This window comes from Echiichthys vipera (genome assembly GCF_963691815.1).
Source record: "Echiichthys vipera genome assembly, chromosome: 19".
Lineage (NCBI taxonomy): Eukaryota > Metazoa > Chordata > Actinopteri > Perciformes > Trachinidae > Echiichthys > Echiichthys vipera.
Window position 1 is genome coordinate 5,425,362 of NC_139844.1, and position 72,089 is coordinate 5,497,450.

At 41.8% G+C, this 72,089-nt stretch overlaps 1 protein-coding gene across 1 annotated transcript; it reads right to left on the reverse strand.

Moving 5' to 3' along the window:
* Positions 1-6,138: 6,138 nt before the first annotated feature.
* On the reverse strand, positions 6,139-46,798 carry LOC310961636 (endothelin-2). Its single transcript, XM_083933782.1, has 4 exons — positions 46,530-46,798; positions 21,000-21,162; positions 11,790-11,903; positions 6,139-8,929 (listed from the first exon to the last, which is right to left on the reverse strand). Exons 1-4 carry the CDS (start codon positions 46,591-46,593, stop codon positions 8,827-8,829), a joined length of 444 nt encoding a protein of 147 aa, XP_083789908.1. The 5' UTR covers positions 46,594-46,798; the 3' UTR covers positions 6,139-8,826.
* Positions 46,799-72,089: the final 25,291 nt, after the last annotated feature.

Sequence of the window (72,089 nt, forward strand, 5' to 3'; positions counted from 1 at the left end):
TGTTTGTGATGACCTTATGTTTTGACAGTGTCTGTCAGGACAGTCCTACTCAGCAAGGAAAGACATGTTGGCTAATTTAGAAACAGAATTAATCAAGAAAGTATACTTTGATTACAATTATGGTGTAAAGCTGCGTTCCCACCAAATGCGATTGACGCAAATGCTATTGCTTGACATGCTTGTATCGCGTGGCTTGCTTACTTTTTAATCATCGCTTCAATTGCAGGTAGCAGCTGAGGCGGCTAGCTAACTGAAGCTAACCCCAGGCTCAGCCTACTCTACTGTTATGCTAAATGGAAGTTATGCTAGTGTTCACAGGGGTCTGAATGCTTCTAAAAGAACAGAAATGAGCTCTCAGATGAAGTGTGTGGCCCTTAAAGAGCTGTTGTGTTGAAGTGAGATCAGGCCGTCAGGGATTTAACCTCTGAAGCCGTACAGGTGCTGCCTGGCCTCCTGTAGATCAGACCGGGATACGCTTCACTCTGCACTGATAGCTTTCTTCTTCTTCTTCTTCTTCTGGATTTATATACATAGGAACAGTCTTGGGGCGGCAGTAGCTCAGTCCATAGGTGACTTGGCTGGGAACCGTAGGGTCGCTGGTTCAAGTCCCTGTGTGGACCATTTATGGAGTGTGGACTAGTGGCTGGAGAGGTGCCAGTTCATCTCCTGGGTGCTGTTGAGCAAGGCACCAGACCCCCAAATGCTAGGGGCGCCAGTCACTTGCAGCACCCTCGCTCTAACATCTCTCCTTAATTGCATGTATAGGTCCTGTCTCTGTGTGTATTTCGGGCCTGTGTGTGTAACATGATTAATAATAAGAGTGAAAAAAGTCAATTCAATTTCCCCGTTGCGGGATAAATAAAGTAATTCTTCTTCTTCTGATTTCCCCCAAGGACTGCAACAATAGTGGCTTCGGTGAGCACCTGGATGTATCATGGAGAACATTGATGCAATTATCACATTCTCAACGCTGATTGGATGGACATTCAGGCTGGCGCCTGAATTGTGTGTCATCCCGCCATTTACATTGATTTTCAATGTAGAGTTGCTGCTCAATTTGCGTCTGCTGCATTTGGTGTGAATGTAGCTTAATGGTGTGTATTGCACATTGCAAGTAGAGAAACTTGATTATAATAAGAAAATATTTTACATTATAACACATTATTATCTCCAGATATGATCCAGAATGTTTAATGTGAAAGAATTGTAGATTTACGACACAGTGAGCATTTTATATAGTAAACTGAACTGTTATAATAGTAAATCATCATTTTACTGAACTGTTATATTAGTTAATCATCATTTTACTGAGCTGTCATATTAGTAAATCATCATTTTACTGAACTGTCATATTGGTAAATCATCATTTTAACTGTTATATTAGTAAATCATCATTTTACTGAACTGTTATATTAGTAAATCATTATTTTACTGAACTGTTATATTAGTAAATCATCATTTTACTGAACTGTTAGATTAGTAAAACTGGTGTTATGCGCTCCCGCCCTCTGGTCCTTGTCAGCACTTGTGCAGCTGAGTTTTATAATAATTGTAGATTCGAAATGCTCTTTTTGTGAAGGCCAGAGAGCAGGGCATTACAGTGGTATATACGACAAGAGATAAAAGCATGCATCAGCACCTCTGTGCTGGCCTGAGAGAGAAATGGGCAGACTCTGGCTATGTTCTTAAGATGGTAAAAACCTATTTTTGATATATTTTTGATGTGTGGAATAAAACTGAGCTCAGAGTCAAAAATCACACCCAGATTTTTTACATGTTGTGATAGTTTAAATTTCTGTAACTTTGGTAAAAGTTTCTCTTTCTGGCCCTCAGGACCGATGAGTAAAATCTCTGTTTTGTCCTGGTTGAGCTGTAGGAAATTTCCTGCCATCCATGTCTTGATATCTAAAATGCAGTTAAAAAGGACATCAATAGGTCCTGTGTCATCAGGAGACATGGCGATATACAGTTGCGTATCGTCAGCATAACTATGAAAGCTAATACCCTGCCTCCTGATGACGTCCTCAAGGGGAAGCATGTACGATTAAAAGAGTTGGACCTAAAATTGACCCTTGTTATATGAATAAATCATCATTTTAACTGTTATATTAGTAAATCATCATTTTACTGAACTGTTATATTAGTAAATCATCATTTACTGAACTGTTATATTAGTAAATCATCATTTACTGAACTGTTATATTAGTAAATCATCATTTTACTGAACTGTTATATTATTAAATCATCATTTTAATGAACTGTTATATTAGTAAATCACCATTTACTGAACTGTTATATTAGTAAATCATCATTTTAACTGTTATATTAGTAAATCATCATTTACTGAACTGTTATATTAGTAAATCATCATTTTAACTGTTATATTAGTAAATCGTCATTTTACTGAACTGTTATATTAGTAAATCATCATTTTATTGAACTGTTATATTAGTAAATCATCATTTTACTGAACTGTTAAATTAGTAAATCATCATTTTACTGAACTGCTATATTAGTAAATCATCATTTACTGAACTGTTATATTAGTAAATCATCATTTACTGAACTGTTATATTAGTAAATCATCATTTTACTGAACTGTTATATTATTAAATCATCATTTTACTGAACTGTTATATTAGTAAATCACCATTTACTGAACTGTTATATTAGTAAATCATCATTTTAACTGTTGTATTAGTAAATCATCATTTACTGAACTGTTATATTAGTAAATCATCATTTTAACTGTTATATTAGTAAATCGTCATTTTACTGAACTGTTATATTAGTAAATCATCATTTTATTGAACTGTTATATTAGTAAATCATCATTTTATTGAACTGTTATATTAGTAAATCATTATTTACTGAACTGTTATATTAGTAAAGCATCATTTACTGAACTGTTATATTAGTAAATCATCATTTTATTGAACTGTTCTTTTAGTAAATCATTATTTACTGAACTGTTATATTAGTAAATCATCATTTTACTGAACTGTTATATTAGTAAATCATCATTTTTGCTGAACTGTTATATTAGTAAATCACCATTTACTGAACTGTTATATTAGTAAATCATCATTTTAACTGCTATATTAGTAAATCATCATTTTACTGAACTGTTATATTAGTAAATCATCATTTTAACTGTTATATTAGTAAATCATCATTTTACTGAACTGTTATATTAGTAAATCATCATTTCAAGGGTCTTGGGCGTGTAATGTCTCCTCAGTCCCAGTTCTTCTCTCCATCTTCTTTTTCTCCCAGTGTATGGGGCTACTTTATGCATGATTAATTGATATGGATGAATAACAAAATATGAAGCCCTGACCAAGTTGTATAAACGAACTGATCAGGTTTTTACTGTGCCAGTTGGGCACACTACTGTTCCAGTATTAGTATTCTACTTTTGATCCAAAATTACTCAGAGAAAGGCATCTGCTTTTGCAGCAAATTACCAGAGGCCCGGGCTGCAGCCACTTTCCAGAAAGATTGAAGGGGTCTTTTTTAAAATCCTGCTGATGTCATCAGCGTCTCTGTAAGAAACTACCCATTCATTTGCATTTGTAGTGGAATCAAAAACATATTTGTCAAACATTATTGGTTCCTACATTTCAGTTATTTCTCTTTAGATGTGAATCTGAAATGTAAAACCTAAAAAAAAAAATTCGTTCAATTTTAAATAATTAATTTCAAAAATCTGCACCCATGTTGAAAGCCATTAAGCTGGTTTATTAGTAAATGCATTTGTAATAGTGCAATAGCAATAGCAATTGCGTTGCACCTAATGATTAGTCATTTGGTACCAGTCACACACAGGTGCCACTAAATGATGTGATGACTAATTGACTGACATTTTTATGTGGCCTACAAAGAACAGGTTATTCCATGTCTGTCTTAAAACAAGGTCTGTTAGAAAAAGTGTCAGTGTCTATCAGCATGTTCTGAAGTCAGTCTTCATGAACCAATTCTTTTAACAATCAGGTGAAAGAGAAACAGTTGTCATGGTTACATGTTTTGAAAACACAAGTATTTTATCTCAGGAGTTCCCAAAACAAACAAACAAACGCAATACTCTCCTCAGCAGCCCCTGCATGAACGAGGCGAAAGGTTCATTTCTCACAGTCGATGACAAAACAATTTTCACAGCCGCAGTTCACATAATAAAGTATTCTGAATTTTCCCATCAGGTTCTCTGCCAAAAAACAGTGGATTGCTTTCTCCCGGTTGGGAGTGAGTTATTGCCCCAAGTAAAGGAGTTCCTCAGGGTCTTGTTCATGAGTGAAGGTAAACTGGAGTGTGAGAGACAGGCGGTGTGGTGTGATGCAGGTGTTGAATCGGACCATAGTGGTGAAGTGGGAGCTGAGCCTGAAAGCCAAGTTCTCGATTTACCAGTGCATCCGACCCTGTAGGGACCAAATGAATGAGATCGTGGACAAGCCACTGGAGTTTCCTCTGTACGCTGTGTGGGCTCAGCCTCAGAGATAGGCCACGAAGCTCTGACGTCCGGACGGCGCTTGGAGTAGAGCTGCTGCTCCCATGTCATGTCCCATGTCAACATCTGATAAAGATCCTCCTGAGCGCCTCCCGTTTAAGGTTTTCCGGGCACGTCCATGGAAGGAGGCCCCGGGGTCGACCCAGAACATGCTGTAGAGATCATATAAATCATCTGGCCTGGGAATGTCCTGGAGTTCCCCTGGAAGAGCTGGAAGTCTCAAATACTAGGCTTAGCCTGCTACCGCCGGGACCCGGCCCCAAAGTGGAAGAAATTGGATGGATGTTTTAAACAGTCACGGGCTCCAAAAGGAAGTCTAAATGTATATAAGTCAATGAGAAAATTAGTTTCAAATCTTGTTTAATACAGCTTGTTCTTCATTTAGTAAATAAAGGTCCCATTAAAGTCAAATAGACCCTAAAACGGGATGCTTTAGGGTCTTTTTGGTCGACCCAAAATTTCTTGATCACAAAGCTATCTAACGTGTGCTAGCTGCTCGAAAAGTGTCTCCACTGATGTACAGATGCCTCTTTCTTCATGTAGGTCAATGAAAAACTCTTTTTCAGCCCAATGGCATCATGCGACAAACAAGAAGTCAGGAACAATGTCATATTGGCTTCAAAGTCCGGTGCACTTTGATAGCTATGGAAGTTGGCTAGGACAACAAACAAAGATGGCGACACTTTGGTTATGACGCATGTGCAGTGGACCTGGTGCTGCGTTGTTGGATGGTTCCAGCATATGACGCTAGAATTAAAGTGGTGGCTTCCGCTCAGGTTGCTGCTCTGTTTCGGTGCGCTTGGGCCGTTTCTTCTTACCTTTCTATGATAGTGTGCCACCCATGGCAATTGCAGACCAGATTTTACTGCCCATTTATCATACCCCCAAAGTGGGGCCAATTTTTATTTGGTGACTTAGCCTCTTTCCACTAGTCTTGGGAGTGTGACTGAAACAAAGTGCTTCCTTCAAATATGGCTTCAGGCTATAAAATACCAAGATGGCGATGGCCAAAATACCAATCTCAAGGCTTCAAAACAGCAACACAGAAACACAAACCACTGGGTGACACCACGGTGACTCCGTCCATTATTTTTAGTCTATTGTTTTGCTACATTCGTTCAAGAGGCGTGTTCATGTGTTTCAAGCGAGAATAAATCTTTAAAAGAGGTCAACATGTCACAGGACTTATCTGGCCGCACTTTGCTGCAAAAAGTGAAACTATCCCCAACTTTTAGTTTAGCATCAAACACAGCGTCAAATTGCTGCGCCACTGCTTGATATGTTTTCTGCAACAAAATATCCCTTTTAATAACTTGTTATACAGTTAAATTACTAGTTGTTTCTTGTTCAAACACCTTTTTTGGGATAAAACACTTTTCAGACGGAGGTTACAGCTGTGATTTCTGTCAGCAAATAACTTCAATGTCTCGCATGTAAATTAAAGCAGTATGTCATTAATATTCCCTCTAACATGGCCCAGCTGTAGTGAAATGTTGAAGCCAAATTTTAAATTTGTAACACACACATACTCAGACTGTATGAATCACAACAACGACACATTGAATGGGTTCAGTGGTTTGTTTTTAATGTGTTTAAGTAAATTTAAAAATCTTTAACAAAATAAATATCCTGCAATAAAATAATAAACATATATGATGCTATACACTTTTAAAGCTGCTGTTGAGAACATCTTACAAAAGCTTTTTTACACATGAAAGAGTTCTGCTCCACAACTCGCCATGAACCTCTGGATTTCATTACACTTAAATATTAATATGATGAAATACTAGATATCTTAAATGATGTTTTCATGCCAAGACAGAGTTGTTTTTAATAAGGAGATGGAGAAAGCCTCCTGTGGATGTTTTACTGCTTTGTTTTTGGCACAAAACTATGAAATTGTCGCTTGGCGTCGACGCGGTAGCCTCCTTCACTGATGTGTTGGAGCGCCAGCAGGTTTGGACAACAGCCTTTGTTGGAGTTCATGGTTTTCCATCGTTGTGTGTGTTCAGTGTGAATGTCAGATAGAGAACATGTCAGATAATTCTTCGTGTTCATCTTTCACTCGAGGCTTTAAAATAACCTCGTCGTCTTCCTCCTGAAGAGAGGAACTGAATCTTTTTCCGACCTCTGAGGAGATAAACTGTGGCTGCATCCAAACGGCCATGTTTTCCATCTAAAACTAAAATGATCTCTGCACATGTTAACACTTTTAGATGCATGTCAGAGGCACATTAACCCGCCTGAAAACACACAGGAAGCAGATTGTCTGACATTAAACTGCGGTAGAAAATACAGAAATAATAGGCGTAGTAGGGCTGGGTGATCATTCAATTCAATTATATGTATTAATAGTGGCAATTCATAACAATTTTTTTTCTCGAGACACACTACATATAGAGAAGGTCTTAACCACTCTGACTTATTTATCATTTACAGAGACCAAACACGAGGTTCCTGACTGTAACACATGAGTAGAAGGCAGGAACAGGGGTGGAAGACCCAGATTGGGAGTGGACATATTAGAGGTGTACGGTGCATTCTCCATGTCTGAAGGAAGCCATGGCCAAAGGAAAAGAGCAGCCACACAGTCAGGACGAAATCACAGTCAGGTCTGTCAGCCTATCTCACTGATAAAGGCTCATTTATGCTCTACCTTAGATACCGACGGAGCCTTCTTTCTGTATTTTGTTGGTATTTCTGCAAGTATCCTGCTAGCTTGCGGATACGGAACGATACAGACCAAACGTTTCAGTACCACCGCAAATCGTGGAGGCAGTGTCTGGCACTGTACACAAAAAAAGTGGCATGAATAGCAAGAGCGAGTGAGTCATCAAAAGCCCCAACAGACATCCCGAAATACCGAAAGTGACCCTCGTCGTCAGTTTCTCTCATCTGTAAAACCAATGACGGGAATTCTCCGCCGTATAGACGCAAGGGACGTTATCTCCTCGATCGTCGCCACGTTTTTTTCGCAATCTTTATTGGAGTAACTTTTGAATCTGAATCTGAGCAACACCCTCTAAAGGATGATTTGCTCAACTTCCATTCCAACGTAAAGCATAAAAGTATGAGGATAGTGACTATTAAAAAGATGATAACATACGTCTCTATTTACGCACAACTGAAGTGGGTGTCTGCGTCATCCTTTACAAAAAACACAACCTGGTGTTTAACAGTGAAACGGCCTCAGCTGCGTTCACACATGGACACGGACATGGCTTTAGAAACGACGCAGTAGAGAGGACGTCAGGCGAGAAAGATGAGTTTTAAATGAAGACGTAGCAGCGTGGATGGAGTCTGAATCTGTTTCTGGAGAACAGCACCGTGATTTTGACCTGAAGATAATTTTTTTTTGTGTTTAAATATTGTTGCGATTTGTCCCTGTAGAATTAAACATACTTTCTGTTTTGTGCAGGAGGCGTTTGGGTGCAACTCTGAAGGGAGAAAACATGTTCTGTTACCTGTCGTGTCTATTTCCAAAAGGGGTCCGTTGACCTCTGCCCTCTAGATGTGTGAATGTAAACAGGTTTCTCCTGCAATACCTGTTCTAAAATGCACTATTGTAATATTTGTATGTTCTGGGGTCCATAAACAGTATTGAAGGTCAGAATCTGGGTCTGACTGTAAACATGAGACTCTTGTAGATTCAATGAGCCCAGTCTTCATGTGTGATGATGTCTGTACCCATAGGAGATATTTAATTTGTGTGAGAGCAGTTTTTGAACCTTGAGCTTCCTGCAGAAGATCAGAAAACACTCATACGGGGACAGGTAGAGGGGTGAAATGTCCATGCGGGTGCAGGTTTCGAAAGCAGGGAGAAAATAATTCATTTGTTGAGTGCACCATTAGTATTCAGGGACCTGCAGCATTAAACCGCCTGGTGTCGCCAAATCAACCAAAAAACTTTAAAAAGTGACCATTAAAAAATCAAATCTTTTAACTGTGTGTTAATAAAGACATGAAAGTGCGTATGTCCCAGCCTTTATAAACTCACTGTGAAGCTGTGAGGTGTTCAGCCCTCAACAACACATCTGTGGAGTAGAAACTGCAGTAATTCTTAATTAAAATGTCCGGGCCTTTCTCTCTCTCTCCCCGGAGACTGTGTGACTGACATGTTTTCTACCTCCCAGTGTTACAAATCATGTGAGATCATCTGCCACACAGAGGTCACAGGTTCGACTCCCTCCCTGCGTCTTCATCCAAATGTTACATGAGCCGTCAGCCGTCCTGTCGTAATACTTCACTTTCATTACATTTACATTATACACACAGACACACACACACACACTGTACAAACAGATGTCTGTTTGTGCTACTGCTCAGGTCTGATGTTTGAGTGCGTGTCGGCTCCTTTTTTCCCAGAATGCAGCTCTGTATCTCTTCAATCGTTCAGTCTTCCTCTTCATCGCAGCAGTTTCCCCTCTGAGGAACAACAGTGGGAAAAGAGAAACACTTTATGAGTTCCTGCTGTTAGGAGATGTGTTTTAATGTACACCGGTGCTTCTTGAACTTATTTCAATCAGATACCCTCTTTTAAAATACACCCACGCCACCGGGACACCTGACTTCTCCAGATGGATTGATTCCCATTTGCTTAGCATATCCATCTGAACTTTTGTTTGGAGATCTTTTGGGAAGTGGCGAAAATACTGGTTGCTGATTGGATAAACCATCTGTCTATCACCAACATACGGGCCAAATCAACCAATCAGATCCCTGAAGCGTATGACGTACTAACAGCGTGGAGGCAAAGCTCAGAAAGGAAACAACATGTGGGTAAAGGATATTTTCCGTTCGTGTAACGGGAATTTACGGATCAAAGGCCTAATTTCAGGAGCCCGGTCCATATTCAACAGAAGGATCCAGAGAAAAAAGAGTTAGTGAGCGGCTTGATCCATAGCTGCTCATCTCATCCGTGGAAGCCTCCATGTTACTTACACTGAACAGTCTCCCCTCGTTGCGTCTCACTTAAATCTGCCTCAAAACCAATGGTGACTTAACGCTGGCTTGACAACCTTTCTCCAAATTTTCTCCGCTGCATGTTACCAGACTGATCTGAGACTAAAATACAATGGAGGAAACGTTGGAAACTTCTACGTAGGTCACAAGATGTCATAGCGCCCAAAAATACATTTTCACTGACTTACATGGAGAAAGAGACATCTGTAAATCAGTGGATACATTTGTTTCAGTCAAATGACTCGTATTAATATCAGAATTTGATCCATTTTGATAACATTTTAAAAACCTAGAAGAGCTGCACGATTAAATTCTTAATTTTAACCTAATGGAGTGCTAAACAGGAAGCAACCTCAGTCTCTGGGGCTCTGCTCTATCCACTCTTTAAGACGTGACGTAATGCCTTTGCCAAATAACATTAGCGCCCAAGCTTCCTTACGCTACGTTTTTACACTGAAGACAATAACCTTTTGGTATAGTAATTTATTAAAATGGATTAAATTAATCAAAGTAATTTATACATAGTAAAATTAAAATTCAGTCCGAACTACAATATATTAAGTAACATTTTATAATATTTACGCATTTAATTTATGTAATAAATTCACTGAATAGGAAGAGTACATTTTATTATATATTTACAAATACAATCAAAATGATTTATACTCACTGCACATTAACTTTAAAATACTAACTCAATTTTACTCTAAAAATCTTTTTATCATGGATGAGTAATTTCTAGTAAATGTAACCTTTCTTTCTCATATTTGTGGTAACTGGGACATATCTCGGGAACTGAAGGTCGAAGACACCCAGGGGTGAAACAGTTGGAAAGGCCGTACATGAAAACATTTTCAAGGGATCAACTTTTTATCTCTCTACGACCTTATGTTACAGAGATATTGCAGAAAAGGCCTAACCGGAAACTCCCATGATGCATTTCTGGATATATTTTATCAGGAAAAGTGCATTTTTCTCACCAATAACGCATCATAAACATCAAGTTCCAGATCTAATTTATCTCTTTATTAAATGTTGACTTCCAGTGTGCTTTGGCCTATGAATATATATAAATGATTAAATAAAATTACTTTTCTACATATTTTATATTTAAGGATTGTGAGAACTCTCTTCCTACCGTCACCTGAAAAACCTTCTTGATCCTCACCAACATACCGGGTAACTTGGAGAGGCTGTCACCTTACTACTGGGGTCCCTCAAGGTTCAGTCCTGGGGCCTCTCCTCTTCTCTCTGTACACCAACTCCCTTGGTTCTATTATTTTCTCACATGGCTAGTCCTATCACAGCTATGCTGATGACACCCAACTTACTCTCTCTTTTCCTCACTCTGACACACTCTGCCTGTCTGACTGACATTTCTCGATAGACGTCTGCACACCACCTGAAACTCAACCTAGACAAGACAGAGTTGCTTTTTCTTCCTGCAGATATATGTTGCACAACATCAGGAGGATACGTCCTCTTCTGACCCAGAAGGCAGCACAGGTTCTGGTCCAGGCTCTTTTGATCTCACACTTTGACGACTGTAACTCCCTCCTGGCTGGTCTGCTGCCTGTCCAATCCGACTCTTGCAGCTCATCCAGAAAGCATCGTCTCGACTGGTCTTCAACCTACCTAAGTTCTCTCACACTACACCACTCCTCTGCTCCCTTCACTGGCTTCCTGTAGCTGCTCACATCTGTTTCAAGATACTAGCACTTGCTTATCCTGCTACTAACAGATCAGGCCCAACTTACATCCAGGACATGATTAAATCTTACATTCCAGCCTGGCCATCGGCCAATCAGTTTGCTGAAGACTCACTTGACTAAGTCACGACTGTCCTCTCAAATGGTTGAACGAGTTCCCTATCGACTTTCGGAAGGCAGAAAATCGACACATCTCCTGCCGCAGGCTAAAAACGGATCTCTTTCGACTGCACCTTGGCTAAGAAGATGACTTTTTAAAAAAAAGCACTTATATGTAGCACTCTATAGATCGGCTTATTTAAAGCTACCACACTTACTTAATAACTTGCTCTTCTGGTTTGTACCCTAACTGTTGAATGCACTTATTGGAAGTTGCTTTGGACAAAAGCATCAGCTAAATGTAACGTAAGGTAATGTGACAGAGTTTTTCAAAACTTTATCTTATAAATTAACACATTAATACAGCAGCCTATAGTGTGACGCTCCTGTAGAACAGGAGGAATATTTTAGTGATGAACACACTGTGCTGTCACTGAACATTGAGTTGACAAAGCAGATCTACCTTTTGTGTAATAGTCATAATTTTGTGTGTGTGTGTGTGTGTGTGTCCTCACTCAGTTTGCATGGAGCAGAAGCTCACACACTCAGCGTCCTGTGTGTGTGTGCAGAGGCAGCGTCCGAGCTCCCTCCTCAGTCGGACCGACCCGAATCCGTAAGGAACCACGTGGCTGAAAGACAGAAAATATTCACGTTTCCATCAGATCATCTAAAACATCCATCCACTCCGACTGTGTGAACATTAGGACTAGAGCTGCAATGATTAATCGGATAATCCATCAGTTGTTAACTTTTAAATTAATCTGCAACTATTTTAATAATCAATTAATCGGTTAGAGTAATTTTTTATAATAAAAAGATTCCCTGATTGCAGCTTCTTAAAGTGAAATGCCAGCGTAAAATCCTCCCAGGTTTTTTTTTTGGCAAATACACTCAGCAATAAGCCATCGAGACCATTTTTTTGCGTTTAACAACTATTAACAGAGAAATCACAGAGAGTCACTCACAGTTGCTAACAGCCGATTGCGGCTAACACTGATTAGCTTGGGGCAGCACGGTGGAGGCATTCAAACGTCTTTTTTGACCACTAATCCTGCTCAAATTACATCAAACCTCTGCAGCAGCATGAGAAGAGTCCCTACACAGAAAACAAAGCACCAGTGGGCTCCTTCCTTTTGGATTGACTTTGGTAATCCTCTTGAATGGACTTCACTATGAGAGGAGCTGGAACAGGGGCCAGTAGGTAAGTCTTTAAAACACTCTTTTAATAAACTCTGGGTTCACTAACTACGTTGTTGGTGCTTTGTTTTCTGTGTAGGGACTCTTCTCATGCTGCTGGAGAGGTTTGCTGTTATTTTGAGCAGTATTAGTGGTTAAAAAAGACGTTTTAATGCCTTCACCACGCTACCCAATCAGTGTTAGCCGCATTCAGCTGTTAGTGACTCAACGATATATCTCTGTTAATAGTTGTTACACGAAAAAATTGTCTCGGTGGCTTATTTGATGAGTGTATAGGATAATTTTACACCGGAATTACAATTTAAATGTAAATATTACCCGGTTTCTTTCCTCCTCTGTGACAGTAAAGTGAATATCTTTAAGTTGTGGACAAAACAAGACATTTTAGGAGATCTTCTTGGACTTTGGGAAACACTGATCTGCATTTTTCACCATTTTCTGACACATTGTAGAGCAAACAACTGATTGATTAATGGAGAAAAGAATACACAGAATCCACAGAAATCGTTAGTTGCAGCCATATTAAGGACAATATACTGTATGGTATATTAAATATATAAAGCAGCTGATCAGTGCCATTAAACCCCAGCACCAGAAGGCGAGGTGATTAAACATGAATATGTTTTTTGTTTAAAAGTTATGGGGAGGATTTCTGCTTTTATTAAAAAGGTATTTGTTTTTTTCCCCCACTCAGGTATTTCCGTGCACAAAAGGGAGAATGTGCAGAGAAAAGTATTTTTCTCTCAACATGTCTACTTAATAATAATAAAAAGATATTTTTTTTGGCGTTTGCGGGTGCAGAAGATTTTGGCCTCCTCTGAAAGCTTGTTTTATGGCAGATGTAGAAACAGCCTGAGGGAGTAAAAGTGGTCACGGCTGCCTCACTTCACGCGTCAAGGCGGCGGCGGCTCCTGCTGATCCCGGGCTGACAGTTGGTCAACAGTAGTTTCACACTACGCTTTGTGTTTTTGTTTCCCTGCTGTGTAGCTGCAGTGAATCCGTCTGGTGCCAGTGTGACCGCTGTGTCCGCCACAGGTTCCAGAGGCTCCTCCGCTGGGTTAGTGTGGGGTTGACTCCACCACGGGGAGGAGTGAAGATGCCAGAGACTGTGCTGCTCTCCGTCTACGTCACAGCAACAACTGGTCTTTAAAACGCATCAGATCTGAGCTCTCTGGGACTGAATGTTATTATTGTGTAATGTGTACATTAACACAACTGGGTCCTATTTATACTCGGCTCATATCTGCAACAGTATTTATTTTCCATTCCACTTTCTGTTGGCCTCACTTCCACCTTTATGTCTTCATGTCTTCATGTGTGTTGAAGGGTCAGTGAGCTCCCGACTGTTTCAACACAGTCATTAATAAATCCAAGTGACCTGAGCAGTTGAACTGCAGCTCTGTGAGTTACGGCTCCACTGGACCACAAGCCTGTGGGACTCTGTGAGCTGTGTTTAGAGCTGAGTGTAGCTGGAATATTGGACTAAGCTGAACCACATTCATAAAAAGATAGCTATAGATATAGATCATTTCATAACTCCATAATGATATACATCACAATGTAGAATGTTTCCTAGTAATTCAATAAATAAAGAGTCTTAAGTAAACAAATGGTAAAGCCTATTATTGTATACTCCTGTGTGAATTAATTGCTTGATAAATTGTCTGAACTAAACCGCCATGCACCTTTAGTCGTCTAAAACAGGGCTGCCCAACCCTGCTCCTGGAGGGCCGCTGTCCTGCATGTTTTAGGTTTCTCTCTGCTCCAACACACCTGAATGTAGTGATGTGCTCATTATCAAGCAGCTGAAGTGTGTCCCAGGTTTGAAAATCGTTGGACTCAAGTGTGTTAGAGCAGAGAGAAACCTAAAACATGCAGGACAGTGGCTCTCCAGGAGCAGGGTTGGGCAGCCCTGATCTAAACTATTACTCACTTTCTATTCTACTATGTTAACTGTCATAACATGTAAGTCATGTTCACATTACTATTGCTATCATTATAGTTACTGTTACTTTTGTGGTTGCTTGGATCTCTGGAAGTGGGTCTGTCTGTCTGTCTGTCTTTGTCTCTCTCTGTCCGTCTTTTCTCTCTCTCTCTCTCCTTTTCTTCCTCCCCAACCGGTGCAGACAGATGTCCGTCCTCCACAGAGCTGGGTCTGTCTGACGTTCCAGCCTGTTATAGGGAAGGTTTTCACCACCGTACTCTACGGGGGAATTGTTGGGTCTCTGTAAATCATAAATAAGTCATAGAGTGTGGTCTTTACCCACTCTGTAAAGTGTCCTGAGATAACTTTTGTTATGAATTGACACTGTAAATAAAATTGAATTGAATTGAATTGAATTAAACTCAACTGTCACCTTTAGTCATCTAAACTTAACCATCACCCTTTGTCGTTTAAACTTAACCGTAACCTTTTGTCTAAACTTAACTGTCACCTTTTGTCGTTTAAACTTAACCGTTACCTTTTGTCGTCTAAACTTAACCTTCAAATGGAAAGCATGCGTTTGTGAAATTCTCACAGTGTAATCGTGTTTCATGGAGCACTGGTGTTGTGCAGTTTGTAATATGGTTATAAATTGTATATGGGTGGTCACTGACACTGAATATCAGCACAGCTCATTTGTTTAATGCTCCTCCAGCTGTTAATTTTTGAATCACCCGGCCTCAAACTGGAGCCAGACTCCCTTCACAATTTGGTAGCAATTAACTTCATTTTAGTTCAGTATGCACAAGCAATGAGTGAGCAGTTAGATGTGGTGGAGCTAATAAGAAAGAGCATCTTTCCTAACGAAGGGTAATTTCTGCTGTGTTTCCTCCTGGTGTTTCTGTTTTTAAGCCTTTAACACGAAACCACCGAGGACGGAGACCACAGAGAGTCTGAAATCTCTGATGTCAACCACAAGCAGGTCAGATCACATGACAACCATTAAAATGAGAAGGGTTTGTTCCATGATCGGATTATACGAAAGCTCTGCAGATTACGAGGCAATGACATGGTGGTTTAATGTAGGAATTATGATAATGTTGTTAAATTGACTTTATTTCAGCTCTTAAGTGAATTGTTTTTTTTCTTTTTCTTTTGAACAGTCTGTTTATTGAGTTTTACATATTACAAAACCAATAGAGTTCTGATTGCAGATCCAAAGTGAATTTGTTTTTACAGCTCCTTGTTGTATCCAAAGTAGTTAATCTACTTTAACTGTTTCACTCTCAATATTGCTTGGCAACAGACTGTACCTGAGGTGCTTTTAATGCATTCAAGAAAAAAACGAAACAGGTTTTTGCTGAAATAGCTTCCAGAAATGAGCCAAAACAGCTCCTGCAGTGGTGGGACCCTCTCACTAAAGTTGTTAGTTTCGTCTAAACATAGCAGTGTGGTTAAATGCAATCTTCCTGGCTTTATCATAAAGACGTTTTTTACGCAGCAGTGGCAGGGCCCGCCATTACTGACTCACCACTAAACCCTGCAGGACATCCTGCTGACTGTTGTTAACATGCGCTAAAATTATGATTTTCTACATTTCTCTAAATATAAAAGTATTTAGTCAAATTTGATGAAGAAACTTTTTTTTTTACACAATTTCATTACTCTTATTAATTATTTTTTATGACTTACATAATCTTTTACCTGAGGTTGTACAGATTTTTAAGGGACATGGATCATTGACATCACAACAAGCAAAAATACCAATGTAGGCTCTGGTGGGTTAACTGGTTTATATATATATATATATATATATATATATATATATTTATATATATATATATATATATATATATATAAGTGGTGCCGCCCCCTGCTGGACATCAGAGAGGATGCAGCTTTAAGTGGAGTCTCCCCCTGCTGGACATTAGAGATAATGCAGCTTTAAGTGGAGTCTCCCCCTGCTGGACATTAGAGATAATGCAGCTTTAAGTGGAGTCTCCTCCTGCTGGACATTAGAGAGAATGCAGCTTTAAGTGGAGTCTCCTCCTGCTGGACATTAGAGAGAATGCAGCTTTAAGTGGAGTCTCCTCCTGCTGGACATTAGAGGGAAAGCAGCTTTAAGTGGAGTCTCCTCCTGCTGGACATTAGAGAGAATGCAGCTTTAAGTGGAGTCTCCTCCTGCTGGACATTAGAGAGAATGCAGCTTTAAGTGGAGTCTCCTCCTGCTGGACATTAGAGAGAACGCAGCTTAAGTGGAGTCTCCCCCTGCTGGACATTAGAGGGAATGCAGCTTTAAGTGGAGTCTCCCCCTGCTGGACATTAGAGGGAATGCAGCTTTAAGTGGAGTCTCCCCCTGCTGGACACTAGAGGGAATGCAGCATTAAGTGGAGTCTCCCCCTGCTGGACATTAGATAGAATGCAGCTTTAAGTGGAGTCTCCCCCTGCTGGACATTAGAGAGAACGCAGCTTTAAGTGGAGTCTCCTCCTGCTGGAGATTAGATAGAATGCAGCATTAAGTGGAGTCTCCCCCTGCTGGACACTAGAGGGAATGCAGCATTAAGTGGAGTCTCCCCCTGCTGGACATTAGATAGAATGCAGCTTTAAGTGGAGTCTCCTCCTGCTGGACATTAGAGAGAACGCAGCTTTAAGTGGAGTCTCCCCCTGCTGGAGATTAGAGAGAATGCAGCTTTAAGTGGAGTCTCCCCCTGCAAGAAATAAATATGCAAGATTCTTGATCTGAGTATTGGTGGTTCAAAAGTGGTTTATGTCAAGAATAAACTATCCCAGTCTAACAAAAATAACACTAATGAAATAGTAAGGTGATAGGATGAAACTCTTATCTGTCTTGTATTGATATACCCAAAAGTGCTGATTCGTTATGCTAGCTGCTGTTATGCGCCATCAAAAACAAGCTGTTAAGTAGCTACTTTCAGTCAGATGTTGATTTTGAACTCTGGTTTTCACATATTTTTATATTATGGATTTGTTTTTGCAGGTTTTCCCTCCCTTAGGCATGAAAACTATCAACACTGAAATCAGTGAGCAGTTTGTTCTCTGTCACAGCTGGACGCCCCAACCATTCAGAGGGGCTGAGGTCCAAACTAAAGAGGCTAACTGTCGACAGTAATCGTCCTCCAAGATGAATCAGTCAAACAAAACAGTTAACTTAACGTCCGCCATGAGGTGGAGAGGGTTCTCCAAAGTCACTTCCATCCAGACAAAAAAAGGATCATTTTATATTTCATTAGCAGGGTTGAACCGCCTTCTACTGTAAACTGGAGCCTCTATCACAATGGACATTGTGACGGTTAAGTTTAGACGACTAAATGCGACGGTTAAGTTTAGACAACACAAGGCGACGGTTAAGTTTAATCAACAAAAGGTGAAGGTTAGGTTTAGAAGACAAAAGGCGACGGTTAAGTCCAGACGACAAAAGGTGACGGTTAAGGTTAACCGACAAAAAGGCAAGGGTTAAGTTTAAAAAGTTTTAAGTAAGTTTAGACGAAAAACTCCTTTTGTTGACTAAACTTAACCGTCACAGTCACAGGTTGCTTTTTCAAAAACACATTGAAGCGAAGACTTTTAAAAATAGTGGAAACATTTTCTTTTATTTCAACAAAGGAGGAAAAACCCTGTTTTAAGCGCAGTGTAGATTTATATGCAGGTTAAAACTTGCCTGTTCTGATTAAATGAAACATGATCAACACAAGTGTCTGTGGTGTTTCATCATTCTCCCTCTGACATCGTGTTTCACAGCTTCTTGTGTTGAAGCTTCCTGTTTTACATTATTACATTAATTATACATTCTCCAAATTATACAACAAATTATACACCTCTCCCCTTCACAGCTGAAGGGGAGAGGTGTATAATTTGGGGCTGTTTCAACGCCTTGCCTCAGGCGTTCAACATGAAACTGTAATTTAGTAAAAAAAGGAGACGTGCATTCATACTTTGATTTATTTTCTCAAAGACCACATAAAGACACCAAAAGGCCACGAGTCAGCGTTACTGTAGCTCATCTCAGGAACAAGACCTGGATATTGGCTCTGTCAGTTTCAATGTAATGGAGTGAACAGGAAGAAGATATATACTCTCTCTCTCTCTCTCTCTCTCTCTCTCTCTCTCTCTCTCTATATATATATATATATATATATATATACTGTATAAAGGAGTGCCTAAATCAATAAATAATTAAATGACTAAATAAATGAATGAGTAAATAAATGAATGAGTAATGACTAATTAAAAAAATGAATAAATAAATAAAGGATTGAATAAATGACTAAATAAATGCATAAATGACTAAATAAATGACTAAATAAATGACTAAATAAATGACTAAATAATAACTAAATAAATAAATAAACAAATAAATAAATAAATACATGACTAAATAAATGAATACATAAATACATACATGAATAAATAAATAAATAAATGACTAAATAAATAAATAAATGACTAAATAAATGACAAAAAAAATAAATGAACAAATAAATAAATAAATACATGACCAAATAAATGGATAAATACATGAATAAATAAAAACATATATTACTAACTAAATAAAGGGAGACACTGCAGGTGAATTGAATCAAATATAACAGATAACACCACGAAACTTCTCCAGTTGATTATTGACATTAAGACTGTTATCTTTTGTATTACATGTGCTGAAATGTTCCGTTTAAATATGCAGATGAGGCATTTTGTTGTGTTAACTTTTGTTAAATTTAGGAGAAATCTACACACACAAGGTGAAGTAACTTAAACGTTTTCTTTACAGACAAAGACGAGATGTTAGGGAAGGAAAATACTTCTGCTATTGAAACACCAACACTATTTTTTCTGAGCCACAAATACTGTATATACTGTTCCTATGGTTGTTATATGTTATATTTCCCTGCATTTATATTGTTTATATCTTTCTATATTTCCTTGTTTACATCGCTTGCTGTAATTTATTTTTTCCTATTGATGCTTCTTCTATGTTTGCTTCCCACTTTGCATCTGTAAAAAGGAAATGTCCCCTTTTGGACTAACAAAGCAATATCAGATCTAATCTAAAATGGACCAAAACTCCTCATTTTAATCGATCTCCAGGTTTTTCCAGGATGTGTGTGAATCCTGCACACGCACAGAGGTTCAACACATTGATTGATTTTAATATCTGGACCAACATGAACTAGCCGACAAAAAAGCGACAGTTAAGTTTAGACGACAAAAGGCGTTGGTTAAGTTTAGACAACAAAGGCTGACGGTTAAGTTTAGACAACAAAAAGCGACGCTTAAGTTTATACGACATAAGGCGGCGGTTAAGTTTATACGACAAAAGGCGACGGTTAAGTTAAGAAGACCAAAGCCGACGGTTAAGTTTAGACGACAAAAGGTGACGGTTAAGTTTAGACGACCAAAGGCGACGGTTAAGTTTATACGACATAGGGCGACGGTTAAGTTTAGACGACCAAAGGCGACGGTTAAGTTTAGACAACAAAAAGCGACGCTTAAGTTTATACGACAAAAGGCGGCGGTTAAGTTTAGACGACCAAAGGCGACGGTTAAGTTTAGACGACAATAGGCGACGGTTAAGTTTATACGACAAAAGGCGACGGTTAAGTTTATACGACATAGGGCGACGGTTAAGTTTAGACGACCAAAGGCGAAGGTTAAGTTTAGACAACAAAAAGCGACGCTTAAGTTTATACGACATAATGCGCCGGTTAAACTTATACGACAAAAGGCGACGGTTAAGTTTAGACGACCAAAGGCGACGGTTACGTTTAGATGACAAAAGGCGACGGTTAAGTTTATACGACATAGGGCGGCGGTTAAGTTTAGACGACAAAAGGTGACGGTTAAGTTTAGAGGACAAAAGGCGAAGGTTAAGTTTAGATGGCAAAAGGCGACGGTTAAGTTAAGACGACAAAAGGTGACGGTTAAGTTTATACGACATAGGGCGGCGGTTAAGTTTAGACGACAAAAGGTGACGGTTAAGTTTAGAGGACAAAAGGCGAAGGTTAAGTTTAGATGGCAAAAGGCGACGGTTAAGTTAAGACGACAAAAGGTGACGGTTAAGTTTACACGACAAAAGGCGACGGTTAAATTTAGACGATAAAGGGCGACGGTTAAGTTTAGACGACAAAAGGCGACGGTTAAGTTTAGACGACAAAAGGTGACGGTTAAGTTTAGACCACAAAAGGCGAGGGTTAAATTTAGACGACAAAAGGTGACGGTTAAGTTTAGACCACCAAAGGCGAGGGTTAAGTTTAGACGGCAAAAGGCGATGGTTTGAATGAGTTTTGATGGTTAAAACCCTGTGAATGTGCAGATGTTCTATCTATGAATGATTTGAATACATCTGTACTGTAGTTATTTTAAGTGTGTTTACAAATGACTGATGTGTTCCTCTCTGACCTCTGACTTGCAACAATAGTGAAAAGTTTATCTCCCGTCCTCCCTCAGGAACCTCTCAGCTGCTGCTTCAGAGAGGAAACTTCCCTCTTTTGACAGATTAATGATCGCTTCTTATCTCTGGTTTGTTTTATAGTCATATTTTAACTTCATGTAAACGCTGCAGAGTCCTTCCACTGTGAAAACTCACCTCGGCGTGTTGACCCAGACGATACCGATGTGGCAGAAAAAAATACACTCCTTGTCTTTCTGGTTCTCGCAAGAGCAGCGCTTCTCTCGCCGGTGGGCCGCGTGGGGGAGCTGCACCAGGGGGCCCTCCTCCGCTGTGGGGCTCATGACGGAGGAGGTAGAGGCTGGAGAACACATGTGGAAGAAAGGGGTTTTTAATAACTTTATTGTTTTAGTATTCATCATCTTCTGTTGATTCTATTTCTGTTGTTGTGTCATAATGTCTATTTTAAAATCGTGCTTTGGTCTGAAGCGGCAACTGACAATCATTTACTCAGCTGTTTGTCTCTAAAATGTGAAAAAAGGATAAAAATGTGGATCAAGAACAAGATGACGTCCTCAAATGTGTCAAAGATATTCAGTTTACTGTGACAGAGGAAAGAAACCAGGAAATATTCACATTTAAGGAGCTGACAGAAGAGGATTTGGACTTTTGTTGTTGTTGTTGCCTCAGAGTCTGCAATGATCCCATATCACTTAATTTAGCCAATCAAGAAATCTTTTTGTTTCTTTATGTTCTTTTTCAGTTCTGTGGAACTAGATCACAAAAGAAACTTCTGTGGTGTTCAGTCTCTGTATTTGTTCATGTTAAGGGTAAAAAATAAAATAAATAGTATATATACATATATATATATTTAACACACTGGTATCGGATCAGTTTTCTGAAAACCTAACCACTGTGACCTTTGACCTCCATAATCTAATTAGTTCTTCTTTGAATCAAAGTGGACGTTTGTGTCAAATTTGAAGAAAAATCCCTCCAAACGGACGGATGACCAGAAAACATAATATATATTCGTTTATATGTATATATATACATATATATGTATATATATCTATACATATAAACGAATATATATATACATATATATATATATATATATATATATATAAACAATCACTGTATTAAAACGTTACTTTAATGATGTAGATATAATATGAAACCACATCATGGTGTGGAAGAACAGGCTACAGAGGATTTTATTACTGCATTATTATTATATGTGGTCTTCAAATCTGACTTAACACCCTTTCAAAATACTATTTCCTGTTCAAGCGCTCAACAATCAAACAAACAAACAAAACTAAACATGTGAGCCTTTATGATCCCTTCTTACTTTACTATTCATGGACAAGAAAGAGGTGAAATGACTCAGAAGTGTTCAAACAACAAGGACACAGAACTGTGGTAGAAATCCAAGGTTTGGAGCAGGATATAGTACTCTGAAAGGGTGTTAGGTCACGATTTTAAGACGGGATAAAAGCTGCAGTAATGCCAAACATATAACCTAAAGTTCTGCCGTTCTCACAGAGTTGACGTGACAGGTCCAGAGGGCATTTGGATTCAGCATTTGAGTGTGGTTGAGTTATTCTCTCATGGACCAAAATTTGAAAGTTCTGAGGATTCAGCCTGCAGGAACCATGAACATCTGAACCGAACTTCAGAGCAAATCCATCCGACAGTTGTTAAGATATTCAACTCTGAAGCAAAGTGTTGTTTGCACAAATCTTCCCATTGAACTTCATGTAGAACAAAGGACAAAGTGTGTGGAAAACTCTTTATCCTGAGACGGAAATTACTTAATTTAGTCAAAGTCTGAGCCACAAGGTCTTCATCAGGGCAGAATAATAACACCAATCTACACTCCGGCTCTCTGCCTCTTCCTGCTTTACTGCACCACAACCACAGCGTGAGCAGAAACGTTGTGCTGCAACATCCACACCTGAACACACACCCACACTCTCTCTCTCTCTCACACACACACACACACACACACACACACACACACACACACACACACACACACACACACACACACACACACACACACACACACACACACACACACACACACACACACACACACACACACATACAGACACACATATACAAACTGAAAAAGCCCACAGAGCCCATAAAGCCTACAGACACTCTTTGATCCTGCTCCCAGTGCACACTGGGAATGTTTGGGCGTATCAAGAGAGACTTAAACAAAATAACACCTCTCCTCACCATAAGTGTTCTAGGTCTGTCCGTCCCAGAGCATCACATACTTGAGGTTGTTACTCATGTGAAATCTCCACTGTTTTGTCACGTCCCAACATTCCCCGTCAGTGCAACAACAGTCCCATGAAGTGAAACTTTATGTGGACACTTTAGCCTCTTTCACACATGCACTGAAACCCTGAACTTATCGAGACATTATCATCCAGTGGGGCTGTGTGTGTATGAAGACAATCAAACAGAGTTTACCCTTCAAGCTCCCTGCTACAAGGACTATTTAATCTGCGAGTGAGCCTACTATGTGTGAAAGACATGGATGGGTAAACTAAGTGGATACAGTGAAGGAGGGGAGGTCCCATTCATTCCTATGAAAGCTGCTCAGTGAAACCTGAAGACTATAAAGTTCAACTTCCTCGTCTAAAACTCCCAGGAAGATCAGAACTAGAGACTTCCTCCGGTCGGGTCGGCTACTTCCTGTTTAGCGCTCCGTTAACTTGAATGTTGATTAAATTATTAATTTATCGGACCAAATTGAACAAATTGTAAGTGTATGTCAATGGGGAAAAAGTATTTTTGGGTCCTCGTTTCAGTGAGAGATGTTCTGATTAAAGTTTCGTTTAGTATTTAGTTTAACATTCATTGTCATAACCTTCTTAAGATAAACTACTTTATAATCCCATGGTCTTTTTCGGCACTCACATACATCAAATAAGCAACTATAAACTGAGAAATCTGGAGGAGTCGCTTAGAGTCGCTAACAGCCGGACGTGGCAACACCGATTAGCTTGGGGCAGTATAGTGAAGGCATTAAATGTCTTTGCTAACCACTAATACTGCTCCAAATAACACCAAACCTCTGCAGTAGCATAAGAAGAGTCCCTACACAGAAAACAAAGCACCAATGGGCTCCTTCCTTTTGGATTGACTTTGGCAATTGACTTGAAGGGACTTTACTATGAGAGGAGCTGGTACAGGGGCCAGTAGGTAAGTCTTTAAAACACTCTTTTAATAAACTCTGGGTTCACTAACTACGTTGTTGGTGCTTTGTTTTCTGTGTAGGGACTCTTCTCATGCTACTGCAGAGGTTTGGTGTATTTTGAGCAGTATTAGTGGTTAAAAAAAAGTTGGTTTAAGGGTTTAAGGGCTTCACCGTACTGCCCAGAGCTAATCAGTGCTGGCCACTTCTGGCTGTTAGTGACTCTCACAGATTTCTCCCTTAATAGTTTATACACGAAAAAAAAATATGTCTCGATGGATGTTAGTGCTGAAAAGACCATGGGATGATTTTGCGCTGGAACTACACTTTAGGTAGCACTTTTAATATTTAGCACACTTCTTGCATGCCTTAGTGCCACCCCTAGACTGTATTTTCAGCAAGCGTGAACAGCTTTGTCATATCTCCTGTTGTGTGCTGCAGTAGGAAAGAAACTATGTTAGAAGAATCATGTAGTAATCAAGTCCAGAGTTCAGAAAACAGCCTTCGGTTTTGTTTCCAACAACTGAAGCTACCAAGCAGTATTTCAGGAGCAGGACCAAACCTCATCCTGAGACTCCCCATCGTTGCAGGATACTGTAATACATGGAGCAAACACTGATGAAGACGTACGTGGGTGTTGAGTTAAAGTCATATTGTCAAACTATAAAATGTTGGCATGTAGCTCAAAGGGCTGCTGTGTCTAATACAGACTCACAGGGGTGCATACTGGTCGCACCACAGCTGTTTCACATTCTTCTTCTCCTGTCAGTGACAGATCCTGGATCACACGCCAGAAGAGGTTATTTCAGCCTTCTGCACTTCACAGGCCAAAGCAAAAGAGCGTTAGTGTTTCTGTGGCTGTAAGTCTCGCTGCCCCTGCTGTTACAGGTGAGGCCTCAGTTCGCGTCAAGACTCACAGGTCTAAATGCGACCTGAAGCATTTACTTACGCTCCAAGACGATTTATTTAACAATAAGTCATAAATGGGAGGATGATAAAAGAGTTTGAATAAACATATGAATCAACATTTTACAACCTAGGTGGAGCAGAGTGTCTCAACAGATTCCAACAGTCCCACAGAAACTCCCTTTACTTCTGCAGCTGGGAAACAAGACACTGGAACTCTTTGGGTACTGAGGAGTTATTCATGGGAAATCTCTATGGACAGATTCTGCATATGAATCATTTTACAGATTCATCTTTGTCCTTGTCATCTTGTCCCTGACAAGGACAAGGGTTGAAGATTTAGCTTTTCATCTGTTTGTGTATACGTTGTCTCTCAACTTCAATTCCAATCTTGCATCTCAAGTTTCAAATCGTGCCGTAAACATCCTTAGAAATAAATTTTTACATGAACAAATACACAAAAAGACAAATACATGTCTGACATTTGGAACAAACAAAACTGGTTGAAAATGTGTTGAAATTTCATCAGAAATGATGATTTTAATAGTGGATAGACCTCCTGCCTCCATATACACACATGCATTAGACATGTTAGCTAGTTTACTGTATATAAACATAGTCAAGAACGACAGATGCTCCAAACTATAACCAATACTCTACATTTTCCGCCACTCGCAGAAGAGAACAGACTCGCTTAAGTTTTGCCTGACGACGCGAGCATGACACTGACGTGGCGTTACCAGTCGAGATAGAGAGGTCAGTGTTCACCTGCACCTGTGTGATCCCCGCATCACTGCATAAAGATCATGAGGGAGAACAAGGGAGCGAGTGTTCACCGTTACTTCTGACTGCAGACCTCACTCAACATGAGGCCTCTCTTTGAGTACGCCGTCAGTCTTTGCATTTCTGTCCTATAAAAGGTCTGAGGACGAGGATGGGAAAAAGGATGGACTTTGGGCATCTCCGTTGGATCCGTGACCTTCAACCTGCAGATCAGATCGGTTTCTCCAAAGTCTCCAACCAGGAAAATAAATGCTGGCGAACATGAGGAATGGAATGCGTATGACATGTTTAAATTTCAAAAACACAATAGTAGACGTTCCAACACAAAACACACAAAACAAAGAACATTTTAAGCTCAAGAAAAGCCTGATTTGTTTGTAAAAAATGTTTAAAAGTACAGCTGGATTACGATGTTTGATTTCACAATGGTTCAAGACTGAAATCCACCACATCCTTGGAATGACACTCTAAACTGCTGCTCAGCTTAAAAGTCCCGATAATGCTGATAATTACCAGCTGCAGACTGCACCCTAACGTCCTGGCCTCATGTGGGGTCAACAACCAGTTTAACCTGAGAACTGGTTGTTCAAGCAGGAATGTGAAAAAAAAACAAGATCAATTCTCATTCGGAAGGTAAAATAAACAATTACAGAAGATATTGGGCTTTTCATACCTAGTGTGTACTTAGAGCTTGTTCGTGGTGAATTATAAATATTTTAGAGATATTAAGATACATTTAAAGCAATATACGTTATCTTGCAGATTGAAAAGAAAACTCTGCCTCATTATCTCGTCACAGAAAGCCGATCTTCCAAAAGGGTTGAGGAGTTCATGGTCAGCGCAGCCAAACCAAGCTGCTCTGAAGTGAGAGGTTTTGTGCTGATGCTGAAGAAAATGATACAGATTTGAATCCATTTGACACGGACGATGTTACGCTGTTTGTCAAAGCTCATTACATATCCTCCAAAAAACAAACATCTTCGTGCAATATCATCTGGCCGGTTCATACGAGTTTGCAGGTTCGAATGCTCCGATTGAAGGTGCAAATGTTCAGAAAATGCAGATGTCCATCAACCATAGTGCTGCGCCTGTTCGATGTTCTTGGTTGTGAAAAGTAAAGTCTTAGTTCCCACTGTGATGAAGTTTGCTAGATTAATATATATATATATATATATATATATATATATATATGTTGCAATTTGCTGCTTATGGGGAATTGTTGGGTCTCCGTAAATCATGAATAACCCTAATCAGTGGCCTCCGTCTTTGTGCTAACCTGACTCCAGATGGATTGAGTCCCACGATATTCATTTGCTCAGCATATCCGTCTGGGAACTCAGATAGTTTTGGAAAAGGGCAAATATACTGGTTGCTGATTGGATAAACCATCTGTCTATTACCAACATACGGGCCAAATGTATCAATCAGATCGACAAATCGTATGACGTACTAACAGCGTGAAGGCAAATCTTAGAAAGTAAACCACATGTTGGTAAAGAATATTTGCAGTTTTTGTAACATGAATTTACGGATCAAAGGCCCAATTTCAGGCGCCCGGTCGATATTCAACAGAAGGATCCAAGAGAAAAAAGAGTTAGAGAGCAGGTAACAAAATTAGGGCTACCGCTGTCTGAAAATGTGTCTAGATCAGATCAAAATTGGCTTGCGTTGCTTCTGTTTACTTGGTAGACTAGAGAAGGAGTTTGCCATCGGCGTCACGCTTAAACTCGCCTCAAAACCAACACTGATTGGACATTGGCTTTGCAAACAGCTCCAAATATGCCCCGTCGCATGTTACCAGACTGTCATGAGCTCTCTCTCTCTGCCTGGCAACTCACTAATTGTACTCATCAGCTTCACCTGTCTCTGCTCTGCTCCCGTTTACCCGCCAGCTGCAGTGCATTTCCCACTCACCACCTCCAGCATAAAGAGTCCTGCTTTTCAGCTCGGCCTTGTCAGACCGTCTGCGAAGTTGCTTCTGTATCGTGCTTCACTGTAAACCTGCCTGATCTTCTGCCCTGGTAAACCCGACCTGTCTTCGCCCCTGAACCTGCCTGATCGTCTGCCCTGGAAAACCCGACCTGCCTTCTCCTCTGGACCTGTATGATCTTCTGCCCCGGAATTCCAGCTCCTCTGCAGGCCAGCTTGGACGGTCCACCACCACCTGCACGAGACGTCTCTGGGGAACACACACACACAGGCTCACGACATCGCACTCCCTTTCCCTCTCTGGAACCCTCAATAAAACTCTTAAAATGTGACGCACTTGTGGTCCTCATCTGTCTGGTCTGTGACAGTACGGTCTGACCAGCATGAACCCAGCGCACGACACACCCAGCATGGAACCCACCGACTCTGAACCACCGACTGCCATGCAGCGCCTCGAACATGCAGAGGGAGCGATGCAACGGATGGCTGGAGACATCTCATCGTTGATTCAGCTCGGTCACCAACAACAACAGCGTATCCAACAGCAGCAACAGCTAGCCCAGGTCCTGCAAATGCTCACAAACCTGACCTCTCCGTCTGCTCATGACCCCTCCCCAGCTACACCTGCAACTGCACCTGCTCTGTCTGCGCCTTCTCTCCTCTCTGCCCCAGCACCTCTTCAGCATTCAATTGTTCCAGACCCCAACGCTCCAGCTCCCTGTGCGCCTGAGCCAAGGATCGGCAACCCAGAACGTTTCGATGGCACCCCGGCTCATGTACGGGTATTCTTAACCAGCTGCCGGGTCCAGTTTTCGCTACAGCCCAGGACCTTCGCCACAGAGGGGGCCAAAGTTGGGTACGTCATTACACACCTGACGGGCCGGGCTCGACTGTGGGGAACCGCTGAGTTTGACCGGCAGACCCCAGCTTGTGCTTCCTTCGATGCCTTCGTCGAGGAGATGTTAATGGTGTTCGACCTGGGCTCATCAACAGCGGAGGCGTCCAGGGAACTGATGACCATCCGCCAAGGGAACCGGACTGTGGCGGACTACTCCATTGATTTCCGAACCCTGGCAAGGCGCAGCTCATGGAACGGGGCCGCACTAGTGGATGCCTTCCTTCACAGCCTGGCGGATTATGTGAAGGATGAACTCGTCTCGCATGACCAACCCTCAACACTCGATGAGGCCATCGCCCTTGCCGTTTGTATCGACCGCCGGATCCAGACACGTCGACGGGAGAAGGGACGCTCCACCCAGCCGTCTGTCCGCACTCTGAGTAATTCGGCTGCTCGGCCACCCTCTTCAGTCACTCCCCAGAGCCAGCTCGACCCGCCAGAACCCATGGAGATTGACCGTGCCTCTCTCACTCCTGCAGAGCGCCAGCGTCGCCTCTCGTCCAACCTCTGCCTGTACTGTGGGGCCAATGGTCATCGTGTCGCCACCTGTCCAGTAAAAGCCGGAGCTCATCGGATGTAGGAGGGATCCGGTTGAGCTCGATGATCACCCAACCCTCCACAAGCCGTAAGCCCCTGTTTCAAGTTCGACTTGTCCTCTCCGAAACCACCCATACTTTAGCAGCCCTGGTGGACTCCAGTGCCGAGGCTAACATCATGGACATCGAGCTGGCCCATCAGTTGGGGCTGGAGAGTCAACATCTGCCCTGTCCTGTCCCAGCCCGAGCTCTGGATGGCCATCTCCTTGGCACAGTCACCAGCGTCACTGCCCCCATCTCAATGTTGCTCTCAGGTAACCACCATGAAACTATCGGTTTTCACCTGCTCCGCTCCCGAGGCCAACCCCTCATCCTGGGTTACCCATGGCTTCGCCAGCATAACCCCCACCTTGACTGGACGACTGGGACAATCACTGAGTGGGGAAAGGACTGCCACCGGACCTGTTTGCGCTCTGCCATGCTACCCTCCTATTCGGTACCCACCGATTCTGTCCCTGACCTCTCTAACGTCCCCACATGCTATCACAGACTCCGGGAGGTATTCAACAAGGCCAAGGCCACTTCTCTGCCCCCACATCGGCCCTACGACTGTGCCATAGACCTCCGTCCAGGAACCGCTCCACCCAAAGGTGGCCTCTACTCTCTTTCTGCACCCGAAAGAAGAGCCATGGAGGACTACATCAACAACTCCCTGGTAGCCGGAATCATCCGTCCGTCTTCTTCCCCTGCTGGTGCTGGCTTCTTCTTTGTGGGGAAGAAAGATGGGTCCCTCCGTCCCTGCATCGACTACCGGGGCTTAAACGACATCACCATCAAGAACCGGTATCCTCTTCCCCTGCTCACCTCTGCCTTCGAGTTGCTCCAGGGAGCCACGGTCTTCACCAAGCTTGACCTGAGGAATGCTTACCACCTCGTGCGGATAAGGGAGGGAGATGAGTGGAAGACGGCATTTAACACCCCCACTGGCCATTACGAGTACCTGGTGATGCCATTCGGTCTCTCCAACGCCCCAGCAGTGTTCCAGACTCTGGTCAATGATGTCTTACGGGACATGCTGAACAAGTTCGTCTTTGTGCACCTGGACGACATCTTGATCTTCTCCCGTACCCTGTCCGAACACACCCGCCATGTCCAGCTAGTCCTCAATCGCCTCCTGGAGAACTCCCTATATGTCAAGGCAGAGAAGTGTGAATTCCATGCTCGGTCTGTGGCCTTCCTGGGATACATTGTGGCAGAGGGGAGCATCCAAATGGATCCAGCCAAGGTCTCTGCTGTGACTTCATGGCCTTTACCAGAAAACAGGAAGAAGCTTCAGCAGTTCCTTGGGTTTGCCAATTTCTACCGCAAGTTCATCCGAAACTACAGCACCGTTGCCTCCCCTCTCACCGCCCTGACTAGTCCCAAAGTGTCATTCTTCTGGACCTCGGCAGCCGACGACGCCTTCAGTATCCTAAAGTCACGCTTCACTTCTGCCCCCATCCTTCAGATGCCTGACCCAGATCGGCAGTTCATTGTAGAGGTGGATGCCTCTGATGTCGGCATTGGCGCTGTGCTCTCTCAACGAGCGGCAGAGGATGGCAAACTCCACCCCTGTGCATTCTTCTCTCATCGACTTTCGTCATCTGAACAAAATTACGACATCGGCAACCGGGAGCTGCTGGCGGTCAAGCTCGCTCTGGAGGAGTGGCGCCACTGGCTGGAGGGCTCAATAGTTCCATTCCTGGTCTGGACCGACCATAAGAATCTTGAGTACATCCGCTCCGCCAAACGGCTGAACCCCAGACAGTCCCGCTGGGCTCTGTTCTTCACCCGCTTCGACTTTACACTGTCTTACCGTCCTGGGTCACGCAATACCAAGCCTGACGCCCTGTCCCGTCAGTTTCAGAGAGACGATATGCACACCAAGGAACCCGTGCCCATCCTGCCTGGTCCCTGTTGTTGCTGCCCTAACCTGGGATGTTGAACAGCAAGTACAGGAGGCTCTCCGCAACCACCCTGGACCCAGTTCATGTCCTGCAGACCGTTTCTTTGTCCCCAAAGAGTTGAGATCCGAGGTCCTACAGTGGGGACACAACTCCCGTCTTGCTTGCCACCCTGGATCCACTCGGACCTGCCATCTACTCACCCAGCGGTTCTGGTGGCCGTCTCTAAAGAAGGACTTTCGAGAGTTTGTTCGTGCCTGTCCCACCTGTAACCAGAACAAGTCTTCCAACCAGCCCCCAGCTGGCCTACTCCAGGCACTACCTGTGCCCTCACGACCTTGGTCGCATGTCTCTCTGGACTTTGTTACTGGCCTACCCCCATCTGACGGCATGACGGTCATCCTCACCACAGTGGATCGTTTTAGCAAGATGGCACACTTCGTCCCCCTTCGGAAGCTGCCATCTGCCAAGGAGACCGCCCAGGTGGTCCTAGACCACGCCTTCCGGATACACGGGTTGCCAGGGGATGTCGTCTCGGACCGGGGCCCACAGTTCGCTTCCACCTTCTGGAAGGAGTTCTGCCATCTGCTGGGGGCCACAGTCAGTTTATCCTCTGGATTTCACCCCCAGTCCAATGGCCAGTCGGAGCGAGTAAACCAGGAGCTAGAGAAGGCACTCCGTTGCGTGGCATCTTCCAACCCCCGGGCCTGGGCAAAACAACTGACATGGGTGGAGTATGCACACAACTCTCTCACCTGCTCTGCAACTGGCATGTCACCCTTCCAGTGTGTGTATGGCTACCAACCTCCTCTCTTCGCCAGCCAGGAGGGGGAGGTCACCTGTCCATCAGCCCTGGCCTATGCTCGACAATGTCGCCGTACCTGGTCTCAGGCCCACGCCACACTCCTCAGATCTGCCACCAGCTACGCCATCGGGGCCAACCGTCGGAGGACTCCGGCACCGACCTACCAGGTGGGCCAGAAGGTGTGGTTGTCGGCCAAGGACCTGCCACTCAGAGTTGAGTCACGAAAGCTGGCTCCACGGTTCCTTGGTCCATTCCCCATCCAGAGGTTCATCAGTGCAACTGCTGTCCGGCTCCAGCTAACCAGGTCCATGAGAGTGCACCCCACATTTCATGTCTCCAAGATAAAGCCAGTTCACGAGAGCCCGCTGGTTCCGGCTGCACCCCCTCCTCCTCCTCCGCGTCTCGTAGACGGAGGTCTGGTCTACTCCGTCCGGCGACTGCTTCGGTCCAGGCGACGGGGCAGAGGAATTCAGTACCTGGTGGACTGGGCAGGTTACGGCCCAGAGGAGAGGACCTGGGTGCCTGCCAGACGGATTGTGGATCGGACTCTCATCTCCGAGTTCCATCGTCAGCGTCCTGACCAACCCTCTGTCCGGCGTGGCCGCCCAAGGGGCCCCCAACATGTTACCTGCCCGACACCTGACGCTGGGCCGGACCCGGCCCCTGACCTGGATTCTGACCAATCAGAGGAATTCTGACCCTCCTCCGGCTCCCCCTTCCGCCCGCCCGGCTTGGTGATGCTTCTTGGGGACTTCTGGGGCCGTCCCTTAGGGGAGGGGGTTCTGTCATGAGCTCTCTCTCTCTGCCTGGCAACTCACTAATTGTACTCATCAGCTTCACCTGTCTCTGCTCTGCTCCCGTTTACCTGCCAGCTGCAGTGCATTTCCCACTCACCACCTCCAGCATAAAGAGTCCTGCTTTTCAGCTCGGCCTTGTCAGACCGTCTGCGAAGTTGCTTCTGTATCGTGCTTCACTGGCTTTACTCCCTGACTCCTGTACAACCTGGACCTGCCTGTAAACCTGCCTGATCTTCTGCCCCGGAAAACCCGACCTGCCTTCGCCCCTGAACCTGCCTGATCTGCTGCCCTGGTAAACCCGACCTGTCTTCGCCCCTGAACCTGCCTGATCGTCTGCCCTGGAAAACCCGACCTGCCTTCTCCTCTGGACCTGTATGATCTTCTGCTAGAATTCCAGCTCCTCTGCAGGCCAGCTTGGACGCTCCACCACCACCTGCACGAGACGTCTCTTGGGAACACACACACAGGCTCACGACATCGCACTCCCTTTCCCTCTCTGGAACCCTCAATAAAACTCTTAAAACGTGACGCACTTGTGGTCCTCATCTGTCTGGTCCGTGATACAGACTGATCCTCGAGTAAAATAAAATGGAGCCAGTGAGTTCAGGGTGGTCTCATGAGGCTTTCTTTGTGCAGCTCAATGAGCCTGAATATCTGTTTGATCTTATTAACTAGAGTGTAAAAACACTGCTCAGGTAAACCGCTCAGTCATAACTCCTGTAAAAAATCGTATACTCTGATTTTTAAGCAAAGAGATTGGTGTTGAAAGTGAGTTCTGGAGGAGCTGGAGGTGGACGCTGTTGCCTTTGGATGGAGCCAGTATGATTCACTCTTTTTGCTAAGCTAACCAATCCAGCCTCATGTTTACTGTACAGACATGAAAGTGAAATCCATCTAAACATAATTGTGTGCAAATAAACATTTTCCCTAATGTCAAGCTTTTGTTTTCAAACTAAAACACTGAGTACAGATGTGTGGCAAACTGACACCACTTCCAGATTTGACTGATTTTAAAAAGTTCACTCAGATGTGTGCTGGCTGTAGTTTCTTTACATTGAAGCATCTATAATGTTAAACAAACTTCCAATCTAAATATAGAGCAAAGAATCTGTCTGTTTGTCCTTCACATGTCCAAAACCATTTGTCCAACCACTCAGTCTTGGCGGCAGTATTTGTGGCATGCCAGTGGAGTGCTTTGTCCAAGAGTGCTGCAGGAATGAGCCGTAAAATGTTTTCTGGCATTGTACAGACTGTTTCCCCGTCTGTGTGTTTTCTGACTCTGTTGTTGGTTGGATGTCTGAAATCAGGTCATTAACACTGGCTAAAGAGATGTGAACGTTTTGATCCAGGACATAAAGTCGGTCAGTAAACACTCCACTGTTATTGTTGCATGAAGAGAAACCGGATGAATCTAGCAGGCGGTGGAGTTGGTTTACAGTCTAATATTAGCTTTTTAACCTCTGGAGATTATGTTTACGCTTCAAAAATCATAAAACACTGTCGACTACAGAAATACTCCATCCTGCAGAACTCTGTTTGACCTGATGGTTTTGACCATAAAAGAACCCCCTTGGAAATATCTTTCAGCCCAACGTGTTCTCATGAATACCTTCATAGAAAATCTTACGTAAAGTTATGAACAGAAATTCGTAAAAATTCCTACAAAGACAAACAAGCTGCCGGACTGGAAGTCAATATACACTAAAGCAGAAGTGCAACAACGCACAAAAAACAACGTTATGTGACTGATTTTAGCCAACAAAAGTTGACGGTTAGAGTTAGGCATTGGAAAAAAGCCGTAACGGACAGATAGTCTGCCATGGAAAATCGCAGATCTGGAAGTGCAACAACACAACAAAAAACCCCAACGATTTTAGCCAACAAAAGGTGATGGTAATGGTTAGGCATGAAAAACATGTTGTTAGGATCAGAAAAGAGGCCGTTGATTGGTCTACTAAGGAGGGGAATTAAACCCCTGCTCCCCTGGCTTAAAGTCCTGTATTTTACGTGCCAGCAATCCCCCTGACCAGCCTCCCTTATATTAGGTCACATGCTTTCACTGTGGGGAATACACATCATAAATACGTAGAATAAACCAAATATCTGCACATTATTATTTTTTTTTTACATGTACGGAGAATGAATGAGAACACCTGTTCAGCCAAGTGCCCCCTGACCCTGAGAAAAAAAGCCTATAAGCTATAAAGAGGGACAATACAACGCTTCCCCATGTAACTATGTAATTAAAAACACATCAGTGTGTCATTTCAAATATTTAGAACCCATAATTCATTATTATAGTATCATTATTTTAGGAATTATCCCTGACTACAAACAGGATTTTTCTGTTGGATTTTAGATGACAGCAGAAAATAAGCTCTGTGGCAAACAAAAGTTTTTGAATCTCCACAAATAAAAAACACCTTCATGATTTTTGAAGCATAAATGCAAATTCTAGGCTGGAAATGAACTACACTGAACTATGATTATTAAATGAACTACATGATTACTGACCAATTTTATGTTGTAGAACAAAATCTGAGATCTGCAGCACTCCATTTGGTGGATGTGTGTAGATACAATGTTGGACATTTCAAGAGCTGTTCAACCGATGTACTTCACAGTTGGCCGGTGTGTTACTGAGGACCAAACGGAGTGCTGCATTGAGGGTAAGTGAGCATTTCTGAAGAACCACAGAAACACAGCGATACGGGGATCCAAGCAAACAGGTACGCTCCGACTCATTATGCGCTGAACTGACAGACCTGCCGGCTGGCTCCTATAACCCCACCGGTCCCCCACCACAGGTATGTCAACAGAGATGAACGTCCATCAACACCCATCGTTTTGTCCTCAACGACATCATTTAGTGTAATTATCTTGTCTTTTCTCTTCGGCAGTTATTAAAGACGAATTTTAAAAAATGCAGCTTGGAGATCAGCAACATCGATAAGCTCGTCATTTATTCATCTTTATTTTCTGTAAAAAAAACCTGTCAGGCATCTTGTTATTAATTACAGTAACCCGTATGATACTGACAGTAACCCATGAGGCTCACTTCTATAATTTAATTCATAGAAAAACAAGCATTTTTATTTAATGCTGGGGGTCTACTGTAGAGGGGCCCTGTGTTTAAAGAGCATCATTATTTGACTTTATTTTGCTCTCACGGTGTATTTTCCTAAGAAAGTTGTGATAAAATATGGTAAGTAACTAAGTACATTACTCGAGAAGTATAATACTTGAGAAAATGTACTTTACTTGAGTTTTTCTATTTTACGTCCACTCCACCGCAGAAGTAAACTACTACTTTTGTCTGACAGTTTGGTAACTTTATAGATTGAGATTATTAAATCAAAAATATCACCAACTAATAAATTACGATTTATTGTTATAGATTAAACTACCCAGAAGTTTATAAAGTCATTAAAATAATCTAAAAATCAAAACAAACAGAGTTGTTAAAAGCTGTTGTAATTCATGCAAAAACGCAGTCGGAATCTACAATTTCTGCAAATATTGGTCTTTTTAGAAGTTCAACTGTTGGGAAACAGATTCTTTCTGCTTCACAAAATGTCTTCCAAATAATTTGTGATGTCATAAATCATGCTGGTAGGCACCGCCCCTAAAGCCAGATTTTCACTGAGCTCAGAGAAACTTTCAGCAGGTAAATGTGATCTGCATTCAAGTGTCAAACTCTGCACACACATATTTCTGCACAAATATTCCACTGTAGGAACAAGAAGAGAACCATATTTTTAAGGGAGGGGGGACTTTAAACTAAAAAAAAAAGATGCACTCCCTCTCAAACACGAAACGACTGATATGAACAGGATGTCTGCAGAGCCTGGTGATTCACATCCTGTTGGGAAAAAGGTCACGCGAGGCCACTTCACAGGTTACATTTCCAGGTTTACGACTTTTGCCCGTGTGCAGCTTGTTGTGCTCAAGGCTCCGGCACACTAAGTCACAGTCGGGGTTCAGGTCTGTGGAAGCTCGTTAAACTCACTCTGAGTTCACATAACCCTGCTCCTGGAAAATACGACCATGTGACCATCGTTCACCACCAACAGACTCTGATACATGCTGTTACAACGACAACAACAACAACAACAACAACAACAACCACTACCAAGGAAAACATGAACCCATCACAGGTTTCCATGTCACCATGCTGCAGCAGTAATATCTGTACCACCAGAGGGCGCCATCTTAAAAACACAGCTGCAGGTTTAACTCGCCCTTCTGGAGCCATTTTTCTCCTGATCTGCAGTATGACATCACTGTGATCTGAGGGAACTACATTCATATTTTTTTCCTACATTTTGGACTCAAGAGTCACGTTGTATATTGATTCAAATACAAAAAAATCAGAATGAGAGTAAATGTAATTTTCATTTGTTTTGAGCATGAGAAATTTAACATGGAATTTATTGTAAACTTATTGGATTTACATGGTAAATGTAATGAATAAATGCAAACCAACAAAACTAAAAGGCTACATCAGGTCTGAACTTTTAAGTATACAAACATACAAACAGTAAAAAAACAAAAAAAAACGGTCAAACTCTATGAACTCTAAAGAAAAATAACATATATATTTTTTTGTCTGTATTACTGAAGTTTATTTATACTCATTCTCATTTCATTTATTTTATAAATATATTGTTTCAATTCTTAAATTCAGCATTATGTTGAGTTTTCAAATGTTTGAAATGTTTGTTCAATAAAGACTGAAAAATATTTTCAACCATAAAAATAAAAACTGCACTATTTATACTTTATTTATAATTAAAACTTTATAACGGGCCATCCTGACCTCTGTGCCTCCTCCTTACAATATGTATAATTCTTTATTTATTTATATTAACTACTGTATTAGTCATATCCATATCTTTGTTCCTTTGCACTATTATAACTATAAAACATATACATTCTTGTAGTTTAATAAGTCAGTTGTCTAGTATTGTACGTTTTCATTATGCATAATAACTGCTACACTCATCGTAGTGTTAACTGCTAAATACATGAAATAAATTTAGTGTTTTTCTGTTAGCACCCTCTGGTCGTGGGAAACCACAGTTCGTGTTTGTGTGGAACTGACAATAATTGGACTTGACGTGACTTGATGTTTGTGGTCTGTTTGTAGACGCCAACATCAGAGGAATCTAATACTACAATATTATTCCCCTGGTTATTTAAACCACATTAAGCTTCACCAAATGTTATTTCAATGTTCACTGGGAGCCAACAAGAAAAAAAGAATCTTTTGAGGAATCTGGGGAAACCAAGCCGGAAACAATTGGAAACATTCTCACTCAGAAATCAAGATTTCACACCATTATTATTACTTTTAAATCTCCATTTTAGACAGGGTGTTGGCTCACCACGGGCCTGGCGGCGCCAAAACAAATCTAAAATGTGATTTAGTCTTGAACACAAGGGTTGCATCAGACTTCCCCGTTGTCTGTCATTTTGACGGACAGTGTCCTAAACATTCGGACATAATGTTTTATTACTCGTCATTTTAATTTGGTAATGATATATTTCATTCTAATTCATTTTTTAAATAATATACAGAACAAGCTTACAGATTTTAGTGGCATGGAGTAGAGATGACTCCGATATTAACTAATTAGCTGGATCCAGCATTCAGATCCAGTCTTTTCTTTTTTATTAATACCATACACAGCAATACAGTTACATCAATCTAGTCACTTCAATTCTATGTTTGGAACACCATTTAGGGTTTAATATTACATTTTAAAAATATCTGTTTGCAGTGCACTTTACATGGAAGTGTTATTTACTTCTTTTTGCTGCTAATGTACACTTTATTTGGTAGTACATAATATTAGGTACATCTATATCCGTCTGGATCGGAAAAAACGATCGGTGATTCTCTAGCATGGAGAGAAAAGACGAACAGAGTGTGCACTCACTTTTCATGTCAACATCGAACAGATGAATGATTTTTTTAAAAACACAGCGTCTGAAAATGTAACGTACGTAATCGATAAATTCCTTTATCTTCCTTTATCCTGCACCGTACAGGTGTATTTGGTGCTATAAAGACGCGGTGAAAAGTCGCGATTGACAGCCATCTTATCAACTTGAGACTGGCTTCACTTTTGTCCAGTGGGAGGAAGTCACGACGCATCGTCTATCTTTATTTACAGCCTGTGGTCCTGACAGAGCGTCCGTATGTGACGAGTTGGAATGAGAACTGGAAATCTGTGTGAACCGGCGGGGGAGCAGACGCAGAGCAAATAAAATATGAGATTGGTTTGGTTCCCAGGCTGGCCCATTGGTGCAATGGCTGCCATTTTGTTTTGCATTTTATGTGAAGGTCAAAACCTTGCAAATGTGCCAGTCTCTCTTAGTATGGGACTGAACGTGAGTTAGATTTTATGCTGAAAGTTGGTAGTTTATTGTTTCCTTGCTAAAGGCAACAAATAATATTTTATAGACATAAATGTAGGTTCCCGTTTCCACTTTTGGCACTCGTTCAATCGTCCAAGCAGCGTGCTCTTAGCAGCTTCCTTTTCTCATAATTTATTTAGTGTTTTCTGGTCTCTGAGCGCTGGTATTTGTACCCATACGCTTATATACTTTGAGTACATGTGTGATCAGGCACCTGCACAGACATTTGGAGGGCTCTGACCTGAAGTTTTGGTGATTTGGTGTGACCTACATGTCACATGACAATATAAATCTAATCTAGCATGATTCAGCAATCATAACCACAAGATCTCATACACTATAAGTTTCGTGAGGTTATAGCAAGCAAACCAACAAGTCGGTTGTAAAATCTCTGGCAGTTACATTGAATCAAAACCCATTATTAACCCGGTTGATTCAAGTAAAAAAAAGAGTGATTTTTGTATTTAGTTTCACTTGATGAAGCACAATAACAATAGATATTGCAGGTATTTATATCATGTGACCTAAAGACTAACAACAGGTCAAACCATTCCTGTTTACACTTCCCAAGTTTTTACGTTCTTCCTGTTCGGCTGACATGAACGAAGCATTAATATGAATTGGGCGCAATAATGTGGGCAAGAAAGTAGCTAAACTGATGTAGCATAGAATTTTCACAATTGACTAAAAGTCGATTTATTTATGTACTCATGTATTTGAGTTAGCTGCATTTAGTCTGCTGCCTATTTATTAGCTAGCTAGCTAGCTATAATTGGTTCATGTGATAGCATGTTACTGTGGCACTTTTTTTTTTTTTTTTTTTAACAGAAATCCCCAGTCAAGACTTCTAAACCAAAAACTACACAATCAAACATTTTCATGCAGAAATCAGATCCTAAATGTGAAGAAATAAACTACATGAACCAAGATGCATACGACATTAGCATGTAGCAGCGTTTGTAAAATTGTCTGTTGTTGTCATTTCAGATCACATTCCTGCAGGAACATGTTGGATTATATATATTTTTGCTTTATATTTATTGTCAATATAAATATATTTATATTGACAATATATCTATTGTCATTTTTCTCACAGTGAACAGTGTCGCTCCACTATGTAACTGTCTGTTGAAGCTGTTGGATGGCGTTCAAACCGCAGCAGTGTCAACATGTCTAGCAGGTGTTAACTAGCACACTAAGGGGCAGCTCAGCAAAAGAGGGCGAGTGTTGTGCACGTCCCCCTTTTAGTGTTCATGCAAATGCCTGCTTTAGTTTACATCTGTGGCTCCAGAAGAAACAAAAATGCGTGAAGAGCCAAAGCCCCTGTTCAGGCTCCCACATTGTTTGGATGGCCAAGCCAAAATTTAATTTCTTTCCGTTGTGAGAGAGTCTGCCCGGCTCCACAGGGTTTGACGATATTTGACAATAAACTGGTGGATCAGCTGCCTGATCCGTTCGTTGCCTGCTTGGATTGGCAGGATTCTTTTGCAGGTAGAAGCCTGCGACAAACAGACTCTTACATACCTTTACTGGCATGCACGCAGACGGATGGAGAGCGACTGAAGGTATGCAGTTAGAGCGTGTGGCAAATTACAGTCTCGAACACGCCAGCGACAGTTTCACATCCATTGTGTTGTTACAGCCTTGCTGGAATCGAGTTTCTCTGGAGGTAATAAAGGTGAACATGATAGCCAAAGCAAACTGACGAACGGAAATGGAGCTTTTTAAGCCCAAATGTCTGCAGCGAGAATCCCCACACAGGCTGGAAGAAATCTCACTGGGCTGAAGGGAGTAAGACATGCTTTCTTCTCTCCATCAATAAGACCTAATGAGCCAGATCACCACCACTGAAGTGTGAGAACCAGTTCTGACTGGAGGCAGAGCAATATGACCCCGATACTGGCCCATCACACATATCAGTATCTACCAGTGTCAGCATACATATTTTCAGATATTTGCTGATATGCAAACCTGTTTTTTTCAGAACATATTATGCAGAAAACAATGCTTGGGGTGATTTTGAAAAGGTGCTATTTATTTTATTTGAACCCTTTGAAAACGGTTGTTGTTTAAGTGATCCTGTATAAAACGATTTGAAATAAAACCTGTAATACACAGCGTTAATTTGTTTTGCAGTTTGGTTCAAAAACTCAGTTTCAATTACGAATTACACTATCAACACTCCTTTACCCTTTCAATCTCTCAAAAACAAACACACAAACAAAAAATGTAACCAGTTCCAATAACTGACAAAGAGTTGAGAAATATTATGTGTCTACATCTGGAAATCTTTTTTTTTTTAAAGTCAAATTTAATGAATAAACAAGTCACATTTGTTTTCTATTTCAACACTTTTATCACAGCTTTATGACTCACATGACATTTAACTGAGATTGTACAGATTTTATGGATATGAAGATTGTCCTCAGGCAGAACCAATGGAACGAAATGTTCTCCACTTCCTGTCTGTCGTTTAAAAGCATAGTGGATGTTATGCAGATGGATGAGAGGTTACGTGTGCAAAATTTATTGCTAACATTAGATGTTTACAAAGCTAAAAGCCATATCAAACATTCCTAAACATATTTATCTAAGGCACATTAGCTGACGTTAGCTTAGCTGTGTTCCCAGATCTCGTGAGACTTTAAGGCCTTTTTCGTTGCTGAACCGAACCATACCGCAATGATTTATGTTTCTGTTACTAGTTTTAGCGCACTGAGCCGTACCTGAGATGGATCTTCACCACGGTATTTCCCCCAGGGAGTGCGCTGGACGTTAAAGCCGATTGGACATAGTGGCCAAACTGTAAAATTACAGCTTCCTGGCGGTCACGTGATATCACTGCGCCCAAAAAGACTTTTTCATTGACTCACATGGAGTGCAAATGGAAATCAAATGTATAAATCAGTGGAGACATTTTTTCTGAGTGAAATGACAAATAAATCTTAGAATTTTATCCATTCGGTCCGATAACATTTGTAAAGTCTAGAAGAGAAACGATTAAATTATTTAATCCACATTTAAGTTAGCAGAGCGCTAAACAGGAAGTAGAAGTCTCTAGTGCTCCTGCTGTCTGGACCGCACAGAGAGGTTGTGGTGATGATTAAAATGTTCAACAAGTATTTAATAAACACTTGATAAAAAATTAGAAAATTGTTCTGCAACTATTGCTTCTATAGGTATCATTATTAAAGTTATATTGTTTGGAAAAGGGTTTTCAGCGTTTCAGCGGCTAAATACTATGTTGATGGTTTGCAGGTGATGCTAACCATTTTCACCATCTTAGTTTAGCTTCATCTTAGTTCCAGAGTATTCTTCCCAGGAAGTGCGCCGGACTTTGAAGCCAATTTGACATAGTAGCCAAACTGTGAAATTACAACTTTCTGTTGGTCACGTGATATCATGGTGGCCAAAGAGACTTTCTTTTATTTCATTGACTCACATGGAGAAAGAGATGTCTTTAAATCAGTGAAATGACTCATGTTGATATCAGAATTCAAACCATTCGGTCCGATAACATTTGGAAAGTTTAGAAGAGAAACAACTAAATAATTTAATCCACATTCAAGTTAGAGGAGCACTAAACAGGAAGTAGCTAAACAGGAAGTGGAAGTCTCTAGTGCTGCTGCTCTCTGGACCACACAGTGAGGAAGTAATGTCGATCATCCAGGGATTTTTAGACCTTGAAGTTTTTTTTGTCTTCATGCTCCACTGAGCAGCTTTCATAGGAATGAAGTGGCTCCACCTCCAACACTGTATCCACTTATTGTATACATCTATGGTGGGAGAGCTGAGACAAAGAATTTGTTTTAAAGTTCTCAGCTTTTCTGTAGCTTCTCAGTGAATCTCTTTAAATTTTAGTTTCCTAACCAGCTCTAACTAGGGGATCCTGAGGCGTTCCCAGGCAAGTGTAGAGATATAATCTCTCCACCTGGTCCTGGGTCTTCCCCGAGGCCTCCTCCCAGCTGGACGTGACTGGAACACCTCCCTAGGAAGGCGCCCAGTGTTCATCCTTAGTAGATGATCCTGAACCACCTCAACTGGCTCCTTTCAACGCAAAGGAGCAGCGGCTCTACTCCGAGTTCCTCACGGATGGCCAAATAAAAAAATAAAAAAATATAAAAACACTAAAATACAAAGATGTCCGAAATACGCCACGGAATCCACACCTTCGAGCAGGTAGCCCAGCTGTGATGGAAACATGATGAGCCGAGCCGAGCCAGGACAGGTCTCAAAGTTAATTTTCTCCTGATCCGTCCGTCTGAAAAATGACATTTTAGTGTTTATTGAATATCAATGGTTATGGAGTGAGGAGAAAGGTCATAATCTGTGCTCACATTCACTTCTCCCATTGGGTCAACACACTCAGGACCTGCTTCTGGCACCGTGATGAACTTCACGGGACACAGGAACAGGCTAGTACAGGGATAATCAATTGGCGGCCCCCGGGCTGGATCCGGCCCATGGGAATATTTCCTCGTCTCCGTCTCAGCGCTACCGTCTCAGAGCGTCAAATACCAGCATGCTGGGAGACTTGCTCCACACGCTCTCCATAGGCGCGCAGCCACAACACTACCGGGCTCCCACTACGCTCTTCTTCGTGGGTTTCTAAATCCTCTTTGCAACAGCTCACTAAGCTCTGCTCTGTTGTTGTTCTTGTTTCTGTCTGGTTAAATCTGTGGTTAAATCACCACCGCAATGTCTCTTTCTACTCTGAAAAAAAGAAAGTCTGACAAAGTTCACCAGTGAATGGATAGAGACTTCGTTACTGAGAAGCCTGTGTTTACTTTGCAGACATATCTGTGTGTAAGGAGTATAACTTGATCAGGCATTTAAAAAAAAAAATCATCCTTACTTCAACACCACTTTCCCACTCAACTGTAAAAAATACTTTGCATTTACGTATGTTCATTTTTGTCAGTCCAGTTTCTGATGAATAAACTAATGTTTCATATGAGCTTGTCAGCCTGGTAAAGTAACTAGTTACTGAAGTAATCACATAAATGTAGTGGAGTAAAAAGTGGAAGTTTCCACTGATTTGTAGTGGAGCAGAAGAAAAAAGTAGCATGGAAATAAAATACTCAAGTAAAGGAGAAGAACCTCAAACTTCACCAATAATTGAGTGTAAACCTGGTTAACAGGTTTGTTCATTCAACAAGTTTGTTGCATTTTGAGGCCTATGACTAATATTTACATTGATAAAAACATAAAGATAAAATATGCACTCCTATGTCGCTTAAGTGATTTATAATACTTTTTAATGTGATGCTCATATTTTTCCGGCCCCTTATTTTGGTTTGCTTTTGTCAACCGGCCCAAATTCCCAATTAATTGAATCGCCTTGAGCTACACCGAGTTCAGCCATCTCACTTTTAATCTGTAGTCTCTGCATGAAGCGTCTGAAGATCATGATATTGTTTAAATTTAGATGTAGGTGATAGCTGTTGTTGTGAACGTTTCCATAAATAAGGTTTTAACAGACATATTTGCATTTAAAGCAGCTTAGACAGCCACTGCAGTCATTAGTCAGTCAGTAGTTGTGGGTATATGGACCATTAGGTTTTATATGGTGTCCAAGGTGCTTCAACAAAGACACGCTGGTGCAGTCCTGAGTTTTAAAAGAGTTGTTTTCTGCAGTGAACCATAATAGACCTCAGATGTCTGGCGTTGACACGGCGTACAGAGAGAGGAGTGGTGGAGAAATGTTTGAGAGTGAAAAAGTAACAGCGAGGACGGTGAAGCATGAGCACAGAGCAGATGTTGACAGGACACTCCTCTGAGACGCGACCCCCAAAAATATGACTAAGTGTGAGCGTTGGCGTGACAAGTGCTCACCCGGACAGAACAAGCAGAGCGGAGCGAGAGGAAATCTGTGGATTGAAGTTGTGGTCAGGACTCAGTTGACCACAGTTCATAATGATGAGATCGACAAGTATGAACACATCTCCCCTCAGGCCACACGCCACACGCTTAATTCATCAGTCTTTTGAACTTTTAAAAGCTTCAAGATATCTCCGATGACAAACTGCTTTAGGCATCTTTTTTTGTAGATTAAAGTGAGGGATATAAACCACATCAGGTTTTCATTTCAACTCGTCACTCGTTTCTAGTGTTTAAACTAGAAAAATGTTCTTTTAAGTGACTCATGAGGTGATTCAGCACTTCTCATGCATTACTTTGCAAAATATGGATTGCATTTAAATCAGGATTACAGATGCAAATGAGTCTAAAGTGGTTGAATAACTTACTCAAAATCATTAAACATCAGATGTCTCCTTCAGTCCTTTCACTGGAGCTGCTGAGTTGAGATGGAGCGCTCCAGTGAAATAACTATTTAACTGGGCGTGTAAAGATCACATCAGCCTCCACACTGACTCTTCTGCTGCAGAGAAGCTGAATCCTGCAACTTTGTTTCTAAAAACGGCAGCTCACTTGAACAAACTGGGCTGCGATGTTTCTTTTACTGTTCGGTTTTGCGTCTTTAACTTAAAGCTCCTTCACCTCACTGTCCTGACGTAAGGTTGGGCCCCAAACAGTACTTCAAAAAGGGCAGTGGTGGAAAGGAAGTTCATTTACTTAAATACTGTAGTTAAGTACAATTCTGAGGTACCAGCTGCAGCATTAAAGTGACAAGGACAATAATGCATCAATAAATATAATACAGTTATACGTAGAGGACTTTTACTTTAAAGTTTATTTCCATGCTGATACCTTTGTACTTTTACTCAAGTATGATTCTAATGCAGGACTTTTACTTGTTACAGCATTTTTTTAAATAATGTTGTGTTGTTACTTTTCCTAAGTACTTTTCCTTTTCTAAGAAATAATGTAGATCTGAATATGTTCCCTGAAAACACAGAAGTAGTCAAGACAACATCACACAACTCGTTCAGGACACAACGCTCTGGGTATTGGCGAGCCAAAAGCGTCCGTCTCCACGCAGACGACGCTCTGCTATGTAGAATATAATAACAGTGTTTCTGCAGAGGCACGTGAGATCTTTTTAAATGTCCGTTTAATTAATACCAGTCATGTTTCATTCCTAGAATAATTATAGGGCAGACTGTGGGCAGACATTTTTGATATACAATAATTTACAAAATCAAGAAAATGAGAATAAAAAAAGTGAAGCACAACTTATCAAGAAATTTTTTTTAAACGGTGACAAAAAAGTGGTTTTTCCCTTGAATTTAATTTAATTCCAAACCTGAAATGTAACATTCAATCGTTATGTGCTGAAAATACATTTCATAAGGGTTCATCACTAAAAATAAATTTAGCAGCCACTGGATTATAATATAATGAATAATCTCTATGCCCTGCTGACAGACTTGACAGGCTGGAGGTTGTTGGGACAGGTTTTACATTGCAGGAAAAATGTTGTAAATAACAAGTACTTTAAGTTGTAATAAAGTACTGAAAAAAAGTCACCGTAGAATTGATATCATTTCTCTCTGCAGCTCCAGAGACTGAAAGAGAAGGAGGGTTTACCTTGATGCTGATGGATCAACATCAGAGTGGTGGTGAGGAGCCAAAAGTAAGTGAGTAAGTCCATCGTGCTCGTCTGCTCAGCGTCCACAGGAGAAATTCTGCAGCTCAGTCAGAACGTTAGATTCCTCCAGAAAAAACACCCTTCACACACTCACAAACACACACACACACTCCCGTTGGTGCTCCTGCTGGATCAAAACACCTGAGCTTATTTATGAAGCTTCTCAGTCAACACTCGGGGGGGAAAAGTGAATGCAGAAAAATGTCCAGAAATGTGCAACAGTTGCCACCCAGGTGCAGAGGAAGCCTGGCGTCCTGAGGGGCTCCCGGGCTGCTATGGTTTCCAGACGGTGAGAGGATAATGAAGCCGGTTGGGAGCACAGCTACAGGCAGTTGTATGATAACAGATGGAGACTGGACTGAAGGAGGAGGAGGAGGAGGAGGAGGAGGAGGGGGAGGGGGAGGAGGAGGAGGAGGCCGGTTCTGCACTCACACACATCCACGTCATTAATCACAGCCTCCACCCGCCCTGAGCCGGTTTAGGCTCTCACTATGGTCTCAACACTTCTCCGTGTGACCTGAAGTCTCACCCCATTCCCTCTGGAGGTCTCAGAGGCCACCACAAGCGTGCAGATCGTGCAGATGCTTCTTTACCCATCAGAGGCCACAAGAGCATGGATGGTGTCCTAGTGCAAGTCCTCACAGATGTCAACTCAGTCAGATCAATGTCACTGAAACATGTCGAAGAGACTTTGTCCAGATTTATGAACATTAAACCATCATTCACAACATCTGGATTCGAGTTTTAAAACCAACTTTTCATTTTTATGTTGGAGAACTAAAGCTGTAAATTGTACATACACCATCAAACCTGCTCCATAATTAAAAAAGTTAGCATTGACCTTAAGAACTGAGCCCATAGCAGTTACATGAATGTACTTATTTTTTACGTGAACACCAGTCGAATCATTCTAAGATCAGAGGACAACTCAACTATCTAATCTCTCTCTTACCCCCCCCCCCCCGACTCTTTCTTGAAAAAAATAAAAGAGCCAAGAACGTGTCTGCAGCGTACCTTTCGGTGGCAGTGGCTGTGTATTTTGGCGAGAGTTGTTTTGATGCTTGTGCGTTGTACTTTGGTTACGTGTATTTTACTTTCCGGTTCGACCCTGCATATTTCTGTTCATAGCTTTACGTAGGAGTTGCTACGAATGTGTTCATGAAAACACATTGAATTACTTTACTATTTCAAAATTGTTTTTCCAGGATACGAAAAACTATTTTTCCTAATCCAGCTCTTGTACCAACATGTCATGCTAGCTTGTCAGGAAGGAGGTTAAATAACACTCGTGGCCAAGGGTCCGTTGACATCTGACCTCCAGATATGTGAATGAAAATGTCGGTACTCACTGACTAACAAACTTCAACCACACAACAAATACAGTTAAATAAAATTAGATAAGAGTCAAAAGATCAAATAAGACAATAAATACGGCTGATAAAAAGAAATAATTTAAAAGGGGGAATAGCCAACATAAAATAAGTTTTTAGCGTTAACATTGTTAACTTAAAATTGTTTAGAGTCTTGCCTGATATCATCTGGAAGGTTATTCCAGTTCTAAGTAACAAAGTTATTAAACAAAGTAAACAAAAAGTACATGGATGCTTTTGGGTCAATTCTTTGACGTGAACATTCATATTTTTCATAATGCAGCAGGTTTGAAGGTTGCTTGTAGAATTTACAGCTTTAATTCTCTGAGAAACTCTTTCATATCCACGAAAAATGGGTTTTAAGACTGAAATATCCCAAAACAAATCTATACTGAATCAGGACATTGTGAATCAGAATAGGGTCATGGACACAGGTGGTACCAATGGATTCATTAAATCTTCTAGTTTCATATGATGCAAAGAACAAAAAGATAAATCGATATCTGATCAATCAAATGAAAAATCTATTTTTTATTTTTTACATATTTGTTAAGCTACGGCGCTAAAGAATCTTAACTTTTTTTATCAGCAAAGAATTAAAGAAATAAAAGCAGCAGGTTCTCATTTATGTCTTGACCGTAAATATTCAAATGAACATTTATCAGACAGCCAATAAAAACTGGTCCTGCATTCTCCACTGACAGAAAGTGATTTGAGTTATTCGAGCTTTAAAGATTTAATGACTGGATTCTAATGCTATGATCCAAAGTCCATACTACAAAAAAGCATACATCTAAAACTGTTGTGCATCTAATCCTTTAAAACCATTTCCCTCGAGCCAAAGATCGCAGCTTGTTAAAGAATGTGACCAGACGGGGAGGATCTGTTCGGAGATGACATGCGAGATCTGCGGTTGCTCACTCAACTCTAACCGGAGATCGAGACCACTGAGGTGAGTCAAAGGTCAGTCATATTTCTGTCCACATTCATTCAACGCCCCAAATGTGTACTGCTTTCAGCTGCCTTCAACTCTCCTGCTGCTTTGGCAAATTAAACTTGCAACGCACTTGATGCACTTGATGTGAAAAAGCTGCAGAAACTCTTCTGAAGTCATCTGGAACAAACTACTGTACGCTGAGCAGGAAGAAGGACACAACCACTAAAAGGTTGACCCGTCTTTTTTTGGGCCCAGTTTAGGGGGAAGCTGTCTCGATGTCTTTCTGTCAGTCTAAACGAGGAGAGACCGATGTGGTGAACCAGATTCACAAAGAGATTAACAAGGACAATCCAAACATCTGGGAGGCAGATCTGACGGTGAGCCTTCTGGTTGGGTTTCCCCAAAATTGCTCCACTAGATCTCATGAAATGTAAATGAGCTCTGTGCTGAAATGTAAATAGCAAAGAGGAAGTAATTTTTATGACCACCATGACAGGAACAGGCAGTCATTTATATTGGAACAGCACTTAACCTCCTTTTAAAGAAGTGGGACTTTTCTAATTCATCTCTTAATACCAGATTTCTGAAATGGAAACCTGGGAGGCTATATCAATAAAATCTCCAATTCTATTATCTGTGGGATAAAAAAGGCAAACCATTCTGGTTTCATGTTATCTAAGCATGGTAACTGTAAAAAAAATAAAGCTCTGCAGCCCTCTTTCGAAAAACAGGGGTATTTCTTTGGACTGGCCATCGAGAAACTAGGCTGACTCTGCCAGATGGATTGATTCGCATGATTCTCATTTGCTCTGCATATTCATCTGGAAAGATCTTTCGAGATCTTTTCGGAAGGGGCGAAAATACTGGTTGCTGATTGGATAAACCATCTGTCTATCACCAACATACGGGCCAAATCAACCAATCATATCAATTAAGTGTATGACGTACTAACAGAACATCGAGGCAAAGCTCAGAAAGTAAACAACATGTGGGTAAAGGATTTTTGCCATTTGTGTAATGCAATTTTACAGATAAAAGTCACAATTTCAGGAGCCCGGTCCATATTCCATTAGATGGATCCAAGGCTCCTGCAAATTGCAATGAATATCTTGACTGTTTAATCCAAGAGTTGTTCTGATATCAGTTTTAGAAATGCCTTCCGTACTGTTTAAAATGTACTAACCTGATAAGAAAACTACTTTAATGACAAACTGTCTGGCTAGATAATAAAAAGTTTATTCTCTCTATGCATTTTTTCATTTTACAGAAGGGTTTGACCGGAGACAGGCTGTACAACGATGACAGCACCTGGATCGGAACGTAACTTATCGAACAATACAGAGGATACATAAATGCAGTTCATCATAACCACGAAGGATAAAATGGAGTCGAAACATCTATTTAATCTGTACACCACGACAAACCATCCATCCGTCCAGTTTATCTGCACAGCTTATCTGAATGTAGCGCGTTGCCAGATACAGTTGGAGGTTTTGGGTCTTGGACTCCCTGATACCAATCTCAAGACTTAACGCCATACAACAACAAACATGTTGACAATTCTGCATGAACCATGCAGAACACAGGTTCTTAAAGATGGTGGTTACCGTTAATAAAAAGACAAACCGTAATTCCTGGAAAAATGGTCCTACATTAAGCCAGATACGCCACAAACCAAGCCAGTTTACAGCTGGTTTAGCTTTACAGCTTTAGGCTTAGACCACACATTAGAAAGGTATTTTTAAATAAACTAGAAATTGAGACCATAAACTCATTAGGAAAATGTTTGTTGAGGTAATAAACCAAGTGAGAAGATAAGGGTAATTTTCTCATTGACTTCTATATAATCACTCCACTTTTTAGAGCCATTGGAGTAATAATAGGTGTGAACGTGTGGAGTGTGTGTATGTGTGCCAGAGCAATGCTAGCTCTTTGTGCTAAGCAATTTTATCATGACAAAAGTTATATCAAGACACTGTACATATAGAGTAGGTCTAGACCACACTCTTACTTATTTACCCCAACAATTCCTCCATGAGCAAACAGTAACAAAAACAGCAACAGTGGGTCAAAAACCTTCCTTTTAACAGGCAGTAACATCCATCAGAGCCGGCTCTATGGTGGAGAGAGAACCCAACTATCCCAACTCTGGCTCTCTACTTTATTTTGTCATGTAACAATGAGGCAATGGATTATTATTTTTTAATTAAAATTGGCTCTTCTAGGTAGTGCTACTGGCAAGTCATCTGTCAACACAGACTGGTGCATAACACATATTAATTTCATTCATTGGGCAGAAATAAGCAATTTAAAGTGTTTGTATGCGAGTGTCTGCATGTCACTTAGCCGCCCGTTTGTCTTCTCATCAGGTCTTCAGGCGAGATAATTAAAGAGCAGACAGAAAACACTGAAAACAACAGCCTGTTGCTCCCATTGCCCCAAGTTACAGCGCAATTATAGAGTGGGTGAGATAATCGGTTAGATGTGGAGGGCTCAAGGGGAAAGAGAGCAAAAGGAAAAGGAGATGAGAGAGGGAAGACACATTTTCATGATTTATTAAAATCGAAAGTCAGTGAGAGGCAGAGGAAATACGCTCTTCTTTAATCGCTCACCACTCGCTCCGAAAAAAGAAAAAAGCTGTGTTGTGTACACTAGGGATGGGCGTGAGTCATTGATTCCTTGCATTACTCAAGGGGTTAATGAGGGTATTATGCAGCACGACCAAACAGGTCCCAGGGACAGGTGCTCTCATCATATGCCACCATGGGCTCAGGGGCCAAGCAATGTACTGCAGCACTCGCTGGTTTGAGTGGCGGTCCTGTGCCCGGAAACACATTCGCCCATTCACTCCCATACATGCGGGGAAGAGGAGATCACTTCCGAAAAGGCTTGTAATTATCTTCAGACCCTCTACTAAAAAAAATGTGTGCGCAAAATTTTAAACCCTACAAAAATCGAGTTATGGGCAGGAGAAGGAGGGGGCGCGGCTAAAGCAGCTTAGGTCCAGTCTCCGTAAAGGCCCAGTACAAGGCTCCGACAGCAACACAACTCTTCTGCGCAAACTTTTTGGGCATTGTGTCCAATGTTTTTTCTATTGTTTTTCGTGTTGTTCGCTCAGGCATGGACTTGGGAAAGCAAAGATTTCTACATCTGGTAAGTCCTCCTGTATTCACAAGAACCAAAAATGGGGGTGACCTTAAGGGAAATTGCACCACTGAGCAGATTTCCATAGGAATGAATGGGCGCCATTTTTGGGTCCGGTGTCCATTCTTTTTTGTCCATGCAACTTCCTGGTTTATCCAATACAGAAGTGCCAAAAACTGCAGTTCGCTGATGGGCCACTAGAAGTAGTTTGCACAATAGAGCGGTTTCTCATTGAGCCCCATGTTAAATCAGAATCAGAAATAATTTAATAATCCCCGGGGGAAAATTATTTTTGTTATAAAAACAAAAAATATTATACAGACTAAACATATATTAGAAAAGGCTCAAATTTGAATTTAGAGAAATTAATATTTACAGTACTGAAAAATATACAAGATCAAAGATTGTCTGTGGTTGAGTCTGACTTACAGAGAGGAGGTAACAGACTCTCCTAGGGATGCATTGTATAGTTTAACGACCACAGACAGGAGAGATTTCCTGTGGCGCTCTGTGGTGCATCTGGGTGCGTCAACATTGACTCCCACCCCTGTTTATCTAGTAACGTGTTCCGTTAGCCTCCCGGACGGTGGTGCTAATATTGCTTATTCAGGAAAAAGTTAGCAATGAGGTGGAGTCAAGGTTGAGAGAATGGGCCCCGACGGAGAGGCTACGTCCATTTTTTATAGTCTATGAGCACAAAAAAAGTATTTTAATCAAGACACCTCCTCATTTTATCACTAGAAAACCCAAATAAATGTGTTGTTGGAGCTGAACAGGGCCGGAAAATGAACGACCACAGGAGTCTCGGTGGAAATGAGCGCCTTATTTGATAAAACACATTAGGAATCTGCTGGTGGAGGGGACATACAGCTGTCCGACAGGTCCTTAAACCCAAAAATGAGTTGGCAGGATTCTTGAGCTTCCTGTTCTCTTATCTGTCTAGCAGTCACTTCCCGTTCCCTCGTCTGAAAGTTATCTTCTGTTCCCTTGTCTGAAAGTTTTTCCTGTTCCGTCGTCTGGAAGTCAATTCCCGTTACCGTATCTGGAAGTCGCTTCCCGTTCCCTTGTCTGGATGTCACTTCCTGTTCCCTCATCTGGAAGTCAATACCCGTTCCCTCACCTAAAGTCACTTTGAGTTCCGTCGTCTTAAAGTCGCTTCCCATTCCCTCGTCTAAAAGTCACTTCCAGTTCCCTCGTCTGAAAGTCACTTCCTATTCCCCCGCCTGGAAGTCATTTCCAGTCTCCTCGTCTGGACGTCAGTGTTTTTCCTGAATGTGTTGTAGTTTGAATGTCTGAAGTCGGTCAGTAAATACTCCACTGGTGAATGTTGAAGCTTGTGCGTGTCTTCATAAAGGCGTTTGCTAACATTATCATATCATAACTTTTCTGATGACACATTGATAACAGCCAGTGACTGCCCCTCAGGGAAATCTCAACATTTCAGGATTTGTGACAGCCACGACCCCATGCTGCAGGAAATGATCCACGACCATGTGACCTTGAACAATAATGTTATCCAACAGATGTCCTCCTACAAACACCTGGGTAATGTGTTGAACAATAAATTGAACTGGACTGTCTATGTGGAGTATCTGTGCTCTGAGATCATGTTAACTTTCTACAATGCTGGGACTCATGAACATCATGAAAACAGTCCCTTCAGTCTTTCTACGAGTTCAAATCAACGTCTTTCCCCTGAATATGAGCTGTTGCCACAAATAATACAGCAGCTGCATAGTACCTACAAATAAATAATAAAAAAAATAGAGAAAAAGTCTTTTTTGGTATTAAATACAAGCTTCATCAACTTCCATAGGAGCTGTGACATGCACTGATCTGTAAGTTGTTATATAGACGTGTGTGCCTTTCCTAATCAAGTCAGTTAATTTAATATAATACAGCTGGTGTCCAATAAAAGTGTAGAAACCATCTCAAGGATGATCAGAAGAAATGGACAGCACTTGAGTTAAAGCTGAGGTCGACATATCAGGCAGTTTGAGTTGACAAACCGAACTCTCACGCCCCCCCCCCCCCCCCCCCCTCTACAAACGAGCTCCGCTCCGCTCTCCCTAATCGAGTGCTCGTCAGTGCGCGTGCACCAGATTCCTGTGAACTCGCCCGTGTCTTCTCTCATCAATAAACAGCATGGAGTAAATGCTACATGGAGGTAGGCTGGCTAACTTATAGATAGCAACTGCTAACGTCATTTAGCGTATGCCTAGCTTGAGGCGTGTGCCTGTGATATTGTAACATGCGCGAACGGGGAGGGGGGATCTGGGGCGTGTGCACGAACTGTGCCTGAGAGTCAGCTCTGTGCTGAGTGGACAGGATGATACGTGCGCTGTGGATTTTGTAAACCAAACAACAGGCTCTACGTGCACGTAGTGTCGACTTCATTGAATATGCTCAAAAGAATGTTACCGACTGGGACTTTAAATATATGAGTGTCACAGCAAAGGCTCAGAATACTTATGACCATGTCATATTTAACTTGGTTTTATTTGTAAATTTATTGTTTTTTAATAGATTTGCAAAAATGTCTACAATTTTTGTTTTTTTTGTCAAAATGGGGTGCTGTGGGTACATTAATGAGGAAAAAAAGTCTACTTAAAATATTTTATTAAATGGCTGCAAATTAACGAAGAGTGGAAAATTTAATTGATGACTCTAAAATTGCCCGTAGGTGTGAATGGTTGTCTGTCTCTGTTTGTCTCTATGTGCCCTGTGATAGACTGGCGTCCTGTCCAGGGTGTACCCCGCCTCACGCCCGATGTCAGCTGGGATCGGCTCCAGCCCCCGGTTGAAGATGAATGAATGAATGAATGAATACTTACTGTATGTTTTTTCTAAATGTCTGTACATCGTGAGCTCTTTTTTAAGAGTTGATTCAGATGATGATTGTCAACAGCTTCATATAAATAAAGACACTTTGGGGATATGAGTTACATACATATTGAGGTATTTTCTCTCTGCAGCAGCTCTGACATAAAGTCAGAAAGTTTTCCAGAGAACGCAAACTGCTCAGGCTCAGACTCGTCTTGCTGAAGTGTCCCCTGAAGGAGACAGATTTGACCTCTGACCTCCACTGTCCAGAGAATCAAATAAAGCTAAAGCTTTATTATATATTTTATTTTTTTATCATTGCATAAATCAGCTGTATGTAGCCAAACTGTCTTAATATTCAAACTACCAAACCACAAAAAATAGGGATAAACTGTGAAGTTACGGCCCTTTGCCTGATTAATTCACACATCAATATATTTTTAATATTACACAGCCATAAAGCAACGTCATTTTTGTTTTGAAGGATTTTTCTGAGATTAAATCTGAATTAGAAGACAAACTGACCTCCTTTCAAACTCAACGGAGGCAGCCACTCCTTCCTTCTTACCTTTCACAATAAAAGCCCCAGACTGTGCCCCTGTGGAGTGGATCTTGCTGGCTGAGCGCATCGCCGGTATGAATATTCGCAGGTCGTTTGTTCATTACGTCCTCTGTGTGTAAAGGCCTTGAGAGAGAGAAAATTAAATATGAAAAATCAACAGTTTGACGAGGATGTAATGTTCCAGTGCTGATCCAATCAAATATGATCGGATCACAGCAGTATTTGTTTTTTTATACATTTTCAAGACATTTTCACAATAAAAATTTGTTGTTACTTATTTATTTCAAGACGGGGACAGTACACACTAATTGACATTAATCTGGTACAACAGGAGAATTTGCATTGTGCCATGTTGTAGCGGATGGCTTTTTTTCACCTGTAGTCCCTGGGCAGGTTGATACCAATGACCTTTGGTAATGTTACTTTAATCCTGATATAATCATACAGTACAATCTCTAGATCTGATTGGAGAGAAACTAAATTTGAAGCAAAAAAAACAAAAAAAAAGCCCAGAATTCTCAGCTCTATATCTTTGCGAGATGAATATCTTTGGGGTTTGGACTGTGGGTCGGACAGAAAAGACGTTTTTTTAAAAACACATTTTCTGACATTTAAAGCCTTACCTTTCTGGCATGTTGCACAGCACTTAGTAAAAATGCCAGAAAGGTAAGAATTTCTTTAATAGAAGAATTAACAGAATAATATGCCAAATAATTGATAATTCTAACAATCTTTTGCAGCCTGCAGACTTGAACAGAAGTAGTAAGAGTATTTCTTGCTCCTTGTTTGTCTTCATCTTTCAGAAACCCTGCTGGTTTTGATTCACCACTCCCAGCTGGTGATGGTATGATGATTCAGAGAGTAGAGGAATGTTGAAATGATTGATCAACTGTCTCATTGTTCCCTGAACAGGGTGAGGATGGGTGAGGTGGGGTCAGAGGACTAAGGTGTGGGCTCAGTAATTACCCCCTCATCATTATCTCCTCGTGTTACGCAATTAAACCCTGCAATAAAAAACAGCCTGTACCTCTGCAGGTTGTTAAACTCAGGCAATACCAGAATAAAATAATGTGTTCTGGCCACATTCAAAGGAAATGACACCTGACTACTACAGACCCTTTCAGGCTGTGCAAACATTAAAATTACATTACCAATTAGCGTCATGTCCTGCATCCTGCACGTTCTACCCAGGCCCTACCCCATCACCTGAACTAAAGGTATTTCCAGTAAGTGAGAACTCGTTTTTGCGTTTTCAAAGTAGTGTTGCTATGGAAACGTGTTTGCTGATTTAGTTCAGATCATAGACTATATAAAAAATGGACGTAGCCTCTCAGCTGAAGTACGTTGTCTCAACTTGATTCAATCATCCTCACCTCTGAGAGTCGCCATCTTGTCAGACTTTGACTCCTCCTCCTTTCCTCTTACCAAAAAAGAGCACGTATGTTGGGGGGAGGGAGATACGTTCATCTGGCTGATGTTTACTGAACTAGCAACATTAGCACCACCCCCCAGGAGCTAGGCTAACATAACACGGTGCTAGATAAACAGGAGTGGGAGTCAATGTTGAGATTTTTTGTCCGGCACCGGGAGTCTTTTTTATTTATTTCCTGTGTCTCTAGCAGAGATTACATCGGCTCTGGGAGTAAAGTGCAGGTAGCATTTATGATCTATGATTTAAAATGATATTCAACACATTCCCATGCTGAAATACTGTAAAACACCGACCCTCAGTGCCCGAATCCTTCTGCTGCTCCAGATTAGCATCTAGTGTATGTGTCATAGATAGTAGGCTGTATTGCAAGTCGTGGTGCAAGTGCGGCTATTCAATTAGCATAAAAGAGGTTACGTTAACACAACATGTTCCTAAACCATCTGTTGGTACAGTCGATCAAAGAGCAAACCATCTTGTCACTTATGGAAACACCACCACACGAATGACCGCAGTCCAGGTCGAGATGACGGAGTTAGCATGCTAATGATGCTAATCCGGACAACTAGCCTCCAAGTAGAAGTGAGGATGAACTGTCACTCAAGAGGCCACATCCCTAATTATTTATAAACTTTAATCTCCAATAAAATAAAAACTATCCTTGTACAAAAAGACTATCCTTGTACAAAAAACACGTGGCATTTATGTTAACTAAGTGGCTACACGGCTAACAACAAGCTAACAACTTACACAGTCATAAAAGCACAACACTCAGCAGCGATATTCTGGCTGATCTGTTGTGACGACACCAGTGCATTCCTGAAATATTCACAGATGTTTATCTACTGCACAAAAAAGGCTCAGAGCGCTCAGAAAAGCTGGTTGCATGCAGCCCCACACGCTCTCTCCTCATTGTGAACAACTGAAAGAAAATGATGCACACAGAAAAAAACAACTAAACTCCATTATTCACTCAACTCAAAACGACTTGTTTTGTTCTCCAGTTGGTAACCTCTTCTTCTCATTGTGTATAGAATCAAAGACGTGGGTAGAACAGAGCCTGAACAACCAACTTCTGATAAAAATATGACTTTGTGTAGCTCAGTTTGTTCGCTCAAACAAGATGGAAACACCCCTAATCCAAGTTTTTACAAGCTCATATGAGAATACGGCTTAAAGCTCATGGAGGTGACTCATTAGTGTGATGAGGGAAAGATCTGCAGTTGACACAACTCATGACAGCTTTGTTAAAGCTGTGCACGGATGGACCTTGACCCTTAAATAAAATAGTCAACGTCTACATTTAGCAGTTTTACAAGGGCTGCAACGATGGGAATTTGGTCCATATTTAATATGATTTTGTTGTATTAAAAGCAGGGTTTGGTTAAATGACATCAAATCTCTTTTCTTTTGTTTGTAATAAAAAAGATAAAAGGGAGGAAATAATCATCTTCGCCTCAGGTGCAGCAACTGCAGATTAGTTTCACGTGAACGAGACAAAGACAGACGATCTGAGCTCCCATGAACAAAATGCCCTGACTTAGACTCAGACTTCTCTTTATTGATCCTTTGGGATGACTCCCGCAAGGAAATTAAGTTTCCAGCAGCTTACAAAAACACAAGGGAGGTATAAAAAATACAGTATAGGATCACCAATAAACTCTTAGCTAAATAAATACAGAAATTATAAAAAAAACAATAAACAGTAAACAATAAACTCTTAGTCAAATATATATGAGGTAGATGTAAGAATACAGGTCAAATAAAATTCACAGAAAGTTAAATCATATAAGTTAAATGTAGAGGAAATGTATAAGATAAAATATGTATGACTGGATATATGACAGAAATGTGCAGTAAGATTAAATTATTGCACTTAAGTGGTGGTCCCTTCTGTCCTCTTTGTTTCCTCCTCCCCCGAGTGAGGAGTTGTAGAGAATGATGGCCTGAGGGACAAAGGAGTTCTTGAGCCTGTTGGTCCTATACTTGGGCAGGAGCAGCCTTCCACTGAGCAGGCTCCTCTGGTTGCACGATGACGGTGTGCAGGGGGTGGCTGGCATTGTCCATAATGTCCAGCAGTTTGTCCAGTGTCCTCCTCTGTGCCACCGGCACCAGTGAGTCCAGTTTCATGCCGACCACAGAGATGGCCCGCCTGATCAGTTTATCCAGTCTTGAGGTGTCCTTCTTGGATATGCTGCTCCCCAGCACACCACAGTGTAGAAGAGGACACTGGTGACCACGCACTGGTAAAACATCCACAGCAGTTTGCTGCAGATGTTGAATGACCGCAGTTTCCTCAGGAAGTACAACCTTCTTTGTGTCTTCCTGTACAGGTGTGTGTTGTCCAGTCCAGTTTATTGTCCAGCCACAGCCCGAGTTATTTGTAGTCCAGCACCTCCACCTCAGCTCCCTGTAGCAGGACTGGTCCCAGTCTTGGTCTGGACCTCCCAAAATCAATGACCAGCTCCTTCTTCTTGGAGGTGTTGAGCTGTAGATGGTTAGTGTGGCACCAGAGAGCAAAGTCCCCCCACCAGATACTTCTCCTCTCTTTCACCTCTAATACATCCCACGATGGCTTGTCATCGGCGTACTTGATTTGTAGCAGAAGTCCGAGGTGTGAGCCCTGAGGGGCTCCAGCTGTGGTTTTGGGGGGGGGGGGGGGGTCCCCAGAGATGATCATAAATGCCTCAGGGTGCTGTGTCTGCAGCCTTGCAGTGACTGAGTGGATCTTGTCACAGGTAGTGGCTGCGTCCGCTCTGGGAGGGATGTGAACACAGATGGTGATCACGTGACTGAACTCCCTCGGCAGATAATATGGCCGCAGGCTAACAGCTAGCACCTCAAGGTCCCGGCAACATGAGACTTTCTTTACGGAGATGTGTCCTGGGTTACACCAGCGGTTGTACAGTACATACATGATCCATACATGATGAGTCCCCCACCTGCTTCTTTGTCTCTGTCGGCTCTCACAGCAGTGAATCCCAGCAGGTCCACGTTAGCATCCGATACGAGGTGGTTTAGCCATGTCTCCATAAAGATGAACAAGCTGCTCTCACGGTAGATCCACTGGTTGTTCAGTGCGGACAGCTCGTCGATCTTGTTCGGCAGCGAGTTCACATTCCCCATTATTACGGAGGGAATCGATGTAGCGCCTCCGATTCCCTGCTCGCTCGGCCTTTAGCTTCGCCCCTGCCTTGTAACCCCTGGGTCTCCCCCTCAGCTCCGTCGGAATGGAGTGTCGTATCCCTGCTCGTCCCTTTGTGCGTAGAGCCAGCAGTTCCTCTCTCTCATAATTGAGAAAACTGGCTCTATGTTGAATTTTAAAGTTAGAAAAATCCATATATATATATATATATAAAACACACAAACTCTTCACAAGAAGAGTAAAAAGTAGAAAGAAAGAGGTCAAAATAGGGTAAAAGAGCTAAAAACCAGAGAGCTACTGGAGAGGCAGCCGTCTCCTACAGCGCCAGTATGAAAAGCGCCTAATTCTGCAAATCCACCAAAGGCTGGATCTACACTAACACACCACTGCAAGACAATTCAGAAATATCAGATAGATTCTCATGAACACTTTGGTTTTTTCTCATTTAATTAATTTAATTTTGTAGCTCCTCAATCTAGTTCAGTGGCTGCATGAATACTGAAGCTCGATCTCACTACAAGTGATCTGGTTCCCGAGATGTGTGTCACAGTAATCATCAGGACCTTGAATATCAACTGTAAACTTCATTATCTGTCTGGTCTTGAACTGTCTTTACAATTTTCAGGACTTTTTATATGTTTAGCACAGATTGTATAATAAGGATGGATGTATCTTCAATGGTTAAGTTCTCTCTAATGTCCAGCAGGGTGAGACTCCACTTAAGGCTGCCTTCTCGCTAATGTCCAGCAGGAGGAGACTACTTAAAGCTGTATTCTCTCTAATGTCCAGCAGCGTGAGACTCCACTTAAGGCTGCATTCTCTCTAATGTCCAGCAGGGGGAGACTCCACTTAAAGCTGCATTATCTCTAATGTCCAGCAGGGGGAGACTCTACTTAAAGCTACATTCCCTCTAATGTCCAGCAGGGGGAGACTCCACTTAAAGCTGCATTCTCTCTAATGTCCAGCAGGGGGAGACTCCACTTAAAGCTGCATTTTCTCTAATGTCCAGCAGGGGGAGACTCCACTTAAAGCAACATTCTCTCTAATGCCCATAAAGAAGTGTGATTGTATAGAAGTCAATGAAAAAATGAGCCTAAACTTCTCACTTGATTTATTCCCATTTTCCTAATGGGTTAATGGTCTTAATCTCTAGTTTCAAGTCTTCTTCCATACAGCATGATGTTCATTTAGTAAATTATAGTCCCATTTAGACTCAATCCTGCTGCCTACAACCTTCTCCTGTGAGTGTCTTGCCCCCCCCTTTTCCATGACTGTTGTCCTCATCTACCGAAACCCCAAACCCAATTCTACTTTCATTAATGTCAGACCTCCTCAGAACACTCTGTACTACCTCTGCCAATGATCTAATCATGGGTGTTTTAAATATTCATTCATGTCGAAACCCTCTCATGCCACTCTGCTGCGGGTTTCCTTCAGTTACTGGACTCCCTAAAACTACAGCAACATGTTAATGTCCCCACACACGCCAGAGGACACATACTCGATTTGGTAATTTCAAACTCCTCCCTCATCAGCAACCTACGGGTTTATGATCTTGGTGTTTCTGATCCTAAGTTTGTGTCAATGGAGCTTCACTTTCCGTCCCCCATCACCAAACCCAAGCAGCATATCCACTTCGGAAACCTCAAAAAGATCAATGAGGATGCCTTGGCCCTGGACCTTCAACTTCTCTCCTCTGGCCCTACTGACTTCTTTCTGTTGCTGACTCAGTGGATTCCTACAACCAGTTCCTGAGCAGTCTTTTGGACCTCCACGCCCCCTTAAAAACCAATGACAGTCCCCTTCTCACGCTTAGCACCCTGGTACACCTGCGAGCTGCAAAAGTTAAAGGCAGCCGGGTGTGTCCTTAAGCGCCGGCCCTGACTTTTCACAAACAGGCATACAGGGAGCACAAGAAGAAGTACGCAGAGACTCTGAGAGTTGTACCGTCCAGGTTTTATTCCAACATCATTAACAATAGCCCCAGTGACTCCAAACAACCTTTCTCAACAATAAATCACCTTCTCAAACCTCCTCCACCCTCTCACTCCGAGGCCACCATGGAGAGGTGCAACATGCACATCACTTTTTTTAGACAAAAAGTCAATAACCTCCGCTCACTCCTCTCCACCACTGCTGTCCTGCACCCCTCAACTGCCGACCCGCCATCTGAGATTGTCCATCCTCTCTGCACCTTCCCTGATGTCACACTGGAAGAGGTGGAGGATGTCATCAGAGGAATGAAGCCGTTCTCCCTACAGCATTGCTAAAGGCCAAACTCTCTGCCATCTCTCCATTTATCACCAAGATCATCAATCACTCACTTCTGTCCGGCAATTTCCTATCTGTGTTAAAAATTGCTGTTATCAGACCATTACTGAAAAAACCCACCCTGGATCCAGAAGACCTTTCCTTACAGGCCCATTTCCAATCTTCCATTTCTTCCAAAGTTCTGGAAAAAACCACTGCTGCACAAGTTCAAGGTCATCTTAAAATCAAAGTCAAGCCTTGGTCCGGGTGACCAATGAGCTTCTGATGGAAGCAGATAATGGTTCCCCATCTCTGTTAATCCTCCTGGACCTAACAGCTGCCTTTGATACGGTTGACCAAAATATTCTCCTTCCCCGCCTGCAATACACCATTGGACTCTCAGAAAACGCACACAAATGGTTCACCTCATATCTGACTGACAGGACCGAGCACGTCGCCCTGGGCAAAGCAAAATCATACACCCACAACATCACCCACGATGTCCCTCAGGGCTCAGTGCTGGGCCCCACCCTCTTAACCCTCTATCTGCTCCCCTGGGCAAAGTCATTCGCAGGCATGAAATATCCTTCCGTTGTTATGTTGATGAGGTGCAGCTTTACAAGGACAACCCCCACTTCTTCTGCTTCCCTGCCAACATCCACACTGACCACTTGCCTGGAGGAGATAGAGGCATGGATGAAGCTAAACTTTCTTCAACAGTTCCAAAACAGAAGCCATCCTAGTCAGCACACAACATAAGCTACCCTCATCCACCATCACCAGTATCACTTGATGAGGGTACAAAAACAGAATCTCATCACCCCCATACTGAAATCTCTCCCCTGGCTCCCTGTCCGACTCAGAATCGAGTACAAGTTCTCTCCTCACCCACCAGTGCATTCACGGACATGCCTCACGCACCCTCCGTTCTGGTACCTCAAAAATCATCCAAGTCCCAAGAACCAAGCTCCGCACCATGGGGGATCGGGCCTTTTCCTTGGCTGCTCCGAGGTTATGGAACGCCCTCCCTGACCACCTGAGTGCCCCGCAGACTACAGATGCTTTTAAAAAAGTCCTTAAAACCTTCCTGTTCACCAAAGCATCCTGCTAAATGTCTTTTAGATGTTCTCCTTTTACCTTTTATTTTATATTGTTTCTATTCGGCTTTTTAGGGCGGGGCTACACAGCCACCTGTCAATCAGGATAGAGCTTTAGTAATATGTATCCATGACAACTGTGGACATTAAAATAGAACAAGTGAACCTGTTTTTGGGAGTTGTCTGTGTTAAAGTCTCAGGACCTTGATCCTCTCATAGTGTGTTTTTACTTCATCACACTGGAACATTTTAGATGTTGAAAAATGTCATCATCAGCATTTGGTTACAGCTTGCTAACAAAGCTAGCAATAGCTGGTAACAATGGGAAGCTCTCTAATCAGCTGCGGGCAAAAGTTGAAAAAAATCGGTTTAAGTTTCCCTCTTTAGCATTTAGTGCAGCACCATTGAAACCTGCGTAGAGGTCCGCCCACTTGTCCAAACATGGCTAATATTGGCTAAAAAAAAACAGATGCCAAATGCCAATCTCAAGGCTTTAAAATGGTGGCTACATCCATGATTGTTTTACTATTTATAGTGCAGAGCCATTGTTTAGTTTCTTTGCTCTGAGCTTCTGCAGAAACATGGCAGACTGCTCCCTATGTAGACACGAAGAGCTCATTTTAAGATAATGAACACACAATTCTTGGTTTCAGGCCATTACACACTTATGAAAACATTTATGAATATTGTATTAAATTCCTGCAGACAGTAATCCTGCACTGCTCCATTATTTAAAAAGATCTGAGTGTTTCTCCCGCCACATGCTCTGCTCTCTAACCAGTAAAAACTGCAACATATGGTCCATGTCAGGGAGGTGTATCAGCAGGATGAATTACTGATAATTCATCTGCATGATGGACTACAGGGAGTTCTCCTGTGAGGCTCAAACAGATGGCCTGTGCTGTAAAAAAAAATCTCTCATCCGCTACTGAAGATTATCAAGATCTAATCTTTGAGTGAATCTGTGTTTCCAATTATTCAAATACAAACACGTGCCACTGTGTTCAAAACAGATCTGTGGTCGTCTGGCTTTTATAATCACCCCTCTGTGTTAAAGTGAGGTTGCTTCGATCCAGGAAGTGTTCCTACAAGGATTTTTTTTTCTTTGTTGTTGCAGCATTTCAAATGGTGAGCCTTTGGGTATTCTGCTGGAGAACCCACCACATCTTACAGTCTGAGGCTTGGAGCAGACGCTTCTGGTCTGGTACACATCTCCTGTCCTCTGAATGCCAAACACCCACCTAAACCCTCAACCCACAACCCCTGAACTTCCCCAAATGCCCCACACATTAAGGCTCGGGCTAGTCTCATCCAGTCTACAGTGGCCATGGAGTTAAAGCAGCGCTGCTGCAGCAGTCAGTCCTCCATGAGGATCACACCGGGCGCTGCTGTGCGTCACAAGTGTTTTCAGCTCACAACTGAAAAGTTCTCAATCAGCCGTGACAGAGACGCTGGTATTGTTTTGATTAAAGCAAAGAAGGAAATCAGGTGACGCAGTATCAGAGCACCGGAATCCACGTAGGGAGGAGGGTCGTGGTGCCAAATCACAGGACTTTGACCTGGAGGACCGGTGTTTATGTCCTGGCAGAACTAAGACAAACCACCACCTTTATATTATCTGAACCAATTCCTTTAGTGACTAAACTTAACCGTCACCTTTTATCGTCTAAACTTAACAGTCACCTTTTATCGTCTAAACCTAACCGTCACTTTTTGTTGTCTAAACTTAACCGTCGCCTTTTGTCATCTAAACTTATCGTCGCCTTTTGTCATCTTAATTAAACCGCTACCTACATCCATCTCTCGTAGATGCTGAACCCATCACATTCAGAAGAGCTGGACTGCAGAAAAACAAACAGCTCTGTATCGGTTTTCGTAACGTCTCTTACATCTACAGTTCTCTGTAAACTGTTCACTTACTACTGGTCCAAAGCTTTATGTCATAGGATCAGTTCAGGGGCTGTTGGGGATCAGGATCAAAGTGGAGTGTCAAACAAAGGAATAATAAGGTTGTTTACACATCACAGAACTTTTTGTTCTTTACTTTGCAGCTCTTAAGATCCACTGTTAGTGGGCTCAGGGGCAAAGGAAGACAATTTAACTAGGATGAAATTCTTTAACGTTTTAATAACCAAACAATGGCATTACTAAACAAAAACAAACCGTAAACGTCACAGATTGGGATAGTAATGCTGAAAGTTTGATGGATTTTCTGGTTTTAATGATTAGAAAAGGCTTTAAAACCTCAAGTCAAGCAGGTGTACACCAGGGAGTTACTAAAATAAGTAACATTTACGAGGAAATGTGATCAATCTTCTGCGAATTTCTGTGTTTTGTTTGAAGGAGTGGAAAGTGTTTACTGGCCTCCTTAAAAAGAACATTAAATCAGATGTCCACATGATGTGGAGACCTTGTGAAGAGCGGATGTGGATCTTTTTAATAAAGAGTAAACCAGACCAAATAATGATAAAAAGCTGCCACCTAAGTTGCCATGTGAACTCATATGAAACCCAGTAAATTGTCTTTCTTGCTTGTCCAGGTGTTAAATCACATTTTAACAAATCCAATTAAATCAATTCAACAGAAATGGTTTCCGTTTGCTCAGAGAATGAAAGCCAACAGGTTTTTGATAAGAGGCACATTTTGAGGCAATTTTAAGAACTTCACTTGACAACACCTGCGTCATCTTGATGTGTTTCTCTGATGAAGAGCACATCATCACCAGTTTTGCACACATGGCACCACGCACTTTAGACTGAGTGTGATTACAGATGCTCTTTAATAATTGCACAGATTTTAAGAAGAGCAACAGCACTTTATTGGAGATTTGCACAATACATTTTAACACATTGCCTTTTGTACATTTGTATTGAAATGTTTACCATATGTATTGTATGTTTGTCGCCATGTTTGTTGTCCTTTGTTGGGTCTTGGGGTTTACTGTGTGGGCCGCGCAGTTCAACCTGGAGCAGAGGGACATGGGGTTAAATGTGCAGATGAAATGTGTTCTTAATTGAGAAGCTAAGAATGGGTATTGTGTTGCTCCATAAGTGTGTAGGGAATAAATCAATCGAGTGTTGTGTACTCACCAGTCTGTTGTCTTCAGGGTGTGCAAGCAAAAGGCTTTGCCAGGAAACGGACGTTGCTTATATAGTTCCGAGGGCAGCCATTGGTGTGGGGATGGTAAATGTGTGCATTGTATTATTATTATTAGTGGAGGTAATATGAAGTGCATTGGTGTATTTTCTGTTAGTGGATGTAGAATAGGATGTATATAGGTCACGGATGATGTGGTGTGATGGTGTGATGTTTTAGGCAGGGGATCTGGGGATTCTGGATTCTTCCAAGTAAATGGGTTGACACCCTATAAATAGGCGCCATTTTGACAACCTGGGGTTCTTTTGGTTGGTGACACTGATGTGCCTGTGCCTTTGCCAAGAGCGATGAATAAAAGAACCGCCTTGGTGACCCACCTCAAACTTTGCCTGTGGATCGTTTTTTGCTGTATCATCCAGCTGTAATTGTGGTCATTCTCACATTCTCAGTTAAGTCATATGTTTGTCAGACTGGGCGTCAAATCCATAACAATGCAGATGCATTCATGCGCAAAGACAGAAATATGCAGACCTCTTAAACAAGTAACAAAAACCTCAAACCACAATTGAGATCTACGTGGTGGAAGCAGGCCGTTTTCACTCTCAGGAAATCAAATACCGCCTTTTTGATGCAGCTCTTGGCGTTCGGAACAAACGAATGATGCTTTCAACTCTGAAGCCGTCTGCAGTGAGACTAGACCACGGGTCAGCAACCCTGGGCATGGTGCCACCATTGGCACACAGTAGCTTAATCAATGGCACACTATGGACCTTTTCAAAGATGTAAACATAAACATTTCAGAACAGTCCTAGTATATTTCCTGCTGCAGTGTTTGTGAATGTCATCAGCTGATAGGAAGTTAACAAGGACCAAGGCTGTTGCATAGCAATGGAATTCCATTGAAAAGGTCTATAGAAAAAAAGTGTGTAAGAAACGTTTGGGGGAATTATTTAGCGGTTTCTCATCCACATGCCAAATGACCTGTTTCACAGCCACTGGTGCACTGCATGGTTTTGAAGATTCACATGCCGCTAACAAACTTTTTCTATCGATTAATCCATCAACTATTTTACTGATTAATGGATTAATCTAATTGATTGTTTAATTTACGATCATTCTATTTTGACTAACAATGTGACTGTATAATGTAATAAACGCAAAATATAACTGTAGGTTTAAATTGGCAACAGCACCTGCACCGCCACTGCAGATTGAATATAAGAGAAACACTGACAGGAATGTAATGGAACATTCTATAAAAAGAAAAAAAAAACATGCAGGGACGTCATTGATTAAGAAGACCAATGGCGGGAGCACAAATTAGAAAAGCTGAATGGAAATGGCAAAATTCGATAAAACTTGCAGAAAAGTTTTTACGCTGGAGGAGAGTAAAAATCCATCCAACATCACAACTGGAGAGTTGTCTCAAACTAATCCAGTAAAGGGCCGCTGTGGCTGTAGGTTTTCATTCCAGCCAAGCAAGAACACACCTGATCCAGCAAATCCAACTGTGTGAAGACAGTTCAGTTGGTTGAATAAGTCGAGTCAGGGGTGTTCTTGCTTGGTTGGAATGAAAACCTGCAGCCACAGCGGCCCTTTACTGGACCAGTTTGAGACACCTGGAACGTCACGCAGCAACATTCAGAGAGAATAACAGCTGACAAATGCTGAATATCATCTGACAGCGTGTTGTTAGTCTGATGTCCTTCTTTCCCATGTGATTACATCCTCGCTGTTCAACAATCACAACAGGATATCACATCCAAAATACTGTAAATAATGTCTAATATTTGGTGCCTCCAGGCTTGAACGGTGCTAAGCTGGTCAGGGTGCCTGAAACCACGTTCTTTACCGTGAACCCAAAAGGAGAGCTCACCCAGGAGAGGAGAAAAGTCAACAAGTCCTCATACAGCCACCTCAGTGAGTTGGTGGAACATTTCTTCCCCAAGCTCTCCGTCGGGGGCAGCATGTCCTTGCTTTGGACTGTCCTGACTACAGCAGTTACTCTTTTTGGAAGGAGCCTCTGCCAGAACTGGACCTGGATGCACTACTCTACACACCCACCCACACACAAGTTTTTCAAAAGAAAGCGCATGTGCACATGGATGGACCTGGGAGCAGATCGGAGGATGTTAAAATCAAACGTCACACAACAGGCGATTCTGAAGATGACCTGTAGAAACGTTAAGGGATCAGGAGGACAAATCAGGACCAAAGTGCACTTTCTCAGGTGGTGTGTGGTTGACATAAAGCAGCGTTGAATAAAAGATTACTCTAAACATTTGAACTCTAACATGTAACACATTCATCATAAGTTTCCATTTTCTGTCCTGAGTTTCAGCGGAGAAAGTAAGAAATGCCATAGATTCAGTTTAATCTCAGGAATGGACTGTTTACCCAAACGACCTCTACAGTATGTTTAACCCTGCCCTCCGTCCCCCCCTTCCCTGTCTCCCCCTTCCTTCCGACCACACTTTACACCGACGTTATATACAAGTTTACGAGGTCTGAAGTTTGGTCAACCTCACCCTGCCTTCATCCCCATTTTATGAGGCGAGAGAAGGCAGCTCGGTTTTGAACTCTGAATTCAAAACAGAATATTATGTATTTTATTTGAGCGCTGATGGCCGGCTGTGCCTGTTTCTAATCAGCGTAGGAGGAGAGGAGGAGAGTGAAGCAGAGCAATAAGACGCGCTGGTGTTCCTGCTGCAGATCCAGAGGAGTCCTGTGGTTTATATCGTATGTATTCTGGCCTGATGTCTAGGGAACAACGTAAGAACATATGGTCCTCCTCAGGGGTTCATTTTGGATCTGTTGTTATGAGGGTGGGACTCAGTTTCAGGGTTATCACGGGTCCACGTGTGTGTGCATACACTCATGAATCTGATCAGACAAATTGTAAATAGGCTCAAGTATTATAAGGTGACATATCCCTCTGCTCAGTCATTTGAGGAATTGTCTGCAGCTGCACAAAACTACAGCTGATGACAATTAAATCTTTGTGTGAGTGCACTCTACTGTGTATCTATCAGATATTCTGTGTCAAGGTCGCTTCCTTTTCCCCCATTTTATGGCGTTCAAGGCTGTCCTTGCTGAAAGAAATTCTTCATTGACATATTTATTGATTAGTTAAAGCCCTAAAATCTGATTGAAGATATGCTCAGAAGTTTCTTGGAAATAAATCATTCAGCATGAAAAAATACTTAAAAAAAGGGACAAACAGCGGGTAAAGGGACAGTTCAAATATTTTTTGTCCATTTTCAGTGTGTTTATTTGGCTCGACAGTTATTCTGACAGTTAGCCTAACAGTTATCCTGACAGTTAGTCTGACAGTTAGCCTGACAGTTAGTTTGACAGTTAGCCTGACAGTTAGCTCGACAGTTAGTCTGACAGTTAGCCTGAAAGTTAGCCCGACAGTTAGTCTGACAGTTAGCCTGACAGTTAGCACGACAGTTTGTCTGACAGATATCCTGACAGTTAGCCTGACAGTTAGCCCAACAGTTAGCCAGACACTTAGCCTGACAGTTATTCTGACAGTTAGCCTGACAGTTAGCCCAACAGTTAGCCAGACATTTAGCCTGACAGTTAGCACGACAGTTAGTCTGACAGTTATCCTGACAGTTAGCCTGACAGTTAGCCCAACAGTTAGCCAGACACTTAGCCTGACAGTTAGTGTGACAGTTAGCCTGACATTTAGCCTGACAGTTAGCCCGACAGTTAGTCTGACAGTTAGTCTGACAGTTAGCCCGACAGTTAGTCTGACAGTTATCCTGACAGTTAGTCTGATAGTTAGCTCGAAAGTAAGTCTGACAGTTAGCCTGATAGTTAGTCTGACAGTTATCCTGACAGTTAGCCTGACAGTTATCCTGACAGTTAGTCTGACAGTTAGCCCGACAGTTAGTCTGACAGTTAGCCTGACAGTTAGTCTGACAGTTAGTTTGACAGTTAGCCTGACAGTTAGCTCGACAGTTAGTCTGACAGTTAACCTGAAAGTTAGCCCGACAGTTAGTCTGACAGTAAGCCTGACAGTTAGCCCGACAGTTTGTCTGACAGTTATCCTGACAGTTAGTCTGACAGTTAGCCCGACAGTTAGCCCGACACGTAGCCTAACAGTTAGCCTGATAGTTAGCCCAATAGTTAGTCAGACAGTTAGTCAGACAATTGGTCTGACGGTTAGTCTTACAGCTAGCCTAGGCCTGCCTGTTTTTCAACAATGGTGCAGTACATTTTCAATTTGGTGCAAATTTGGCCAAGTACATAACAAATTGAAACTTTGGGGCTTGTTCAAAAAGCTATAGAAACTAAAAAAAAAAAAAAAGAAATCAGTTACCTAATACGTTAAAAGTAATGTTCATTGAAACCTTGAGGATTTCAGTCACCACGATTTTAAGCCAACAATAAAAAGAAGAATAAATTAAACTAGTGCTTCTTTTTAGATGCCAGATAAAACAACAGTTTTGTTTTATTGCTGTTAACGCTTCGTCAATCTCAGAATCATGCTCTTTACACCATGAAGTCAAAATGACAGCATTTTCTCTTAAAAAAAGCAGGATTTCCTTTCATAGATGGAGAAAGCATTTCATTAATATTCATCATGCTCAGTCAAAATTCACAGTGCAACAGGGACTTGATTGGGAAACAGGAATGTATATTATAAACATTTATCTTGAGAATCTATCGTTTCCTGAGCAGGAAAAGGAAAGTTGGAGAGATGTTGAAACAGAGGGAAAGTCAAGAGAGATGTATGGTCAAGATAGAGAGAGCGCTCATCTCCATTTTACCTCAAATTCACCTCCGGAGTTCTGTTTCAAAACACAGATATGATCGTGGAGCAGCTGAACCAAAACTACAGTGTCCCAAGAACACAGGGACCAAAACATATCACAGAAGCTTTCTGAAATATTGGTGTTTTTCTTTCACACCCCTTTCGACATTTGAAACCAGAGCAGTGAGACCAGCTGCCTCTTACTTTTCAAACCACAGAGATTTTTTTTAATATGATGTTGAAAAATACAAGTCAATTCAATTCAATTCAATTTTATTTATAGTGCCAAATCATAACAAAAGTTAGCTCAGGACACTTTACAGAGTAGGTAAAGACCACACTCCATGACTTATTTATGATTTACATAGATTCCCCCGTAGAGTACAGTGGCAACGAAAACCTTCCCTATAACAGACAGGAACGTCAGACAGACCCAGCTCTGTGGAGGACAGACATCTGTCTTGACCAGTTGGGGAGGAAGAAAAGGAGAGAGAAAGAGAGAAAAGACTGACAGATGGACAGAGAGAGACAAAGACAGACACAAAGACAGAGACAGACACACTTCCAGTAACTATAATAATATCTATAGTAATGTGAATATGAATTATATGTTATGGCAGTTAATACAGCAGAATAGTCGAAACAAGCACAGCTAAGGTTACAAATTATAATAGCAGGAAGCGTCATGCAGGACCACGGCAGCAGGCACCACCACGATCAGCAGTGACCTGCGAGACAACAAAGCACAAACAACTCCGGGGAAGAAGTTGAATTAGTAACATGCATTGATGAGACATGAATGATACAGACAGAGAGGAGAGAGGTCAGAGTATCTGTAAAAGTATTATCCCCCGGCAGACTAGGCATATAGCAGCATAATT

What these genes read in the sequence shown, in the direction of transcription:
- LOC310961636 (XM_083933782.1), bottom strand. Translation starts at nt 46,593, where the DNA reads ATGGACTTACTCACTTACTTTTGGCTCCTCACCACCACTCTGATGTTG. An exon ending in GTTGATCCATCAGCATCAAG is followed by an intron (nt 21,163 to 46,529) that starts GTAAACCCTCCT and finishes TGTGTTCTCCAG; the next exon opens with CCTCTACCTCCTCCGTCATG. An exon ending in GTCTGGGTCAACACGCCGAG is followed by an intron (nt 11,904 to 20,999) that starts GTGAGTTTTCAC and finishes TCTGTCTTTCAG; the next exon opens with CCACGTGGTTCCTTACGGAT.